Genomic DNA, 71,038 nt, shown 5'->3' on the forward strand with positions numbered 1-71,038 from the left:
AAACGACTGTCATCCTTCTCACTAAAGCTAAAAGGAAATGTTCACCCAGGAGGCAAACAACTGTCTGGTCTTTCACACACACAAACACACTCACACATCTTCCCACCTGCACTCCTACATCCTCTATACTGACACTTGGAGATCTTCTTTCCATTTAGAGTCTTAGTTCATGTAAAGTATCCATGCAAGTCATCCTGCCTCTGTCCCTGCTCCACTGCTGCTGCTTAACTCTTGGCTGTATATGTTTTTTTCCATGGTGCTGTACTGTGGGAGCGCCTGGGGTCACGGGCAGTGCCAGTGTTAAGTGAGTGGGCAGGTGAGCGGCGCTTGGCTCCCTGTGGCGGGGCCAGTAAACTGACCGGTTCTGTTGTGTGGACTGAATAGAGGAGTGAGACTGAGGGGTGGAACCTCAACGGGCCATCTCAGGGACAGACCACAGCAAAGGGAGAGAGAGACGGAGGGAGAGCAGGGGGCGGGAGAGGGCTAATAAGAGAATGCAAGAAGGAGAAAGATGGAGAAAGAAAGAATAAGAAACAGGTGAAAATTGTATATATGCAAATGTATGTCTTTGTGGGAGGTCAAAGCACAGTCTTATATACTCAATAACTTGAACATGTAAGTACACACAAAGTTCTTTCTCACTACACCTGGAATCAACCCCCCTCTCTCGATTCCTCTCCCTCCACCTCATCTCCCCTCTCTATTTCCCTCTTTCATTTCCCCTCTTCCTGCAAATGTTTTTGGCTGGTCATAGATCCCTCAGGTGGAGGTCTTTAACTACTGAACCATGACCTCTGGTGGTAGTAGTTTCATTTGTATCAGCCATAAGCTGTCTTGTTACCCCTGTGAGATTGAGTTTCATATCATTTATGGAAAGGAGGACCATTCTTCTAACAAGAGAAGTGTGAAATTGAACCCTAACCCATATCCTGAGGAGATGTAAACCTTTTCTCTTACTATACCATAATGTATGTACATGGTCTTTGGCAATTATACCGTGTCTTTCCATGGCTGTGTGGATAGTTGGTCCCACTGACTGTGCAGTGTGGCTGTGTGTTGACCTGTAGAGAGGGTTAGAGAGATAAGCAGTTTCCTTTGACGACAGCTCAGGTTTAGTAACTGTTGAGTGAGACAGTGAGATTATCAGTGCTCTTTAGACTAAATCTTTTCTTGGACAATCATCAAGTAGATAGTAATGATACAGGTCCTTGTCCTGCGGTAGATATAGAGAGAGGATTTGGGCTCAGTAGGCGGGTGAGTGGGGCACCTGTAGCTAATGATTTACAACTGTAATCACTATCACGTCTATACTCCTTGCCACATGCTCACAAGGACTTGACCAATATGGCCAGGAGAAATGTACCTCCTTGTATTGTGCTGCATTCCCTCCACCTGTAGTAAGACTGACGTGTATGAACCCCACTATGGGGCCACTGGAAACCTCCCAGCTTGGCTTTTGTCTCCCAGTAAGAGTGGGGCAGCAGGGTGGCTGCTGGAGGAATTTCTCTTATATCAGGTGACCCGTCGCCCCTCTCCCCTCGCCCGGCCCACACCGGGGTAGTGCTTCTCACAGGCACTGTATCCAGTGTCACAAAAGCACATTTTACACAACGGGTACAGAGAGTGGGCCACGGTGCGGTGCAGTGGTTCTGCTTGGTCCAGCTCCAGGCTCAGCTAGATTAGCATGTCATTGGGTTTCAAACCTCCCCCTGGGCTCACAGCTCTACTCCTCATTGGTGGGGATGTCCATCATCAAAGCCTTAAAGAGATATCAAGAGGTCCGGTGTTGCTGCTGCTGCAGTCTCCATGGTACTGTTAGACAGGGGATCAATGATTAGACGGGCCCGTCATAATTAGGTAAGTGTCCATTTGGATTTATTGCTTTATACTGAGCTCTGTTCCATAAGCGGTTTCTGTTTTTGTTTGACAAACCATTGGGAGGTGATAGGTTGAGTGCCTGTAAGTTCTCAATCAACATCTTTGTGATGAAGGTATGTCTGGCTGTGCTGTGACCGTGAAATATTGAGTCGTTCATATATAGTGGCATGAAAAAGTAGGTGAACCCTTCGGGATTTACCTGGATTTCTGCATAAATTAGTCACCAAATTTGATCTGATCCTCATCTAATTCACAACAATAGACAAACATAGTGCGCTTAAACTAATAACACACAATTATTGTATTTTTTATTGTTTATATTGAATACATACTTTTCCCAACCGACACTGTGAATGTTTAAATTATGTGAACACCTAGGCTAATGACATCTCCTAAAGCTAATTGGAGTCAGGAGTCAGCTAACCTGGAGTCCAACCAATGAGACGAGATTGGAGATGTTTTTTTAGAGCTGCCTTGCCCTATAAAAAACACAAGAAGAATTGCTTGATGTGAACCATGCCTCAAACAAAAAAGAGATCTCAGAAGACCTAAGATTAAGAATTGTTGACTTGCATAAAGCTGGAAAGTGTTACAAAAGTGTCTCTAGAAGCCTTGATGTTCATCAGTCCACGGTAAGACAATTAATTTGCCTATAAATGGAGAAAGTTCAGCACTGTTGCTACAGTACTCTCCCTACGAGTGGCCGTCCTGCAAAGATGACTGCAAGAGCACAGCGCAGAATACTCAATGAGGTTAAGAAGAATCCTAGGGTGTGAGCTAAAGACTTACAGAAAACTCTGTAACATGCTAACATCTCTGTTGACGAGTCTACGATACCTAAAACACTAAACAAGAATGGTGTTCATGGGAGGACAGCACGGAAGAAGCCACTGCTGTCCAAAGAAAACATTGCTGCATGTCTGAAGTTTGCAAAAGTGCACCTGGATGTTCCACAGCGCTTCTGGCTAAATATTCTGTGAACAGATTAAACTAAAGTTGAGTTGTTTGGAAGGAACACACAACATTATCTGTGGAGAGAAAAGGCACACCAACATCAAAACCTCATCCCAACTGTAAAGTATAGTGGAAGGAGCGTCATGGTTTGGGGCTGGTTTACTGCCTCAGGGCCTGGACAGCTTGCTATCATAGACTTGGGAATTCATTTTTCTGTCGACCAAGACATTTTTCAGGAGAATGTTAGGCTATCTGTCCGCCAATTGAAGCTCAACAGAAGTTGGGTGACGCAACAGGACAACCCAAAACACAGAAGTAAATCAAGAGAATGGCTTCAACAGAAAAAAATATGCCTTCTGGAGTGGCCCAGTCCTGACCTCAACCCGATTTGAGATGCTGTGACATGACCTCGAGAGCGCTTCACACCAGACTTCCAAAGAATATTGCAACAGAGAGATGGATTGAAAAGAGAGCAAAAAAGAAAGGGGTCAAACTTAATTTATCTGAAGAGTTGATAAGATGTTTTATAGATGTTTTTTTGGAGGATTGTTGTTGTTAGGTCTCAAATGTTCCACTGCCCTGAGTTGAAATAACGTTACTTTTGAGCTACTGTAAATATTAACGTGGGATGTACACCTAATATAATCCGTTTTGAAATCTATTTTTTTTACAGGTCAGAACAGGTGAGCATCTCATGAAAAAGGCTTTAGTTGAGTAATCTGCTACTGAGATCCTCACTAAAGTCATTGGAGCAAAGTTTCCCCTCAATCCTAGTCTCGAATGTAATTTCCCCATATGCAGAGCAGTGTAGCGATTTAGGAAGAACAACCACAGCTGGGTTTGAACCAAAAACCATGCAGTGGCAGGGTAAACTCAGTATATCCTGTGCCATAAAGCTCCAGACCTCTTGGCAGAGGCTGTAGTAAGTCGTATTTTTACATACAGTGACGCTACATCAGTGTAGAAGAAGTGACAATTTCTCAATTTCTCCCTCGTTAGATCCTTCTTTAACATAAGGATGCTCCCCTATCACTCCGCACTCTTGGCAGTGCTGTCACTCACAGTGACCAGCGTATCGACGAAGACCACCCAGCGGCCAAAGTACCAATACACCAAGAAGCCCATGCCTTACCGTGAGCAGCCCCAGATTACCATGCAGCCCCTAACCCCCATCCTCCCTAAGACACTGAAATCAGTGGAGAAATCAGATCCCATGAACCCCTACCCTCTGGCTACCACAGAGACCACAACCTACCCCAGCGATGCCTACCAGGATTACTATACTGAAACCACAGGGCCCCCTGGTGTTGGGCATGATAATTACACCATGGATTATAACGAGTGCTACTTCAATTTTTGTGAGTGCTGTCCACCAGAGAGGGGCCCTCGAGGGCCAAAAGGGGACAGAGGACTACCAGGTATTGAAATCACTATGACAACATAGGAACATTTCACAATACCAGTATGCTGTAGTGGTGATCCATGGATTTTGATGTCTTGATGAAACAATTTTCTCACAGGTTCACCTGGAGAAGAGGGGGAGCGAGGACCCAGAGGCTTTTCTGGACTGGCTGGTTCAAATGGAACTATGGGGCCAAAAGGAGACAGAGGTGAACACAACACCATTTTTTAAAATTAGAAATATGTACACTTTACTGGCCGTGTGAGCAAACAGTAGATTTATTGATTATTCAAAGTTGTTTGTTTTCTATCTCCCTTTTCCAGGAGTTAAAGGTGACCTAGGATACCGTGGAATGGCAGGAACTCCAGGTAACCCAGGGAAACCAGGAGAGAGAGGTAACAAGCCATTCCTTTTAACACATATAGGCATGTGATTGGTACAACATAGAACATCATGAAACAAGGCTACCTGTACCTGTTCAAGCCTCCATATACTGGTTATTAAATCAACATAGAATCAATTCATGTCGTCCTCATAGATTCTGTCTGGGCCTAGATGCTGAAATGGTCCACTTACACTGTGCTCTGCGCCCTGCAGGTGGATTTGGCTTCAAAGGTGAAAAAGGTGACAGCGGGCCCCCTGGTGTCAAAGGTAACCAGGGGGAGAAGGGTGAAAGCCAAAATGGGACTAAGGGTGAGAGAGGGGAACCTGGAATGGAAGGCCCAACAGGACCCCCAGGGCTGGCTGGAGTGCAAGACCAGAAGGGGGACAAGGGGGACAAAGGAGAGTGTGGGACATTTGGAGAGAGAGGACTGAAGGGCGATAGAGGGGATCCTGGGCCTCCAGGTATTCAGGGACAGGTGGGTCTTCCTGGGGTGGATGGCATGCAGGGCTCCCCTGGTGTGGCGGGCGACCAGGGGGATCTAGGACCCCCAGGGGCTCAAGGTGAGCCAGGGGTGCGAGGGCTGCCTGGACCCCAGGGAGGGAGGGGGATGTTTGGGCCAAAGGGTGACAGAGGCCCCCCTGGGATGAGAGGGGACAGGGGCCCTCGGGGGATCAGAGGGGCAAAGGGTAACGGGGTGATTCAGAAACGCTCAGCTTTCAGTGTAGGCCTCTCTCCCAGCAAGTCCTTCCCTCCATCGGGCTTTCCTGTCCGCTTCGACAAGGTCTTCTATAACGGAGAGAACCACTACAACTCCTCCTCCAACAGCTTCACCTGTGCCCACGGGGGGGTCTACGTGTTCTCCTACCACATAACCGTGCGGAACAAGCCCCTGCGCGCCGCCCTGGTAGTCAATGGGGTGAGGAAGGTGCGGACGCGGGACTCTCTCTATGGCCAGGACATCGACCAAGCGTCCAGCCTGGTGCTGTTGCAGCTGGCGGTGGGGGACCAGGTATGGCTGGAGACACTGAGGGACTGGAACGGTGTCTATGCCAGTAGTGAGGACGACAGCACGTTCTCTGGCTTTCTGCTCTACGCTGACAAGCCCTGACAAACGATCTGATATCTAATACAATCTACACTGTAACTCTACTGTACCTCCACAGTACCTAAACAATCTCTACTGGCAGTCCTCCATACCATCCATACAGTACCCCACAGACCAGCCCCTCTGTACTCCTGCTCTACACAGACAAGTTATGACAATGGAGCCCACTATACCACCACAGTACCAGGGACTGTAAAACATCTTTATATGAGGCAGCAGCACTCACCCCATCTCTCTTCATACTCCCTCTATAGACCCATCAACATATAGGCATCTTTACAAGACTGTCAATCTGGTAGAATGAAAAATAATGCAAGACTGATAGCACTGGAATAGTTCATGTTTATTACTCGAGGAATACTAATCACACAATGTTTCCCAGGTTAGGTTAAGGAATCAGTACATCGTATCGCTGTATTATGAGCTTTTTGAAAATGAGCTTTTGTACACTTTTGAAATAAAATCAATATGTAGATGTTTGACTTTGACTGAAATTATTTGCATTGAACTTACAATTGACAGTTAAAATACAATTCATTGTTTCATTCACAACCTAAAAGACAAATAACATATTAATTAACAATTCTTAAGGAATTTAGAAGTCCTTCCACACCACTGTTCCATCATCTGAACCAACACCAGGGGCCAGTGTGTTTGGAGAATCACCGGATACCTCGGGGAAGGTAAGGGGCTCAGAAGGCTGGATAGAGGTGGTGGTCTGAGGAGGTCCTTTCATAGGATCTGGATGAGATGGAGCTCTGGGTTGGAGTGAGACAGCTGGTCCCTGATGTATCCCTGTTAACACAGAGTCAGCATCAGGGGTGTCAGTTGGGTATGTCAGAGTATGGCACATAACATTTTATTATGTCACATGAGCCGAATACAACAGACCTTACAGTGAAATGCTTTCTTACAAGCCTTTAACTAACAATGCTTTAAGAAGTGAAGAAAAAAAAGTGTTACGTAAATAAAAGTGACAAATAATTAAACAGCAGCAGTAAAATAACAATAGCAAGGCTATATACAGGGGGTACTGGTACAGAGTCAATGCGCATTGATATATATAGCCTTGCTATTGTTATTTTACTTATTTTACTATTTAACTTTTCTTCACTTCTTAAAGCATTGTTAGTCGAGGTAATTGTAACGCTTGTTGAAATGGGTAGACCAAGGCGCAGCGTGGTTTGGGTTCATCATAATTTATTTAAACGTGATCCAGCAACAAAACAATAAAGAGAAACAAACAAACGAGCGTACAGCCTTGTAGGGCTCAAAAAGCAACAATACAAAAACAAGATCCCACAAACAACAGGTGGGAAAAGGCTGCCTAAATATGATCCCCAATCAGAGACAACGATAGACTGCTGCCTCTGATTGGGAACCATACCAGGCCAACATAGAAATACAAAAACTAGACTACACAGAAATAATCAACTAGAACACTCCCCCAGTCACGCCCTGACCTACTCCACCATAGAAAATAAAGGCTTTCTATGGTCAGGACGTGACAGTAATATGTACAGTACCGTTCAAAAGTTTGGGGTCACTTAGAAATGTCCTTGTTTTCCATAAAAACATACATGAAATTAGTTGCAAAATGAATAGGAAATATAGTCAAGACGATGAGAAGGTTATAAACAATGATTTTTATTTGAAATAATAGTGTCCTTCAAACTTTGCTTTCGTCAAAGAATCCTCCATTTGCAGCAATTACGGCCTTGCAGACCTTTGGCATTCTAGTTGTCAATTTGTTGAGGTAATCTGAAGAGATTTCACCCCATGCTTCCTGAAGTTGGATTGGCTTGATGGGCACTTCTTACGTACCATACGGTCAAGTTGCTCCCACAACAGCTCAATAGGGTTGAGATCCGGTGACTGTGCTGGCCAATCCTTTATAGACAGAATACCAGCTGACTGCTTCTTCCCTAAATAGTTATTGCATACTTTAGTTTGGATATGTGCTTTGGGTCATTGTCCTGTTGTAGGAGGAAATTGGCTCCAATCAATAAGAGCTGTCCACAGGGTATGGCATGGCATTGCAAAATGGAGTGATAGCCTTCCTTCTTCAAGATCCCTTTTACCCTGTACAAATATCCCACTTTACCACCACCAAAGCACCCCCAGACCATCACATTGCCTCCAACATGCTTGACAGATGGCGTCAAGCACTCCTCCAGCATCTTTAAAAAAAAATCTGAGCCTCACGAATGCTCTTCTTTGTGATCCGAACACTTCAAACTTAGATTTGTCCATCCATAACACTTTTTTTCAATCATCCTCTGTCCAGTGTTTGTGTTCTTTTGCCCATCTTGATATTTTCTTTTTATTGGCCAGTTTCTTTCTTTGCAACTCTGCCAAGAAGGCCAGCATCCTTGAGTTGCCTCTTCACTGTTGATGTTTTGCGGGTACTATTTAATGAAGCTGCCAGTTGAGGACTTGTTGAGGACTTGTGAGATTTAATCAAACCCACAAATGCTGATGCTCCAAATACTCAGCTAGTCTAAAGAAGGCCAGTTTTATTGCTTCTTTAATTATAACAACAGTTTTCAGCTATGCTAACATAATTGTGCTAACACAGTGTGCCATTGGAACACAGGAGTGATGGTTAGTGATAATGGGCCTCTGTACGCCTATGTAGATATTCCATGAAAAATCTTCAGTTTCCAGCTACAATAGCCATTTACAACATTAACAATGTCTACACTGTATTTCCTATCAAGTTGATGTTATTTTAATGGACAAAAAATGTGCTTTTCTTTCAAAAACAAGGACATTTCTAAGTGACCTCAAACTTTTGAACAGTAGTGTACATGTAGGTAGAGTTAAAGTGACTATGCATAGATAATAAACAGAGAGTAGCAGCAGCGTAAAAGAGGGGTCTGGGTAGCCCTTTGATAAGCTGTTCAGGAGTATTATGGCTTGGGGGAAGAAGCAGTGAAGAAGCCTTTTGGACCTGGACTAGGCGCTCCGGTACCACTTGCCATGCGGTAGCAGAGAGAACAGTCTATGACTAGGGGGGCTGGAGTCTTTGACAATTTTTAGGGCCTTACTCTGACACCGCCTGGTATAGAGGTCCTGGATGGCAGGAAGCTTGGCCCCAGTGATGTATTGGACTGTATGCACTACCCTCTGTAGTGCCTTGTCGGTTGGAGGCAGAGCAGTTGTCATACCAGGCAGTGATGCAACCAGTCAGGACCTGTATAACTTTTTGAGGATCTGAGAACACATGCCAAATCTTTTCAATCTCCTGAGGTTGGTAGTTTGTTGGTGATGTGGACACCAAGGAACTTGAAGCTCTCAACCTGCTCCACTGCATCCACGTCGATAAGAATGGGGGCGTGCTCGGTCCTCCTTTTCCTGTAGTCCAGAATCATCTCATTTGTCTTGATCACATTGAGGGAGAGGTTCTTGTCCTGGCACCACACGGCCAGGTCTCTGACCTCCTCCCTATAGGCTGTCTCATCGTTGTTGGTGATCAGGCCTACCGCTGTTGTGTCATCGGCAAACTTAATGATCATGTTGGAGTCGTGCCTGGCCATGCAGTCATGAGTGAACAGGGAGTACAGGAGGGGTCTGAGCACGCCCCCCTGAGGGGCCCCCATGTTAAGGATCAGCATGGCGGATGTGTTGTTACCTACCCTTACCACCTGGGGGCGGCCCGTCAGGAAGTCCTGAATCCAGTTGTAGCGGGTGGTGTTTAGTCCCAGGGTCCTTAGCTTAGGGATGAGCTTTGAGGGCACTATGGTGTTGAACGCTGAGCTGTAGTCTATGAATAGCATTCTCACATAGGTGTTCCTTTTGTCCAGGTTGGAAATGGCAGTGTTGAGTGCAATAGAGATTGCATCATCTGTGGATCTGTTGGGGCGGTATGCAAATTGGAGTGGGTCTAGGGTTTCTGGGATAATGGTGTTGATGTGAGCCATGACCAGACTTTCAAAGTACTTTTGGCTACAGACATGAGTGCTACGGGTCGGTAGTCATTTAGGCAGGTTACCTTAGTGTTCTTGGGCACAGGGACTATGGTGGTTACAGACTCAGTCAGGGACAGGTTGAAAATGTCAGTGAAGACACTTGCCAGTTGGTCAGCGCATGCTCGGAGTACACATCCTGGTAATCCATCTGGCCCTGCGGCCTTGTGAATGTTGACCTGTTTAAAGGTCTTACTCACATCGGCTACGGAGAGTGTGATCACACAGTCGTCTGGAACAGTTGATGCCCTCATGCATGCTTCAGTATTGCTTGCATCGAAGCGAGCGTAGAAGTAATTTAGCTCGTCTGGTTGGCTCGTGTCACTGAGCAGCTTGCGGCTGTGCTTCCCTTTGTAGTCTGTAATAGTTTGCAAGCCTTGCTACATGCGACGAGCATCAGAACCAGTGTAGTACGATTCAATCTTAGTCCTGTATAGACACTTTACCTGTTTGATGCTTTGTCAGAGGGTATAGCGGGATTTCTTATAAGCTTCCGGGTTAGAGTCCCGCACCTTGAAAGCGGCAGCTCTACCCTTTAGCTCAGTGCGGATGTTGCCTGTAATCCATGGCTTCTGGTTGGTGTATGTATGTACAGTCACTGTGGGGATCACGTCCTCGATGCACCTATTGATAAAGCCAGTATCTGATGTTGTGTACTCCTCAATGCCAATCGGAAGAATCACAAAACATATTTCAGTCTGTGTTAGCAAAACATTCCTGTAGCTTAGCATCTGCTTCATCTGACCACTTTCTTATTGACCGAGTCACTGATGCTTCCTTCATTAGTTTTTGCTTATAAGCAGGAATCAGAAGGATAGAATTATGCTCAAATGGAGGGCAAGGGAGAGCTTTGTACGCGTCTCTGTGTACGGAATAAAGGTGGTCTAGAGTTTTTTTCCCTCTGGTTGCACATTCAACATGCTGGTAGAAATTAGGTAAAACGGATTTGAGTTTCCGTGCATTAAAGTCTCCGGCCACTAGGAGCGTTGCCTCTGGATGAGTGTTTTCCTGCTTGCTTTTGGCCATATTCAGCTCATTGAATGCGGTCTTAGTTCCAGCATTGGTTTGTGGTGGTATGTAGACAACTATGAAAAATACAGATGAAAACTCTTTTGGTAAATAGTGTGGTCTTCAGCTTATCATGAGATACTCTAACTCAGGCGAGCAAAACCTTGAGACTTCCTTAGATTTCATACACCAGCTGTTGTTTACAAATATACATAGACCCCCACCCCTTGTCTTACCAGATGCCGCTGTTCTATCCTGCTGAAAAAGCTTAAAACCCACCAGCTGTGTGTTATTCATGTCGTCATTCAGCCACGACTCGGTGAAACATAAGATATTACAGCTTTTAATGTTCCGTTGGTAGGATATACGTGATCGTAATTAGTCTATTTTATTTTAGATTGATTGTACGTTGGCTAATAGGATCGATGGTAATGGTAGATTACTCTCTCGGCAACGGATCCTTACAAGGCACCCGGACCTTCGTCCTCGATACCTCCGTCTCTTTCTCCTGCGAATGACGGGCATGAGGTCCTGGTCAGGCGCATGAAGTAAAACCTTCCTGTCTGACTCGTTGTAGAAAAAGTGTTCCTCCAGTACGGGATGAGTAATCGCTGTCCTGATATCTAGAAGATAATTTCGGTCATAAGACACGGTGGCAGAAACATTGTACAAAATAAGTTACAAATAATGTTTAAAAAACATACACAATAGCATAATCGTAGAATGGCAGCCATCTCCTTTGGCACCATACCCTAGCTCAAGACCAAAAATGTTAAACTAGGCTACAAAAAATTTACTAAAATCATTCCAAACCCAATTAAAATGCAACAGCTATTTAGCGTGTTGGTTGGCTGGCTTCAGGACCATGAGGAGCGTTGCTCAGAGAGAAGCTGTCCCCCCCTCCCTGCCATACCCTAAGTTTAGCTGAACTAACACCACTGGTCAGCATTATGAATCCTCCTAAAGAGAGACTGCATCACTACAATTTTTTTCTGGTTTCTCGTGTGTTCTGAGTGTTCACCTGTCACTCGCCCATAAGGTACGGGCTCGCTGAGCCTCTTCAGCCCCAGAGTAGGAATGCTGGCTTTGCACCAGTACCGGCCTGAGTCCCTCAGTACTGTGACTCTGTCCTGGGAAGAGGCAAGCCCCAGACTCAACCCGTCCTGGTAGAAGTAGTAGTGGATGTGTGAAACGGGCTCACGGGCGTTCAGTTGAACATGACACACCAGGAGCATACGGTCTTTATGGATCAGAGGGTCATTGGGCACAATCTCCAACATGGGTTCTGTCAGAACCTCTACAGGGGAGAATACAGAGCATTAATACTGAAAAGTATTTCTCACATACCTACTGCTATTCAATTACCATTAAATATGATGTGATAGTGATGATAATGGAATGATGAGGGCAAATCTAATTCGAAATCTGATTCCTCATCCTACACAAACTCAAAATGACAAACCACACCTGGCTATCAACCTCACCTATGATGGACACCGAAGCAGCCACTGAGATCACAGAGTTGGTTTGCCTCCGTCCATCCCAGGATGCTCTGCACCAATAGGATCCGTGGTGTTGCAGGGTAAGGTTAGTGACACACAGCTCTGGTCCAGACTGTCTCTGAAGCTCCACCCCGTCCTTGTAGAGTATGACCTCAGTCAGTCTAGGGTTGCCACGAACACGACACATCAGGGTCATTGTCTCTCCAACCAGCATGGGCAGGGGCGGGGCCTGCAGGATGGCCCACCCACCTGGGCAAAGAGTTGTAAGTCATTTTAATTAACGGGATGGTGTAGTCCCTGTCTGGCCTGTTGACAGGTACCCTCTATGGTCTGGTGTGCTAGAGGTATAACTTAGTCTGTTTCTGCTTCTTTTGCTATTGTCACACATGTTTGGTGTGACAACAAGAAAGGAGTCGTCTAATACAGACTGCTAACAGAAGGTCAACCAAACTACACTGAACAAAAATATAAACGCAACATATAAAGCGTTGGTCCATGTTTCACGAGCTTAAATAAAACATTCCAGAAATGTTCCATATGCACAAAAAGCTTATTTATATCAAATGTGCATTTCTCCTTTGACAATCCATCCACCTGACAGGTGTGGCATATCAAGAAGCTGATTAAACAGCATAATCACTACACATGTGCACCTTGTGCTGGGGACCAGAAAAGGCCAACCTAAAATGTGCAGTTTTGACATGTGCCTGAGCTGTTGCCAGAGAATTTAATGTTTTAGAGAATTTGGCAGTATGTCCAACAGGCCTTACAACCGCAGACCACATGTGACCTCGCCAACCCAGGACCTCCACATCTGTTTTCCTCACCTGTGGGATCGTCTGAGACCAGCCAACCAGACAGATGATGAAACTGAGGAGTATTTCTGTCTGTAATAAAGACCTTTTGTGTGGAAAAACTCATTCTGATTGGCTGGGCCTGTGCCTGGCTCCCCACTGGGTGGGCCTGGCTCCCAAGTGCCCAGGCCCACCCATGGCTGCGCCCCCTTTCAGTTGTGTGAAATCCGTAGACTAGGGCCTAATGAATTTATTTAAATTTACTGATTTTCTTATATGTAACTCAGTAAAAATGTTGAAATTGTTGCATGTTGCATTTATATTTTTGTTCAGTATAGATGTCATCACGGCTCAATATTCATATGGGTTCTCTTACCGTCCACCTCTATTTCTATAGGCAGGCTGTGGAGGGTGTGTTGTGTGCTTATCCATGTGGTTCTCAGGCCCTGGCAGTAATACTTCCCACTCTGCTGTGGCCTGGCCTTCCATAGGACAAAGTACTCAGACTCCTGGAGCTGCTCTCCCCCCCTGAACCACTGGTACCTCCACTCGGCCGACACTTTCCCAGGAACACTGCACTTCAGACGTACTCTCTCCCCTGAGAAGATCCGGGGTCCCCCATTAACTAGCTCAGCCACGGCTGTCAGCGGAGCCCTCATGGGGAGAACTTGAAGAAATGTTGACAGGTAAGTCTTTCTGACATTTTGAGTAGATTACTATGGCTGCGTTTACACAGGCAGCCCAAGTCTGACATTTCTTTCCACTAATTGGTCTTTAATTTCTCCCCAATTTTGTGGTATCCAATTTTTTTAGTAGCTACTATCTTGTCTCATCGCTACAACTCCTGTAACAGCGCGCATCCAACCCGGAAGCCAGCCGCACCAATGTGTCGGAGGAAACACCGTGCACCTGGCAACCTTGGTTAAGGCCCGCCACAGGAGTCGCTGGTGGCGGTGAGAGAAGGACATCCCTACCGGCCAAACCCTCCCTAACCCGGACGACGCTAGGCTAATTGTGCATCGCCCCACGGACCTCCCGGTCGCGGCCGGTTACGACAGAGCCTCGGCGCGAACCCAAAGTCTTATGGTACTACTACGCTACCCGGGAGGCCCCCCACTAATTGGTCTTTTGACCAATCACATAAGATCTTTTCACATCAGATCTTTTTCAGAGCTGATCCGATTGCTCAAAAGACCAATTAGTGAAAAGAAATATCAGAATTGGGCTGCCTGTGTAAACGCAGCCTACTAGAGAGACTTAAGCATAATTTCTGAGCATAAATGGTAACTTAAGTCTTATTTACATGGTCACCTACCATTACAAAATACAGCTAATGTTCAGTAGTGTATAACTATTACGTAACTCAACTCATGAACATAGACAATTTACATGTATTTTTATTTAACCTTTATTTAATTAGGCTAGTCAATTAATAAGAAATCCTTATTTACAATGACGGCCTACCCCAGCCAAACCAATTGTGTGCCGCCTTACGGTACTCCCAATCACGGCCGGATGCGATACAGCCTGGAATCAAACCAGGGTCTGTAGTGATGCCTCTAGCACTGAGATGCAGTGCCTTAGACCGCTGCGCCACTCGGGAAATACATACTGTATTTCATATGTTGCCATTATACAAGACAAAACTGGTTTGAAGAGAAGGATTTGAATCTCAGAGGCTGCGTTTACACAGGCAGCCCAATTTGGGTCCTTTGCCACTATTTAGCATTTTTCACCAATCAGATCAGATATTTTGCCAATAATTGGTCAAAAAGTGTAAATGTAGCCAGAGAGTAGTGTACTTAACACATACCTTGTGGTACAGCCCATTTAGGTAGTGTCGAAACAACTGAAACAATAAATGACCATTAATCATTAAAATAACCAAAAATAAATCCAGTGATCATTCTGTCAATCAATCAATGATCAATGATCATCTATACACATAAATAATTGTCTGTAATCTCTTAAAGTAGACTGAAAGGAACTCACCAAGGAGGCTCAGTAACAGCTTCATGTTGAATGTTATGCTTGTGCTTCTGATGGGGATGATTACACTACAATCTCTATATATTGTCAGGGGAAATGAGACTAGTTTTCAGTTTCGATCGCAAAAAATACCATCTCATTTTTTATGAAATAATTGCATAATGCTCTTCCTGACATCACAAATAACTTTGGGGAAGTTCCTTTTTAGGAAGGAGGGAATTACGAAAGCCCGGGGATGCAACCTCATGTGTGATGTAAAAAAAAAACAGCAAAAAGTTTGCCAGCCCAGCAAGTATATCATTTTGAAGCTGTGTCACAGTACTCAAATCAATATAGCCTGTGTACAAAACATTAGGAACACTTTCCTAATATTGTGTTGCACCTCCTTCTGCCCTCAAAACAGACAATTCATCAGGGCACAGACTCTACAATGTGTTGAAAGCGTTCCACAGGGATTTTGGCCCGTGTTGACTCCAATGCTTCCCACAGTTGTCAAGTTGGCTGGATGTCCTTTGAGTGGTGGACCATTGATACACATGGGAAACTGCTGAGCATGAAAAACCCAGTTCAAAGGCACTTAAATCTTTTGTTTTGCCCATTCACCCTCTGACACACACACACACACACAATCCATGTCTTAAGGCTTAAAAATCTTTATTTAACCCGTCTAGTCCCCTTCATCTACACTGATTGAAGTGGATTTAACAGGTGACATAAACAAGGGATCATCTTTCCCCTGGTCATTTAGTCATGGAAAGAGCAGGTGTTCTTAATGTTTTGTACACCGTGTGCATTGCAAACACACCTTTGCTTTCTCTACTTACCATAGACAGTCATGTTACAGTGGTGACAAAGCCTTCTAGACACAGAACAGCGTTTGAGTTATTTTATTCATCAACACAAACCCATGGACACTATAAAACAACACTGTCTCAATAAGTTACATTAAAATACAAGACAATGTTGAGTTACTCCTTCAACATACAAAAACAAACCTACAAGGTTGTACAGATGTGTGTGTGTGTGTGTGATATATATATATTTTTTTTTAACATTCCTTTCAAAAATACCTGATCATTGATTGCTGTGTGCTATCCAATGCCTAGTTATTTCAGTTAGTGTTTAAATTGGATTGAATGGATTTTGGCAACCAGGATTTGGCCAGCATTTGTACACTGTTCTGATAGTTACAATTGTAATAAAATGAAACATGATAAAAGAACAGAAAATATATTAGGTATTATGTAAATTGACCTTTCTGTACTCATTCAACTCTCAATATCTACTCTTCCTTCATATATCCATCTGATCCAGAATGAATGGTTACTACATGGAGCTGAGATCAACATTGTTATGGCTATTCTGTTTGGCAACATTTACCCCCAATACATTTGTACAAATAATATACACCACTGTAAAATAATATAAAGAACTTACTAAAAGTACTCTTCTTAGATATAACCATTCTAAATATGCACCCTTTCTCTGTTCTTCTGAAGAAGCAGCTGTTCAGCAGTCAAACAAGGCCAAACAAGAGAGAAGGGACTGTTAGTATCTCCTATACTCTGAATTGCAAATCACGTATTTCTTAGAGACAAAATGTAAACTTTGAGCTACAGTATCAATCTAGCCATTTTAATAGGTTAAAGATCATTATCCCCTCTCAGAAGACTATAGCCTGAACAATAGAGAAATAAAATAACTTCCTCAAACTAAGCGCATGACTGAACAGGTTTGGCAGGGAAATGAAACTACACACACACACACATACTTATTTATAGACATCTTCAGGGGAAATTTGGTCGTGGTCACATACACTCACGTGACCCCAACAGATCCCTCTCGCTTGGGCTTCTGTACTCTGACTTGGATTCAGTCAGGAGGAGTAATATAGGGGACAAAGGAGGGCAAGATCAATGATCTGTGTCCCAATACTCTTAAAGCTTCCTTTCCTCATCTCCTTTCCTTCATGACCATGAATGAAGGTAATATGCCTGCAACTCATCTTGTCCTCTTACCAATCAGTGGGGAAGACAGACCGAGAAAGTTGGCTATTTAGGAGTACTGGGGTTCAGGCGACTGCAAGCATCTATTTTAGGTGTGCATACAATGGGGAGGGTTGGAGTTATATTTGTTGGATCCATTAGAAGGAACCTATATGTGCATAAGGACAGGAGACACTTTCCAGGGTGGAGAGAGAGAGTAACAAGTCCAAAGAAGGACGGGGGGGGGGGGGGGGGTCACCCGGCAAACAACTGGGGTTGGAGAGGAGAAGGTAGGTGGTCGTTTTCCACGTTGTCAGCATCTATGGCAGAAGAGGCGGTGGGGGGAGCGGTGGGGTGCATTTCCAGGGGGAACCTCTCCATCACATCCTGCACTTTGTGCTCTACCCCATCCCTCCAGTCGATGAGGTCACTCTCCAGGCGGCGAGCCCCCTCCATGACGCGTTCCTGCCTCACGCCCAGCCCCGTCAATAGGTCCAGACTCTCATTCATCTGGCTGAAAGCAGCACTACAGGCGGGGGAGGTGGCAGCCTGGGGACGCTGGGGAGACGCCTGGCCTGACATGTAGAGCTCAAACTCCTCAACGCTCAGGTTCAGAGACTGGCCATCCAGCTTCTCTATGAAGGCCACCGCACAGCACTGCAGAGAGAGAGAGGAGAGAGACAGAGGGGAATTAGGGGAATCAGAAAATACATTCTTAATATGTGTAAATTGAGTTTGTTTGGTACAGCTCGTCTGTCTGTTTGCTTTGTCGACACAGCCCGCTCACCAGGTTGGTAAAGTAGTATCCGTCTTCTCCGCTCATGAGGCGGCTAGGGTTACAGAAGCGGGTGATGTACTGGATGTTGGACTGCAGTCGCGGAGGGTTGGCCTTCAGGACGATGTAGATGAGGGTGGGCAGGAAGTCATCAGCAGATGCCGCCTCCTTCTTGGTGGTATTGATGGCATTGAAGATGTGCTTACTGCAGCGTGTGATGCAGGTCAGCTTGTCCCTGGGCACACGCTTCGAGTCCATCTCGATCACGTCTACAGGAGGTCAGGGTGGAACAGAGTGGTAGTTAATGTGCTATGATGACATTCTACATCACATGCATGTTCATTCAATGTTTGTGTCTCTTTGTAAAAAACTAAAAACAAATTAATACATTGTAAGTCTGACCTGTGATGGCTTTGACCACGTTATCAGACACCTCTGGAATCTCCTCATCCACAGGGACACACAGCATCTCGATGGTGACCCAATGCAAGGCCCTGCAACCCAGCCACCCCCACCCACTTTAGTGAACAGATGTACAAGGAGGCATACAGCAGCTTTAATACTTAAACTCAGTACCATATCTGTTTCAATGTCTTTACCTGATTCTCTTTTGAATGGCCAGGTCTTTCTTCTCATCGTCTGTGGTCTCAGGACAGAAGACCTCCTCGTAGAGACGTGTCATCATGTACCTCTCTACCTCGTCCATCACACTCTCTACGCGCTCTGACGACCCTGGAGTCAACACGGACAGATGGGAAAACAGCAAATGTGAGTCATTCAAGGCCTACCTATAGGAGAGCTCTCTGAAAGAAAAGTGTGTTCCTTCTTCTTCATTGTCACCAGCAACTTTATCATCAAGCCCCTACTTCAAGATATCCTTAATGTTCCAGTATTAGAGTAGTAGAGGTGAGGAAAGGAAAGGTGTACCTTTGAAGTGTGTGTGCAGGCGGTCTGAAAGGTTCTGGTAGAAGTCTTGAACGCACTCAGACAGCTCATCAGCACCCAGGTCCTGGGGAACAAGCTCACTATTAGCATGAAGGGATTGTCGTACATTTTCATTCATTTCAAGGGCGAGTTCATTTGGTTATTCACTCAATGCTCTAGAGTAACCTCAGCGTTTGTCTTTGTCATCCTTCTTCTACGACGAGGAAGTGAAATGGTCCAAACAAAAGCCGGAGGGGTGAATGAATAGAGGTAACCCCCATCAGGCTCTCCACATTCAGAAGCCCCTTATGGTATTGTGGTGTACTACTCACCCTCTTGTAGGCCATGCTCTCTGTGAAGGCTCGGCACTGTTTGAAGATCTCCCTGCCAGGTTTCAGTGTCTTGAGGAAGTCGATGAACTCTCGTGTGGTGCGGTCCGTCTCTAAGGGCTTGCGGCTCACTGAGGGGCTGGGGGTCGACAGGGCCTCGCCAGGGACGGATTCTGGGAGGGGGGAGGATACATAAACTCAGCGAAAAAAAGAGACATCCTCTCACTGTCAACTGCGTTTATTTTCAGCAAACCGAACATTTGTAAATATTAGTATGAACATAACAAGATTCAACAACAGACATAAACTGAACAAGTTCCACAGACATGTGACTAACATAAGTGGAATAATGTGTCCCTGAACAAAGGGGGGGTGCGGGGGACAAAATAAAAGTAACAGTCAGTATCTGGTGTGGCCACCAGCTGCATTAAGTACTGCAGTGCATCTCCTCCTCGTGGACTGCACCAGATTTGCCGGTTCTTGCTGAGAGATGTTACCCCACTCCTCCACCAAGGCACCTGCAAGTTCCTGGACATTTCTGGGGGGAATGGCCCAAGCCCTCACCCTCCGATCCAACAGGTCCCAGACGTGCTCAATGGGATTGAGATCCGAGCTCTTCGCTGGCCATGGCAGAACACTGACATGCCTGTCTTGCAGGAAATCACACACAGAACGTGCATGCTCATTAATTATTGTTTATGGTTCATTGAACAAGCATGGGAAACAGTGTTTAAACCCTTTACAATGAAGATTTGTGAAGTTATTTGGATTTTTACGAATTATCTTTGAAAGAAAGGGTCCTGAAAAAGGGACGTTTCTTTTTTTGCTGAGTTTATAATGGAGGGAATGATATACCTGTGTATGTACAATATTCCTTAGGTGCTTGATTTAAGTACAGAAAAACAAGGGTGGGCTTTCTATTCATCTCATCCTTGACCAGCACAGCTTGCAGAGTTGTGATTTCCCACAACATCCTTCTGCAATTTGTGTTTCGCTAGTTACTTTTTGCTACGCATCAAATAAATGGTTCAACATGAATTACATCAACCATGGCTTGTCCTGTATTATCTGAACAGTTCTGTCTTTAAAACCCTCTAGAGTCTAAGCCGGGGGAAGGGTTCTAAACTAACACGTAGACATGTTTTACGATGGTCATACCAACAACTATTTAGTGTATTGATTTTACCCTTAAAAAGGTATCTTTTTTATTTTTTTATTTTAATATTCAACATTACTGCTATTAGCCAATGGAAACACATTGAGTAACAGATTCACTACATGGAACAACAGTCCCCCCCCAAAAGATCAAAAGGAAGTTTATTCTGAAGTGTCTGCCATATATCTGAGAGATTAGATTTGTTTTATTTTTTACGCTACAGACGTTTGTGAGAAGACCAATTTTCAAGATGTCTCATGTCTGACAAATACTGCTCTAGCTCTGCTACCTTTTCACCAATATATATCTCTAGCTTAAAACAGACGGATTTTGATGGGGATTTTTTTTGTATGTTAATTAGATTTCCGCAGAGGCGTGGAAATTGTAGGCTAAGGGTTAAGGCGTGGTGATTTGATCTCCTCTATATGGCCTCACCGATGAATGTAATTAGGTTTGCCTTGGGATTTGGTCTTAAAATCTATTTTTATTTGTCACATAGACAACAGGTGTAGACTAACAGTGAAATGCTTACTTACGGGTCCTTTTCCAAAAACGCAGTTAAAAAATAAGATTTTTTAAAATAAAAAATGTAAATAGTGACGAGGAATAAATACACAGTGAATAACGAATAAAAGAGTATAAAGTATTCAGACGGTTGTCCTTCTTGAAGGTTCTCCCATCTCCACATAGGAACTATAGAGCTCTGTCAGAGTGACCATTAGGGCTTCTTGGTCACCTCCCTGACCAAGGCCCTTCTCACCGATTTCCCAGTTTGGCTGGGCGGCCAGCTCTAGGAAGAGTCTTGGTGGTTCCACACTTCTTCCATGTAAGAATGATGGAGGCCACTGTGTTCTGGGACACCTTCAACGTTGCAGAAATGTTTTGGTACCCTTCCCCAGATCTGTGCCTCGACACAATCCTGTCTCGGAGCTGTACGGACAATTCCTTTGACCTCATTGCTTGTTTTTTTCTGACTTGCTGTGGGACCTGTGGCTGGAGTCTGACAATGTTTTGGGCCTTCCTCTGACACCGCCTGGTATAAAGGTCCTAGATGGCAGGGAGCTCGGCCTCAGTGACGTACTGGGCTGTACGCACTACTCTCTGTAGCGCCTTGCGTTCAGATGCCAAGCAGTCATCAGGCCTACCACCATTGTGTCGTCTGCCAACTTAATGCTGGTTTAATGATGGTATTGTGAGTCGTTCGCATCTACAGGGCAATATACATTTAGACAGGTTACCTTGGCGTTCTTGGGCACAGGGACAATGGTGGTTTGCTTGAAACATGTACAGTGCCTTCAGAAAGTATTCACACCCCTTGACTTTTTACACATTTTGTTACGTTACAGCCTGAATGTACAATCTTTTGTCACTGGCCTACACACAATAACCCATCATTTCAAAGTGGAATTATGTTTTTGAAACTTTTACAAATGAATTACAAATGAAAAGCTGAAATGTCTTGAGTCATTAAGTATTCAACCCCTTTGTTATGCCAAGCTTAAATAAGTAGAAATTTGCTTAACATGTCACATAATAAGTTGCATGAACTCACTTTGTGTGCAATAATAGTGTTTAAGATTATTTTACCCCAAACATACAATTATTTGTAGATCACTCAGTCGAGCAATGCATTTCAAACACAGAATCAAACACAACGACCAGGGAGGTTTTCCAATGCCTCGCAAAGAAAGGCACCTACTGGTAGATAGGTAAAAAAAACTAAAAAACATTGAATATCCCTTTGAGCATTGTGAAGTTAATTACACTTTGGATGGTGTATCAATACACCCAGTCACCACAAAGATACAGGTGTCCTTCCTACCTCAGTTGCCGGAGTCAAAGGAAACCGCTCAGGGATTTCACCATTTAAATGCTGTGACAGGAGAAAACTGAAGATGGCTCAACAACATTGTAGTTACTCCACAATACTAACCTAAATGACAGAGTGAAAAGAAGGAAGCCTGTACAGAATACAAATATCCCAAAACATGCATCATGGCACTGAAGTAAAACTGTTAGGGGCAAATCCAATGCAACACATTACCACTCTCCATATTTTTAAGCATAGTGGTGGCTGCATCATGTTATAGGTATGCTTGTAATCGTTAAAGACTGAGTTGTTTTTCAGAAGAAAAAAAGAAAATGAATGGAGCTAAGCACAGATAAAATCCTATAGGAAAACCTGGTTCAGTCTGCTTTCCACCAGACACTGGGAGATTAATTCACCTTGCAGCAGGACAATAACCTAAAACACAAGGCCAAATCTACAATGGAGATGCACACCAAGAAGACAGTGAATGTTCCTGAGTGGTCGAGTTATAGTTTACTTAAATCTGCTTGAAAATCTATGGCAAGATTTGAAAATGGTTCTCTAGCGATGATCAACAACCAATTTGACAGAGCTTGAAGAACTTTGAAAAAAATTATAATGGGCAAATATTGTACAATCTAGGTGTGCAAAGCTCTTAGAGACTTACCCAGAAAGTCTCTGTAATCGCTGCCAAAGGTGATTCTAAAATGTATTGACTCAGGGGTGTGAATACTTGTGTAAAGATACTTCTCTATTTCATTATCAATACATTGAAAATATGTTTTTCACTTTATCATTATGGGGTATTGTGTGTAGATGGGTAAGAAAAAACATATTTAATAAATGTTGAATTCAGGCTGTAACACAGCAAAATGTTGAATGAGTCAAAGGGTATGAATCATTTCTGAAGGCACTGTAGGTATTAGACTGAGTCAGGGAGAGGTTGAAAATCTAAGGAATTCTAGCTGGATGCCCCATGTGACCTCCTCCACAGTGACTGGGGGGAGAGAGTGGTAGTGGAGCAGAATTCTGAAAGAGCGGGGAAAGAGGAACTGTACACCAATATTATGCAGAGGGAAGGTAGTTTTGGTTTGGATCTGCTCATACCTCAAGTAATGGTAGAGAAAACACTATAAACCCTATCTCAAAGACTTGGACCCTACCTTTCTTGGGCGGTGTCTTTGTTGAGGGAGTGAAAAACTTAGTCATTGTGTTGACTTTACGTGACTTCTCCTTGGTTTTCCTCTCTTCAAACTTGCTGAAGGGTGCGATGGCAGGCTGGGGCTGGGCTGCCCCCTGGTGGTTGTTAGCGTATGCTGCCTCCTCCTCCTTCTGTAACCTGGGACACAGAACAGGCATTGATTGCTGTTACTACCACATGATCAATACTGACAGACAGAGACAGACAGAAAAAAAAGTCCGAGATCAAAAAGTCAAGAATCATGACACTGTTCCATTTGCTTCTGTGAAAATGGCTGTTAAAATGTTGTTGTTTTTTTTGACCAATGATCAAAAGTTACAGCTGCATTTTGTTATTGTTTTGTTTTCGACTGCACCCCTCAATTTTATGCAGGGCATTCAGTGTTTGCCACCGGGCTCCTAGATTTAAAATCGAGTGCTACCTCCGCCCAGCAGCTGGGGGTTGATGCAAAACAAGTTTGCTCAGATTGACAACCACACCTCTCTGCCAGTGCATGGTCCTCCTGGATCTGTTTGTGTCTGGTTTGTTGGTACTCCTCCCGCCAGCACTTGGAGCAGAGGCCCTGCCAGGCCGTGTTGCCATAGAAACCACATCCCTTCGTACACAGCAGCTCTGACTGGTCCACATGGATCCCACGACGTTCCGACCGGTGGCTCATCCCTCACGGCTAGCGTGGATACGGCTGGGAATAACAGGAAAATGACAAGACTGAATGGTAGAAAGATCCACAGTCAGAAGTAGGCCTACATCAAACTTGATGGCTATTTTTTATTTATCAGGACTTTGACAAAGTTGAATGCCTACACACTATGGGCCACATTCAGGTTGAGGTATTTGATAAAAATGTATGTTTAATAGAGGTAGCTAGCGTAAAGACACATTTCAATACACACACTGAAAATCTTAGTGAATTCCTGTGCGTATCAAAATATGATTTCATATGGCAGTGTTCACACCTTTACCACCGTAACATTAAGGTCAACACTGGAAATCTGACAAGAGTTTGAACCCCTAAGAATCTGCCTATCCCTGATGATTTTGACTCCCGACTCACATTGGGAATGCATGATACGAAAATCAACACAGGAGGAATTTAATGGATGACCACAAACACTGGTGAAAATGTTTATGGCCTTCTAGCTGTGTCAAATCCCAATAGTGTAGCTGCCCTACACTTGACTTTGTTTGAAGCCACATTACAACGTTACATTACAACGTTATTAGTAGCTAACCATCCTGATTTATAAACACGCTAGTTGGCTACTTTACAACCAAATATTCGTATAACTATCCCTACTACGATGTAATGCAATGTAATGGGCTTAGCTAAACTCTAACTAGCTTGCTAACATTAGCTAGCTCTAAATTCACGAAAAACGCGACACAATGACATGACAAAGCTAGCTAGGCTTCTTCTGGTAGCTAAATATTAACAGTAAACTTAGCTACAAAAATACCATAATTAAGTATTCTACAATGGACACACCTGACCACTGGGTCCTTAGCAGAGTAGAGATACATTGAACTAGGGTTTGGCTCACTACTAGAAGCTAACATTAGCTAGCTATCTAGTTTGCGGTTGACGTTAGCTAGCTAGGGTGACAGTAATTCCAGACCCAACAAAATTGACAAACAATTTCGTTAGCTAACAACATTCTGCGACTCATTACCTTTTCAGAAAGATTATTGAGTGTAGATATATGTAATTTTTTATGCAGCCAATTGGCACCATCTGCTACCCACCCGTCTGACAGACCAGTTTGTTTACGTAGTCACCCTTCTTCCTCGTTAGTCGATATCCAATAGCGCGCTCTTGAGACCATTTCAGGTATACAGACAGTCCTGTGCAACACTATATTCCTTCAAATGGGAAATTATTAAAACGTTATTCATTTTATAAGGGGTTCTTATTCAGAGCGATTTACAGTTAGTTTATGAATCTTACGGCAGCTAGATATGGACAACCACATATCACATTCATAGTAAGTAGCTATATAATAAAGTATTGATGTCAGACGTTTTCAGGAAGATGGGCAGGGACTCAGCTGTCCTGACCACTGGGTCCTGACAAATGATGTGTATAAACCCTGGATGACTTGCGCTGTATTGAAGCCATCCTGGCACTCCTCCTTAATTGTAAAAACATATTTTGGAAGCTACAGTATAGAAATGCACATTTCCTTTATTGTAAATCTGAAATATACAACATATTTTTAAATGCATATCACAGTCCAACAAACCTGTTATGTATATATGCACCAAGCCAGCCAATCAGGTTACTGTATAAAATATACGGGAAGTTGCTAAGACTTTTTATGACTCCAGTAGTCTAGGTTGAAAAGCATTTGGGATGATCGAGTATCATCAAGAGAACGCATAGGCATATCTTTATTCAATGCGAAATAGGCATATCTTTATTCTATGCGAAATAGGCATATCTTTATTCTATGCGAAATAGGCATATCTTTATTCAATGCGAAATAGCTAGCAGAAAGAACAGAATAGCTTCATTCACCTCATCTAAGGAATGGCAGGTAAATAATAAAAACGTATATGTACAAACATTATCGGCTGTTTTGCTTTGGTACAATTTGTTTTTAACAAACAAGGTATTTATGGTATTACTCTGACAAATATAAATATTAAGAATATTGCAATATTTCTGTTGGAATTCTGGGCAATTTTTTTCCACTTCGACAGCATGCATACTTTCACTTTCGCTATAGGCGTCCAACTCAAGACTGACTGGTGCAGGCAAAATGCACGGTCGATCGACCGTTTTTTATATCTGGAGCAGTTGATTTGATAACAATGTATGTGTGTGTGTGTGTGTGTGAGAGTTCGTAAATTTGCTATGGCCATCAACTCCGACTACAGAGCGCTCTCGTTTTAGTCTGCCAGAGCGCAGAATAACTGACGAATTTACGAACGCTCAACATGCTTTGAATATGCCGGGAGTCAGTAAACATCGGCAAGCTAGCTAACTTTAGCCAGTTAGCTAGGGTGCTTGACTGCCATTGTGAGGTCAGAACGCTCGGATCAACCCTACTCCTCCGCCAGATCGAAACGCTCTGAGTTTACAAACGGACAATCTGACAACGCTCTGATATTAACGAACGTCCAGAGCGCAGTCTGAACGCACTCTGGCACTCCAGAATGAATTTACGAACACACCCCAAGTAAGACACAAACCAAAATATTATTAAAAAAACATGCATCATTAAAGAGACAAACTGAAGTTGCTACATCAATTGTTACACTTTTAAATGAATGATATACACATTGATTCTGGATTTAAATTTTTAAAAAACTATAGATGACTCATGAGCTTAGTTCAACCATTATACTCATCAAAATATAAGCTTGGTTTATTCATTTGTTTGTAAACAATGTAATTGTAAACAAACACTGTATAGCCTCAAATCATGGTTAAACTATCATGTTGATATCATGGATGGTCAGTCTTCGCATCCATAGCTCTGTCCATAAGTTTGAGAGTGGTTACGTTTCTCCAGCCCCATCCCTCAGTTGTTTACCAAATCAGTGGCGGGGTGTCCTCTTTGTTATTGTTCTAGCTGCAGATTGTCCCTTTAAAGGATGAATTGAAATTTAGAATACACTGTATGCTCAATTATAAAGTAGATGCATAAGACTTAGACATCGCTCCAACAATGACTAAATTGTAGCTCTGATTAAATCCTATTTACTTTCACCAGACAAGTTGCTCTCCAAGGCTCGGAAGACATTCATAGACAGTGTGACGAAGCCAGTGATCAAGCAGCTCCTGGATGACCTTTTGGAGGACAAGGTGCTGAACGATGAAGAGACAGAATCGGTGACGGAGGAGAACAGCACTAGGGCAGAGCAGGCACGATGCCTTATCGATATGGTGCGGAAGAAAGGGAGCAAAGCCAGTGACAAGATGATTGCCAGAGTTCAGGAGAGAGATCCTGGACTTTATGACAAAATGGGTCTGGCCCCCAGTGAGTGAAACTGATACACCATTCAGTTACGTCTGTCACAGTGCCAAACTTCTCTTAGACTTGATAAGAGTTAGTAAGAACTTAACATATACTGTAAATGTAATGTAACATGCTGTATTTTTCCTGCAGCACCATCATCGCCCCAGTTATCACAGCAGGAGGAGCAGCCAGTGTCCTCTGTCCTCACCCCCAGCACAAATGACTTTAAGAAGGACATTCTTCAGAGGAAGGGTAGCGAGGTTTGAGCTCTACTTCGTTGTCAAAGGATAGATCAGTGTACATGTATCGGTTTTCTGAGTGCCCCAATAGAATTAGCTTCTGAGTTTATAGTTATCCTATTAGACCAGTAAGCTTTCTTATGAACCCCTTGGGTTACCGGTGTCATAGTTTAGGAAACACAGTTACTCTAAAGTCTTTAAATATATATATACATATATATATATATATTTTATAATCTAGGCGTGAAAGTATAGTCAAAGTTTCAACTTGTAATTTCACAAACTGCAATAACTGTGTAACAATGTGTACCTACACTGTTATTACACAGTGGTTTTAGCATGACTTGTAAATTGGGACCAATTTCCACACATATTTTGACTGAGTAGAATTGTTGCTAGGCTATATTACTGTTAAATAACCTTTGCACCTGTAATTGCTTTGCTCGATCAGATTTACCTTCCAATGGATAAGTCTGGTCGGAAGCGTCTGGCCCTGCTCATAAACAACGTGGAGTTTGATGATAAGAACATGCTGAGACGAGGGGCAGAGAAGGACGAGGAGGACGTGGAGAGGCTTCTCAGGGATCTGGGATATGATGTGGTGAAACACAGAAACCTGTCTGGACAGGTAAACAGAGGGAGGAAACATCTCTCCTGCTTCTAGAAGAGTGTTTACATGTTTCCTTAGTCTATGGTTTTTCTCCTCTGTGACTGACAGTATGCTCTTGCAGGAGATGGACGAGGCTGTGAAAGCGTTCTCTAAACGTGAGGAGCACTTATTGTCGGACAGCGTCTTCGTGGTGATGATGTCTCACGGGGAGCTGGGAGCCATCATGGGTGTCCATTACAGGAAAGGGGACCCTAATCTTGACATCTTCCCCATCAACAACATCTTCACACACCTGAACACAGAGAACTGCAAAGCACTGATTAACAAACCCAAAGTCATCCTCATTCAGGCCTGCAGGGGAGGTGATTCTTTCATAAAAATACAAATTTCCTAAATGTATGTAAACCTTTTGTACAGGCAACACCTCCATATTAAAGAGGATTTGCATGTTGTTTCAGGCAAGGATGGGTCTGTTTGGGTCAGTGACACAGTGCCTGGGTCCAGCCTTGACCTGGGGTTAGAGAGTGACTCATTTAGGAGGGAGCACAAAGAGAAGGACTTCATCTCCCTCCTGTCCTGCACACCAGGTTAGTGTGTCATATTAACACATTCTCAGGCATTATATTGTTTGTAAATCAATGTGAGTAAACCCTCATTACATTCCCTTCGCTTTCAGATACTGTGTCTTACAGAGATCCAGAGATGGGCACCCTTTTTGTCCAACGCATCATGGAGACATTCAACACCTATGCCTGTGATGATCATATAGAAGAATTGTTCAGGAAGGCAAGTATCTGGAAACAGAACAGATAACATTGTTCTTTCCTCATTGCACTGTATAGAATGATTGATCAGCTTTGATTTACTTTGAGCCACAATAACATGTTGGTATTTTCTTCCATACAGGTCATGGGACGCTTTGAAGATTTCCCCAGACAGATGCCGACCAAAGACAGAGCCACTCTAACAAAGCACTTCTACCTCTTCCCAGGCCTCTGAGAAGTTATGATGATTGATTCATTGTACTGTAATCACAATGGAGGAATAAGGGAGCAGCATATTTTCTGTTATTTTGTATGAAAGTGTTTGGTAGACACTCCTTTTAAGATCATCACCAGTATGTTTTAAATTTATACTTATAATGAACCTTTTAACATTATTTTATCTACAAATGATTTATAATCTGCAAATGATAATATCCTCCTGTAGAGCTACTGGGTAGCCTATGTTGTCTTGTGCCAGCCCTGCTCTAACACACCTGATTCGGCTAATCAACGCCAAGATGTGTTAAAGGTGTGTTAGATCAGAGCTGGAACAAAAACGTATTGGGTACTAGGTTACCCAGTAACTCTCCAGGAGGAAGATTGGCCACTCCTGTTTTAACATTTGGAAGATAAGTAAAATAAGTCTCTGTGACAAAAGCAATATTTGCTGAAATAAAAATATCTCACTGCACTCAAAAGCATGTAATACATTTAACAGATGTGATGTGCCTTTGGCTACAAATGAAAATGAACTTAATTTTGCCTATCCACTATTGTTATCAGGAATCAAGATGCAGACTGTCAAAGTAACAATGATTATTGTGGCAACGGGCAGGCAAAGACAGGTCAAGGCAGGCAGAGGTCGAAAATCCAGGGTAAGGCAAAGGTACAGGACGGCAGGCGGACTCAGGGTCAGGGACAGGCAGGGTTCAGTAGTCCAGAGGTGGAGCAAAGGTACAGGACGGCAGGCAGACTCAGGGTCAGGGACAGGCAGAGTTCAGCAATCCAGAGGTGGAGCAAAGGTACAGGATGGCAGGCAGACTCAGGGTCAGGCAGAGAGGTCAGGCGGGAGGGTACAGGGTCAGGACAGGCAAAGGTCAAAAACCAGGAGGACGAGGAAAGAGGCTGGGAAACGATAGGAGCTGACAGGAAAAACGTTAGTTAGCTTGAACAAACAAGACGAACTTGCAACAAACAGATAGAGAACACAGGTATAAATACACAGGGGATAATAGGGAAGATGGGTGACACCTGGAGGGGGGTGGAGACAAACAAAAACAGATCAGGGTGTGACAATAGTGAGGCAGTGAGCAAGTTTGCCTATTTGTATTTGCATTTATTAAGGATCCACATTAGCAGCTACTCTTCCTGGGGTCCAGAACATTAAGGCAGTTATATACCGGTTAAAATATTACATTTTGTAACACTTTACCCAATACATTTAGTGTGTTCCCTCAGGCCACTACTACACAATCACATATTTACAATACAACATCCTTGTGTATGTGTGTGTAGAGTGCGTGCCTTATCATGTGTATGTTATTTCGGTAAGGAGAAGTAGAGTTTTTAAAACCACAGATGAGGTCTAAACTACAGTGCCTTGCGAAAGTATTCGGCCCCCTTGAACTTTGCGACCTTTTGCCACATTTCAGGCTTCAAACATAAAGATATAAAACTGTATTTTTTGTGAAGAATCAACAACAAGTGGGACACAATCATGAAGTGGAACGACATTTATTGGATATTTCAAACTTTTTTAACAAATCAAAAACTGAGAAATTGGGCGTGCAAAATGATTCATCCACCTGTGTGTAATCAAGGTCCGTTAAAAGTGCAGAGAGCATCATGAAGAACAAGGAACACACCAGGCAGGTCCGAGATACTGTTGTGAAGATGTTTAAAGCTGGATTTGGATACAAAAAGATTTCCCAAGCTTTAAACATCCCAAGGAGCACTGTGCAAGTGATAATATTGAAATGGAAGGAGTATCAGACCACTGCAAATCTACCAAGACCTGGCCGTCCCTCTAAACTTTCAGCTCATACAAGGAGAAGACTGATCAGAGATGCAGCCAAGAGGCCCATGATCACTCTGGATGAACTGCAGAGATCTACAGCTGAGGTGGGAGACTCTGTCCATAGGACAACAATCAGTCGCATATTGCACAAATCTGGCCTTTATGGAAGAGTGGCAAGAAGAAAGCCATTTCTTAAAGATATCCATAAAAAATGTCGGTTAAAGTTTGCCACAAGCCACCTGGGAGACACACCAAACATGTGGAAGAAGGTGCTCTGGTCAGATGAAACCAAAATTGAACTTTTTGGCAACAATGCAAAACGTTATGTTTGGCGTAAAAGCAACACAGCTCATCACCCTGAACACACCATCCCCACTGTCAAACATGGTGGTGGCAGCATCATGGTTTGGGCTTGCTTTTCTTCAGCAGGGACAGGGATGATGGTTAAAATTGATGGGAAGATGGATGGAGCCAAATACAGGACCATTCTGGAAGAAAACCTGATGGAGTCTGCAAAAGACCTGAGACTGGGACGGAGATTTGTCTTCCAACAAGACAATGATCCAAAACATAAAGCAAAATTTACAATGGAATGGTTAAAAAATAAACATATCCAGGTGTTAGAATGGCCAAGTCAAAGTCCAGACCTGAATCCAATCGAGAATCTGTGGAAAGAACTGAAAACTGCTGTTCACAAATGCTCTCCATCCAACCTCACTGAGCTCGAGCTGTTTTGCAAGGAGGAATGGGAAAAAATTTCAGTCTCTCGATGTGCAAAACTGATAGAGACATACCCCAAGCGACTTACAGCTGTAATCGCAGCAAAAGGTGGCGCTACAAAGTATTAACTTAAGGGGGCTGAATAATTTTGCACGCCCAATTTTTCAGTTTTTGTTTTGTCAAAAAAGTTTGAAATATCCAATAAATGTCGTTCCACTTCATGATTGTGTCCCACTTGTTGTTGATTCTTCACAAAAAAATACAGTTTTATATCTTTATGTTTGAAGCCTGAAATGTGGCAAAAGGTCGCAAAGTTCAAGGGGGCCGAATACTTTCGCAAGGCACTGTAATGACTTATCTCCATCATAAAAAGTTTTTTAAAATCACTAGCAGGCCTGTTCAAGCGGTGTTGTCTACACCTGTGTGCTACTTGGTATAATCTAGAGTAGATTGGTATGGTAGGGTTACCAGTGGCCAATTTGGCATACAGTGAGGGAAAAAAGTATTTGATCCCCTGCTGATTTTGTATGTTTGCCCACTGACAAAGAAATGATCAGTCTATAATTTTAATGGTAAGTTTATTTGAACAGTGAGAGACAGAATAACAACAAAAAAATCCAGAAAAACACATGTCAAAAATGGTATAAATTGATTTGCATTTTAATGAGGGAAATAAGTATTTGACCCCCTCTCAATCAGAAAGATTTCTGGCTCCTAGGTGTCTTTTATACAGGAAACGAGCTGAGATTAGGAGCACACTCTTAAAGGGAGTGCAAACATGGAGGTGGAAACATTATGCTTTGGGGGTGTTTTTCTGCTAAGGGGACAGGACAACTTCACTGCATCAAAGGGAACGATGGACGGGGCCATGTACCGTCAAATCTTGGGTGAGAACCTCCTTCCCTCAGCCAGGGCATTGAAAATGGGTCGTGGATGGGTATTCCAGCATGACAATGACCCAAAACACACGGCCAAGGCAACAAGGGAGTGGCTCCAGAAGAAGCACATTAAGGTCCTGGAGTGGCCTAGCTAGTCTCCAGACCATAATCCCATAGAAAATCTGTAGAGGGAGCTGAAGGTTCGAGTTGCCAAACGTCAGCCTCAACTTTAATGACTTGGATAAGATCTGCAAAGAGGAGTGGGACAAAATTCCTCCTGAGATGTGTGCCAACCTGGCGGCCAACTACAAGAAACATCTGACCTCTGTAATTGCCAACAAGGGTTTTGCCACCAAATAAAATAAAATGTTACTTGTCACATACACATGGTTAGCAGATGTTAATGTGAGTGTAGCGAAATGCTTGTGCTTCTAGTTCCGACAATGCAGTAATAACCAACGAGTAATCTAACCTAACATTTCCACAACTACTACCTTATACACACAAGTGTTAAGGGATAAAGAATATGTACATAAAGATATATGAATGAGTGATGGTACAGAACGGCATAGGCAAGATGCAGTAGATGGTATCGAGTACAGTATACACATATGAGATGAGTAATGTAGGGTATGTACCAAGTACTAAGTCATGTTTTGCAGAGGGGTCAAATACTTATTTCCCAAATTAAAATGCAAATCAATTTATAACATTTTTGACATGCGTTTTTCTGGATTGTTTTGTTGTTATTCTGTCTCTCACTGTTCAAATAAACCTACCATTGAAATTATAGACTGATAATTTATTTGTCAGTGGGCAAACGTACAAAATCAGCAAGGGATCAAATACTTTTTACCCTCACTGTAACTGATCGGCACCCAGGCTCTGTAATTTTTCAAATTCATTTTTAAAATTTGTATTTTATTAGAAATTCAGTTTAGGTTCAGTTAGTTTTCAAACCTGATTTGCTAGTTTTTATTTAGTTTGAGTTGTAAAAAAACTATTTATATTTGATTTTTAGATTATTTAGTTTCAGTTTTAGTGTTAGAGACAGAAAGCATGCGTTGTATTGTTTTTTTTTTTATAGTTTTTTTTTTTAGGTCACTTCTTGCGACTGGGGGGCAGTGATACATAAAGTGATGGGTCAGGTCGCAGGTTAGGTCAGGGTTTCCCAAGGGGTGCACGTTTTGGTTTTTGCCCTAGCACTACATAGCTGAATCAAATAATCAACTAATCATCAAGCTTTGCCCTAACACTAGTGTAGTGTCTAGTGTCTACATGTGTCACACCCTGATCTGTTTAACATGTCTTTGTGATTGTCTCCACCCCGCCTCCAGATGTTGCCCATCTTCCCCATTATCCCCTGTGTATTTATACCTGTGTTCTCTGTTTGTCTGTCAGTTAGTTTTGTTTCATCAAGCCTACCAGCGTTTTCCCCTCTATTCCTGTCTCTCGATTGTTCCCAGTTTTGACCTTTTCTGCCTGCCCTGAGCCTGCCTACCATCCTGTACCTTTGCCCCACCTATCTGGATTACTGACCCATGCCTGCCCTTGACCTGTCTCTTGCCTGCCCCTGTTGGATTAATATACTGTTAATTCAACGTTGTCTGCATCTGGGTCTTACATTGAAACGTGATAACATGTAAGAATAAAGTAAAAAAAAAAAAACATATCCCACTGGGCAAGAACTGGTTGAATCAACATTGTTTCCAAGTCTTTAAAAAAAAATCTGTGATGATGTGGAAAACTGATTAGATTATCAAAAGCGGGGACCGAAAGACTGAAAAGCAGCTTGTATCTCACGGCCATTAGACTGTTAAATAGCCATCACTAGCACAGAGAGGCTGCTGCCTACACACATACTTGTAATCATTGGCCACTTTAATAATGTCACTTTAATAATGTTTACATATCTTGCATTACTCATCTCATATGTACAGTAGGGCAAAAAAGTATTTAGTCAGCCACCAATTGTGCAAGTTCTCCCACTTAAAAAGATGAGAGAGGCCTGTAATTTTCATCATAGGTACACTTCAACTATGACAGATAAAATGAGAAAAAAAATCCAGAAAATCACATTGTAGGATTTTAAATGAATTTCTTACAAAATATGGTGGAAAATAAGTATTTGGTCAATAACAAAAGTTTATCTCAATATTTTGTTAAATACCTTTTGTTGGCAATGACAGAGGTCAAACGTTTTCACAAGTCTTCACAAGGTACATACACTTAGGTTGGAGTCATTAAAACTTGTTTTTCAACCACTGCAAAAAATGTCTTGTTAACAAACTATAGTTTTGGCAAGTCGGTTAGGGCATCTACTTTGTGCATGAGACAAGTCATTTTTCCAACAATTGTTTACAGACAGATTATTCACTTACAATTCACTGTATCACAATTCCAGTTGATCAGAAGTTTTCATACACTAAGTTGACTGTGCCTTTAAACACCCTTGGAAAATTCCAGGAAATTATGACATGACTTTAGAAGCTTCTGATAGGCTAATTGACATGTGAGTCAATTGGAGGTGTACCTGTGGATGTATTTGAAGGCCTACCTTCACCATGGGAAAATCTAAAGAAATAAGCCAAAAAATTGTAGACCTCCACAAGTCTGGTTCATCCTTGGGAACAATTTCCAAACGCCTGAATGCTAACACGTTCATCTGTACAAACAATAGTATGCAAGTATAAACACTATGGGACCACACAGGCATCATACCGCTCAGGAAGGAGATGCATTCTTTGGTGCGAAAAGTGTAAATCAATCCCAGAACAGCAGCAAAGGACCTTGTGAAGATGCTGGAGGAAACGGATACAAAAGTATCTCTATCCACAGTAAATCGAGCCCTATATTGACATAACCCGAAAGGCCGCTCAGCAAGAAAGAAGCCACTGCTACAAAACCGGCATAATAAAGCCAGACTACAGTTTGCAACTGCACATGAGGACAAAGATCATACTTTTTGGCGAAATGTCCTCTGGTCTGATGAACCAAAAATAGAACTGTTTGGCCATAATGACCATAATGACCATCGTTATGTTTGGGGGAAAAAGGGGGAGGCCTGCAAGCCAAAGAACACCATCCCAACTGTGAAGAACGGGGGTGGCAGCATCATATTGTGGGGGTGCTTTGCTGCAGGAGGGACTGGTGCACTTCACAAAATAGATGGGAGCAAAATTATGTGGATATATTGAAGCAATGTCTCAAGTCATCAGTTAAAGCTTGGTCGCAAACGGGTCTTCCAAATGGACAATGACCCCAAGCATACTTCCAAAATTGTGACAAAATGGCTTAAGGACAACAAAGTCAAAGTATTGGAGTGGGCATCACAATAAAATTTGATTTGAAAAAGTTATCAGCATTTTGTCTTTTTTTCACCTAACTTTTAACCTAAATCCAATGACATGGTGACATTTGTTGTTTTCATGTTGAATTGACAACTCAACCAAATGTAAATCAAAACTATAAGTTGAACTGATGTCTGTGCCCAGTGGTTAGCCGTCTTCTGGCCCGCCAGATTCCGTAGGTTGAAAAACAAACATGATGGTTTGTATTTTATTTTTGTTCGTTTTGGGGTCAACGATTATAGTTTCAGTATAGTTGTAATTTTTCAAGTTTTTTTTTTTTTCAGTTGATAAAATATTTTGTACATTATTTTTTAGTTTTAGTGAACTATATATACAATAATAATAGCAGTCTTTAGAACAGCTTAAGGAGGCTAAACATCACAGCCACATGCCCGCTCATGGCTTTGATCAAGAAGTTGACGCCCCATGTACACTACCACAAGATGTTGTGTGGTGAAACATCGCTTCCCATTCATTTTCAATGGAAGGAAAGCAGAGAGGGTGGGGTACCTTTTGGGCGGTGCGAACGTGGCATGGGAGGTGGTGAAAAATATAAACTTTTCCCAACTTTATGCAAATCACCAGCGGCTGGGCGATGACCAATCATATCGAGTGGTTCCCATGATGAATTTGACGCTATGCGACCCAAGGCTGGACACTTTCTTCAACAAAGATGGATGACAAAAATACTAGGATGGAAGCAAATGTAAGTGATTATAAGGTCAAATTGAATCATGTACAGTTGAGAGGAATATGTTAGTTAATGTATAGACAAACGATTATGCATATTTTTTTATCATAAAGTTAAGTTACAAAAATTAACTTTAGCAAGCTAGCTGACAAGCTAACATTAGCCAGCTAACATAAACTCACCCCATTCCGTACAAAACTAATGGGACTGTAGCGACTGTGTTGACTTCAAAATCGGGGGTGTGAACTATGTTTCTATTCAAGCGTTGATCGGCATGGTAATGGCTCTATAGTATTGGAGAAAAGTTGAAAAAAACTGACCCTCTGTTACATCGTGACGTGTCATGTCGTAACGTACAGCACGCATAAAGCAACTATTTCTGTCTTACAATCTCTCTCCACCAGGTGTAGAACTTCTCTCATCCTTGAAAAACAAGAAATGGACAGTGACAGGGGTAAGGGGGGATACCTAGTCATTTTGTGCATCATCATTGCATGCGAACATCATTCTCAAAGCCGCTGTTTACTTCTAAGATCACTTTAGCACCGCCCTAAAAACCCGATTCAAATTCGACACAAACCTTCAAATAGGTATGTAATTATTATATAAACCTTTTATAGTGTTTAATTTACATTTAAGGCAATAAGTTGGACAGATCGAGTGAAAAAAAGCAATTTTCCCACACAACATCTCTCCTTCTCACTATCACGCATTAGTTTCGCTTCCCCACCCGCCATTTTTAAAAAGACCCGACGGAGCTCATTGCCTTCTTGAATCATGCAGAAACGGGCAGCGTGGGGGTCATGAAATTGATTATTACATCCGTCGTTAAATGAAGACCAAGTTGCAGCGTGGTAGGCGTACATTTTCTTGAATATGAAATGTTTCACCAAAAACAATAAACAAATCAACAAACGTAAAGCTAGGAGTGCAACACATGCAACACAAAAAGACAAGATCCCACAACCAAAGGTGGGAAAAAGGGCTGCCTAAGTATGATCCCCAATCAGAGACAACGATAGACAGCTGCCTCTGATTGGGAACCATACTCGGCCAACAAAGAAATATAAACATAGATTTCCCACCCTAGTCACACCCTGACCTAACAAATAGAGAATTTAAAGGATCTCTAAGGTCAGGGCGTGACATTGATTCTGTTGGAAAGAGGAGAAATTGTGCTTTACAATGGTATTGACATTACAGTTGATCTGGAAGTATTACATTTTTTGGGGCGCTAAAATAAAGTCAATTGTACGGACCAAGGCGATGTACAAAAGTGAGTGAGTTTACGTTAGCTGACTAGCTTTATGGGTGTTGTGACATGAGTATGAAATTGTAATTCTGGTTGTTTGTTTTAGGGACTCCTGAAACAACCAGCAAACCAGGCTGTTGTCTTGTGAAACAGTGGATGTAAAGAATCTTGCTAGCTAAAGCACTTACTGCAAATTTAATGTACAATTGTGTAGGCTTGCCTTGCTGATATTTGCCATGCAATGCAGATGAAATAACGTAGCTAGCACATTTTTTTCTTGCTTATTGTGCAGTGGAGGATAAAAATACCCGTATGCCTGTGGATGTGTAGCTAGCTATGTAGCCGATCTGTATGGACCCTAAAACGTTTGGTATACATATTAGTTCAGAACCTAGCTATGAACCTCAGCTATCATAGCCAGTTGTATCAACTTCAAAACAGTCTGAAGGACATTAAGCCTATAGATTGAGTAGAATATAATATAACTTTGTGCCAAGGATGCAAATTGTTTATACATGTAGTAATTACCATACATGAGATCCCCACATTGTAGCCTGTACATTTAATATATTCACTGATCATGTACTCTACCTTGGCAAATAAAGGTGTAGTTCAGGTATGAATGTCTTTTCAGCTTATTTTTCAGTCATATCCAATACAAGGAGTATCAAATTACAGTATCTGATGCTGTGTCTGCATGTATGTATTACAATTATACACTTCAATGGTGTTTACCAATCTTGGTCCTGGGACATCAATGGTTACACTAACTATGCAATAGACTAGAAACATGATTTAACTAGTTAAAGGCTGATTTGTAATTCATATATACAGAAATAGAAATAGAATGGAAAAACAGTACACTACACTTCATATGCATCATGTAAATACTCTAAAACCGTGCTAACCTAATATTCACTCAGTTCATCACAATTATATTAGTGTCTCTGCGGTGTCTCCTACCAGCCTTGGGCTCCCAGTCGGCCCAAAGGTTATCTTAAGAGCGGGTGAGGTGGCGATGACGGTACTGGGGGTTGGCATCCTCTCTCACATCAAAACATACCTGCAGACGAGAGAGATGGAGAGAGAGAGAGAGAGTTAGCATGTTTAACCCTTGTGTTTTAACATTTTTTAAAAAAAGTAAAATTCACTGTCAGTCAGCATAATCATCAGGAGGTGAAATGCAAAACTGACGAATCATTAATTCTGTGACTATTGCATCTCTATCTGTATTTCAATGTAAAGCATCACTTTAGTAATACTTCCTGTTGACCTGACCAAGTGACTTCTCTGCTCTGGTCATGCTGTGCCCTCTATGTAGTCAGTTCAGATACGGGAAGGGTTCACTGACACAGCTGATATAACCTATACAGTATGTAAAGTTGGTTAGAAAGCTTGCTAGCCAACTAGCTAGTTCATTTAGCAGCTCATATGAGTTAGCCTGTACTGTAGCTAGCTAGCTAATAATACATAGTTTTTTTTACATTTTCAAAATATATTTACTTACTTGAATAGGTTCTCCCAGCCATGTGGATGATTGGAAACATGGAAGCAATGTTTGTTTGTCACCAGAGAGTTTTAGAGCATATTACTATTGAACTATTTACCCATTTAATAACCAGACCTTCATACAAACTTGCTATGCTGAATTCTTGAAGCACAATCGAACATGCTGCTCTTTGCTGCCAGCACGCCCACAAACAAGTCACAATGGGTGGCCTAAGCGGCACACGGAAATGTACCGCTATCTAGTGAACATGCATCGCCAGGAGTTAAATGGACTTGACATGGGAGAGTCATTATGGGAGGTTTTGAAAACTAAGGTAGGACATTTTTTTCCCTTTACCTTCACAGCACAGAACAGTTTGTAATCTGAATATGTGCTTCATATTATCACACAGGCAGGAGGCCTATATATTATCATATGTGTGTTTTGCTGTAGCCTACAGTGATTTATTTTATTTGATATTTCCGATATTCCCATATTGTGATTTTGTTCTACTGTTACATTGATGTCTTGAAAATGATATGAAATTGGGGTCTTGTAAGCCCCACAGCTGAGTATGTGTGTACTGCAGTGTCGTCTAAAAGTGTTGCTGTACACTAATGTCTAGAAGTCTATAAGAAATTCTGACTTGTGTAAGCCTCATAGCTATACTCAAGTATGTAAGCATACTGCAGTGACGTCATGAAATGCTTTGAATTAATTAGCACCTTAGAGAGTGCTGTCCGTTTCACCACCATAGATATTATGCTACCTGGCTGCTACATTGTGTTTGACACTTTTTTTCTCAATGTGCTCCGGCAATAACTAATATTATTCACTACTATACCAATATGCTGTACAAAGATATACCAATGGTATATCTTATGATAATATTATAGCAATCTTTCAGTGATACTACAGCAATAACCATAGAATACTTTTTTTTTTTTTTGTTCAGTGTACATTAAGAAGTTGACAGATACGAGGACATCATATTTGAAAAATTATAAATTTTAATACTTTTTCACTGAGTTAACAAATAAAAAAGTTAGGCCTTAGCTTCCAAGTTACTCCCTTTAAGTTAAAAAAATGAGTTTTAAACCTAAATCGTGGACTTAAGCAATTTCGACTCATTGTTAAGCTTCAATCAAATTATTTTTAAAACATCCTTCTCCATCTGTTTTTTCCTAATTAAAAAGGCTGTAAAGAAAAAGAAAATAGGGTTTTAACACATTTGCTTTGAGTACAGAATAGCCTGCATAACCCCAAATTAATCAATAGTCTTGGCACAAACTAATAGACCTGAGATATGGTTACAGACACACATTCAGACTCTTGTAATAAAAATATAATAAAATAAACTACAAAACCCCTTTTGGACATTTACTGTACTAGTAGTTCTGCTTTATTTTGAAGTAAAAGTCTTATCTTTCATAATTCTACATGTTATTGTTCATGATTTACAGTAAAAAATGACAAAGCAACTTACTGCAAAGGGCAGACACTTTGGTTGGGCACAGCTGTTTCTTTGCCTCCTGGTCCCGGAATGCATTCAAATTTCTTCCTGTCAACGAAGAGACGGTCATCACCTCTCTGGGAAACAGAGCTGTCATGAGCTCAGAAATGCACTTTGATGGTTCTTTGCTCAGTCGAGTGATAATGTTCGCCTGGAGTTTAACACCCTCTGCTAGTATCACCTGTACAACATGGGCCTTTAGAAGCTGTGGTCAAAATGTCCACTTTGTACAGCACTGTAGTAGTTATCAACAATGTATTCAAACTTTCCTTTGTGATGGACAGAAACTAGTTTTTTTTTGCATGAAATTAGAATATTTGAAAAAATGATATCCGAACTCAATACAGTATTTTAATATTAGGATTTGCTCTGATTTACAGTGTGCGCGTGCACCTGTTCTAAAAAACGTTACCTTGTTAGCGCAATAATCCCTGGTTGGCTTTAATAGGGGTGTGCCGAGTATTTGGACAAAACCATTATTGTTACCGATATTAGGACTTTGCAGAACACAAATATGAATAGATTATTGACATCGTTATCCGTGATTGTAAAAAGTTTCTGAAAACAGAATTTCTCGAGTTGACAAAAACAAAAAAAAACATTGTTTTTGACATTGTCATGTATTCGTTATTGATGATGGATGTAGTCCTATCCCCAAGCACTAGTGGTAACTATACAACTCTTATGTCCTTCTTTCTCTCTCTGTCTCCCTTGTTTTCACTCTCCCCCCTTTCTAAGTACAGTATATTAGATTTGAGTCAAGCATATGTTCTCTGCCTACCTCTCAGATTCATGTTTAGATAAATGCTTTGTTCATAAAGTATTATCTTGAAATGTAAACTGTTGTATTGCCTTGTTTAATGTTTTCATCAACTATGTTAAAGGGGTGGTTCATCAAAAAATAAGTTTAATCATTTTCCTAGGCATTAGCCTTCACCAGAGAGTGTTTAGGTTGGTTGGATCAGTATTTAGTTTAGTTCATCAGGAAATTCTACTTCTCCCTCTCCCATAGAAACCCAATTTAATGTCAATGTTTATCATAAAACCTCCGAAAGACACCCCAATAGCCCTTGTAGTTAAAATCTGGATAAGATTACTTTGCTAAAATATTTAGCCTAATTTTTCCCAATTATATCAGTAATTTTTTCATTAAAATCCAGGAAGTAATTTTCTATTAATCCGTGCCAAGCCGCGACTTGGGTCAGAGTCAGAATTTACTTGCAAATCTTTGAACCAAGAGGAAGGGTATCAGCCAGATGACACAAACAGGAGAAAACATTAGCTCCAGTAGGTCGATTTTTAAAGCAAAACAGATTGTTTTTGGGCAATTCAATGATGAGACAACATTTCTTGCATAAAGTGAGGATAAATACATATACTGTAGTTTTTCATACATTCTAGATAAAATCGTAAATGCCGCATTTTAAATAAAATTGCAGAAGTCTAAATACTGAACCAACTAACCTAAAAACTGTCTCTGGTGAAGGTTAATGCTTAGGCAAATGTTCTAATGAGGTTAAAAGTATTTTTTCGATGAACCACCCCTTTAAATGTCACGACTACTACCGAAGGTGGCACCCCTTCCCGTTCGGGTGGCGCTCGGCATCACCGGCCTACTAGCTGCCACTGATCTTTTTGTATTCAAATTGTGACTAGTTTGCATCCCCACTTTACAGCTCAAGGTTTGAAGTCACCCTACCATCCTGTCTGGCAGGGTGGTGACGGCTATGCCTTGGAGTGCTGCTTTTGAGGGTTGGAGGAATGGTGTGGATCCACCAGCCATGATGTATACGTGTATGACAGACAGTTAAAGAGATTTAATACAGATTCATTCAACCACCTCCTTACAACTTCTAATCATCCCTCCTACTCTCAAGCTCTACTCCTCATATTCTGATCATCAACCTAACAACAATCTATGACACACACACCGTTAGAAACTGTTTTTCCTCTCTCACCGTTGTGAGATTTGGGGATGGGTCTCAAACCACCAGCCATGTCTGGGAACACACAGAATGACAGACAGTTAGAGAAGGTGAATATAGATTCATTCAACCACCTCCTTCCAACTTCTAATCATCTTTCCTACTCTCAATCTCTACACCTCATATTCTGGTCATCATGCTTAAACCAAACACACAGACACCCTTTGAAGTTGTGTGTCTCATTCTCTCCCTCTTTAGGTTTTTCACCTCCTGGAGCATAAATATATAGAACATAATATGCTATCATTAAACTTGCATGCAATATGCATTCAACTAATAGATTGGTAGACACTACAACTGCACCTACTAACAGATACACCTACAACTGAACCTAGTCACAGTATCTATAGGTATATACAAAACTAAACCTTAGTTGTGGGAGCATCCACAAACAGGAAAGCTAACCTTCAATCATGGAGAGAGATTGTCTGAGTGCTGCATTTTCTCTTTTAAGCTCCCTTATTTAAAAATTTGCAGTGGTTAGTTGCATTTGCATTTTCTGTTTTGACACTAAGGTGAGGTCAAAAAGGACAAAGATTCTTTGTACAACTTACAAATTTAGACATGAATAGGGGACATATTTTTTAAAGACAAAATCCACCAATTGACACTATTTGTGGTGTTTTTTTTTGTCTCAATGACTGGAGGTGTTTCAGACATAATTATTAACCACAGTGTCACGCCCAGGTCTTAGTATTTTGTGTTTTCTTTATTAATTTGGTCAGGCCAGGGTGTGACATGGGTTCTTTATGTGGTGTGTTTTGTCTTGGGGTTTTGTGATTGTGGCTTAGTGGGGTTTTCTAGCATAGTCTATGGCTGTCTGGAGTGGTTCTCAATCAGAGGCAGGTGTTTATCGTTGTCTCTGATTGGGAACCATATTTAGGCAGCCATATTCTTTGAGTGTTTCGTGGGTGATTGTTCCGGTCTCTGTGTTTGTTTTGCACCAGATAGGCTGTATAGGTTTTTGGGTTACGTTTATTGTTTTGTATTTGTTCATGTTTATATTTCATTAAACATGTATCAAGATAACCACGCTGCGTTTTGGTCCGATCCTTGCTACACCTCTTCTTCAGAGGAAGAGGAGGAAGAAAACCCTAACAGAATCACCCACCACAACAGGACCAAGCGGCATGGTGACAGGCAGCGGCAACAGGAGCAGCGAAATCCGGATTTCTGGACATGGGAGGAGATATTGGACAGTAAAGGACCCTGGGCACAGCCTGGAGAATATCGCCGTCCCAAAGAAGAACTGGAGGCGGCGAAAGCGGAGAGGCGCTGGTATGAGGAGGCAGCACGGAGACGCGGATGGAAGCCCGAGAGTCAGCCCCAAAAATTTCTTGGGGGGGGATCACAGGGAGTATGGCTACGCCAGGTAGGAGACCTGCGCAAACTTCCTGTGCTTACCGGGGGGCTAGAGAGACAGGAAAGGCACCGCGTTATGCTGTGGTGCGCACGGTGTCTCCAGTGCGGGTGCATAGCCCCGTGCGGTACATACCAGCTCCGCGTATCGGCCGGGCTAGAGTAAGCATCGAGCCAAGTGTCATGAAGCCGGCTCTACGCATCTGGTCTCCAGTGCGTCTCCTTGGGCCGGCTTACATGGCACCAGCCTTGCGCTCGGTGTCTCCGTTTCGCCTGCATAGCCCAGTGCGGGCTATTCCACCTTGCCGCACTGGCAGGGCGACCGGGAGTATTCAACCAGGTAAGGTTGGGCAGGCTCGGTGCTCAAGAGCTCCAGTGCACCTGCACGGCCCGGTCTATCCAGTACCACTTCCACGCATCAGCCCTCCGGTGGCAGCTCCCCGCACCAGGCTTTCTGTGCGTGTTCTCGGCCCAGTACCACCAGTGCCAGCACCACGCATCAGGCCTACAGTGCGCCTCGCCTGTCCAGCGCTGCCAGAGCCTTCCTCCTCTCCAGCGCTGCCGGAGTCTCCCGCCTATCTAGCGCTGCCAGAGCCTTCCTCCTCTACAGCGCTGCCGAAGTCTCCCGCCTGTTCAGCGCAGTCAGAGCCTTCCTCCTCTCCAGCGCTGCTGGAGTCTCCCGCCTGTTTAGCGCTGCCAGAGCCTTCCGCCTTTACAGCGCTGCCGGAGTCTCCCGCCTGTTCAGCGCTGCCAGTCTGCAAGGAGCAGCCAGAGCTGCTAGTCTGCAAGGATCTGCCAGTCTGCAAGGAGCTGCAAGTCTGCAAGGAGCTGCCAGTCTGCAAGGAGCCGCCAGAGCTGCCAGTCTGCAAGGAGCCGCCAGAGCCGCCAGTCTGCATGGAGCCGCCAGAGCCGCCAGTCTGCATGGAGCAGCCAGATCCGGCAGTCTGCATGGAGCAGCCAGATCCGGCAGTCAGCATGTAGCAGCCAGAGCCGCCAGTCAGCATGGAGCAGCCAGAGCCGCCAGTCAGCATGGAGCAGCCAGAGCTGCCAGTCAGCATGGAGCAGCCAGAGCCGCCAGTCAGCATGGAGCAGCCAGAGCCGCCAGTCAGCATGGAGCAGCCAGAGCCGCCAGTCAGCATGGAGCAGCCAGAGCCGCCAGTCAGCATGGAGCAGCCAGAGCCGCCAGTCAGCATGGAGCAGCCAGAGCCGCCAGTCAGCATGGAGCAGCCAGAGCCGCCAGTCAGCATGGAGCAGCCAGAGCCGCCAGTCAGCATGGAGCAGCCAGAGCCGCCAGTCTGCCAGGATCCGCCAGTCAGCATGGAGCAGCCAGAGCTGCCAGTCAGCATGGAGCTGCCAGGATCCGCCAGTCAGCCAGGATCTTCCAGAGCCGCCAGTCAGCCAGGATCCGCCAGGGCCGCCAGTCAGCCAGGATCCGCCAGTCAGCCAGAATCTTCCAGATCCGCCATTCAGCCAGGATCCGCCAGTCAGCCAGGATCTGCCGGAACCGCCAGTCAGCCAGGATCTGCCGGAACCGCCAAACCCAACTACCTGCCTGAGCTACCCCTCAGTCCCGAGCTGCCCCTCAGTCCCGAGCTGCCCCTCAGTCCCAAGCTGCCCCTCAGTCCCGAGCTGCCCCTCAGTCCCGAGCTGCCCCTCAGTCCAGTGGGGTCCTTGGTGAGGGTTACTAGGCCAAGGTTGGCGGCGAGGGTCGCCTATCTAGGGACGCGATGCAAAAGGACTAAGACTTTGTTGGAGTGGGGTCCACGTCCCGCGCCGGAGCCGCCACCGTGGACAGACGCCCACCCGGACCCTCCTCTATGGGTTAAGTTGTGCGGCCGGGAGTCCGCACCTTGGGGGGGGGGGGGGTTCTGTCACGCCCTGGTCTTAGTATTTTGTGTTTTCTTTATTAATTTGGTCAGGCCAGGGTGTGACATGGGTTTTTTATGTGGTGTGTTTTGTCTTGGGTTTTTTCATAGGTATTGGGATTGTGGCTTAGTGGGGTTTTCTAGCATAGTCTATGGCTGTCTGGAGTGGTTCTCAATCAGAGGCAGGTGTTTATCGTTGTCTCTGATTGGGAACCATATTTAGGCAGCCATATTCTTTGAGTGTTTTGTGGGTGATTGTTCCGGTCTCTGTGTTTGTTTTGCACCAGATAGGCTGTATAGGTTTTTGTGTTACGTTTATTGTTTTGTATTTGTTTATGTTTACATTTCATTAAACATGTATCAAGATAACCACGCTGCGTTTTGTTCCGATCCTTGCTACACCTCTTCTTCAGAGGAGGAAGAAAACCCTAACACACAGAACTATTTTTTAAAATGTATTTGGCTGTGTTCAGGAGAAATCAGATTTTTATGACAAAGTGTTATACTAATATTAGTGATTAGTACATTAAGTAGGTGAGACAGGGTTAAATTCACCTTTAATCCATCAATTTAGATTGCACTACTAATGCTACAAAGTGTTAGAAACTAACTTGACTTGATACACTGGTAATTAATTCCGCCTGATGTTTTTTTCAGACTCAGCCCTCTTCTTTTTCTGTTATACAGTCTGGTAGAGTAACATAGCTACAGTAAGGAAATGACAGGTTTTGCGCAAAGACATAGCTAGTCAATTTCACATCAGACCTTCTGAGTAGTATTTTAAGGTTCTTCCACATAATGTGTTTTTTTTCTTTTCCACCCTCATTCCTCTCCCTTTCTTCTCTTGCACATTCTGACCTGGTCCTTAAATGATTTATTTTTTTACACTAGTCTCTTGCAATATTCTACAAAGTAAAAATTAACATTATTAGCTAGGCGATAGCTAGGAGCAGCTCACATTGCTCACCATGTTGCATACCCCCCTCAACCCATAATATCATAAGCTGTGTTTTCAACTTAACTTACTAGCTAGCTATATCTTTTATTTTACCAGGCAAGTCAGTTAAGAACAAATTCTTATTTACAACAACGGCCTGGCAATCAACCCAGTCAGTATGCGTTAGCTAGCTTTCGTGATAACCAGCAGCTAGTTAGCATGCTACCTACACATACTAGTGAACTTACTGTAAATGATATAACTAGCTCCTTAGGTAGCTAATGCTTGCTACATTAGTTGTTATTGTTATAGTCAATGTCTTGGCTGTATTAATAATTTATAACTAAGTTTTCCGATTGATAACATTAACCATATCTTGTTAGCTAGTTACGCTATACTGTGTCATTAGCTGGGTAACGTTAGCTAGCTAGTTAGCTTACCATCCAGAGCCATGACATAGGTGGGATCTCTTCCCCGTTCGCTGCCAATTAACAATACATTCTTTCAAAATGTCGCACGTCCCATCAAGCTCTTCCATTTTTTCCACAGGAAATATTTCAGATTTCCTTTTAAAAAAAAACCCACAAGTGCATACAGTTGAAGTCAGAAATTTGGCAAGTTGGTTAGGACATCTACTTTGTGAATGACAAGTAAGTTTTCCAACAATTGTTTACAGACAGATTATTTCACTTATAGTTCACTGTATCACAATTCCAATGTGGGTCAGACGTTAACATACACTAAATTGACTGTGCCTTTAAACAGTTTGGAAATTTCCAGAAAATTATGTCATGGCTTTAGAAGTGTCTGATAGGCTAATTGACATCATTTGAGTCAATTGGAGGTTTACCTGTGGATGAATGTCAAATCAAATCAAATCAAATTTTATTTGTCACATACACATGGTTAGCAGATGTTAATGCGAGTGTAGCGAAATGCTTGTGCTTCTAGTTCCAACAATGCAGTAATAACCAACAAGTAATCTAACTAACAATTCCAAAACTACTGTCTTATACACAGTGTAAGGGGATAAAGAATATGTACATAAGGATACATGAATGAGTGATGGTACAGAGCAGCATAGGCAAGATACAGTAGATGGTATCGAGTACAGTATATACATATGAGATGAGTATGTAAACAAAGTGGCATAGTTAAAGTGGCTAGTGATACATGTATTACATAAGGATACAGTCGATGATATAGAGTACAGTATATACGTATGCATATGAGATGAATAATGTAGGGTAAGTAACATTATATAAGGTAGCATTGTTTAAAGTGGCTAGTGATATATTTACATCATTTCCCATCAATTCCCATTATTAAAGTGGCTGGAGTTGAGTCAGTGTCAGTGTGTTAGCAGCAGCCACTCAATGTTAGTGGTGGCTGTTTAACAGTCTGATGGCCTTGAGATAGAAGCTGTTTTTCAGTCTCTCGGTCCCAGCTTTGATGCACCTGTACTGACCTCGCCTTCTGGATGAGCGGCTCATAATACACCACCTGTCAATGGTGTATTGGAGGTCAGGTGCAGGAGAGCAGAGTATAATTAACAGGCACACTTTTATTATAGTTCCAAAAATGAGAGCACTACATAAATCAAACGTAAAAGTAAAGCACCACATAACATGAAACAATTACACACAAAACATGATGGGAAACAGAGGGTTAAATACAAGTATATTGATTGGGAAAATGAAAACCAGGTGTGTTTGGAAACAAGACAAGACAAATGGATATATGAAAAATGGAGCGGTGATGGCTAGAACGCTGGTGACGTCAATCGCCGAACGCCGCCCGAACAAGGAGAGGAGCCGACTTCTATAACGGCTTTCTTCGGTTGAAGTAGAGTCGGACCAAAATGCGGCGTGTAGATTACGATTAATGTTTAATGACAAACACACTAAACACAAACACTACAAAAACAATAAACGTAACGAAAACCGAAACAGCCTATACTTGTGTAAACTAACACAGAACAAGGACATCAAGACACTAAGGACAATCACCCACGAAACACTCAAAGAATATGGCTGCCTAAATATGGTTCCCAATCAGAGACAACGATAGACACCTGCCTCTGATTGAGAACCACTATAGACAGCCATAGACTAAGCTAGATAACCCTACTAAGCCACAAACCCAATACCTAACAAAACCCCAGGACAAAACACACCACATACAAAAACCCATGTCACACCCTGGCCTGACCAAATAAATGAAGATAAACACAAAATACCTCGACCAGGGCGTGACAACTTCGGCGGAAGTCGTGACAATGTATTTCAAGGCTTACCTTCAAACTCAGTGCCTCTTTGCTTGACATCATTGGAAAATAAAAATAAATCAGCCAAGACCTCAGAAAAAAATTGTAGAACTCCACAAGTCTGGTTCATCCTTGGGAGCAATTTCCAAACGCCTGAAGGTACCATATTCATCTGTACAAACAATAGTACGCAAGTATAAACACCATGGGACCAAGCAGACGTCATACCACTCAGGAAGGAGACATGTTTTGTCTCCTAGAGATTAACTTACTTTGGTGCGAAAAGTGCTAATCAATCCCAGAACAATAGCAAAGGACCTTGTGAAGATGCTGAAGAAAACAGGTACAAAAGTATCTATATCCACAGTAAAACGAGTCCTATCAACATAACTTGAAAGGCCGCTCAGCAAGGAAGAAGCCACTGCTCCAAATCCACCATAAAAAAGCTTTGCTGCAGGAGGGACTGGTGCACTTCACAAAATAGATAGCATCATGAGAGAGGAAAATTATGTGGATATATGGAAGCAACATCTCAAGGCATCAGTTAAATCTTGGTCGCAAATGGGTCTTCCAAATGGACAATGACACCAAGCATACTTCCAAAGTTGTGGCAAAATGGCGTAAGGACAACAAAGTCAAGGTATTGGAGTGGCCATCACAAAGCCCTGACCTCAGTCCCATAGAAAATTTGTGGGCAGAATTGAAAACGTGTGTGCGAGCAGGGAGGCCTACTAACCTGACTCAGTTACACCAGCTCTATCAGGAGGAATTGGCCAAAATTCACCCAACTTATTGTGGGAAGCATGTGCAAAGCTTCCTGAAACGTTTGACCCAAGTTTAAAAAATTAAGTCAATTCTACCAAATAATAAATGAGTGTATGTAAACTTCTGACCCACTGGGAATGTGATGAAAGAAATAAAAGCTTAAATAAATCATTCTCTCTACTATTATTCTGACATTTCACTATCCTAAAATGAAGTGGTGATCCTAACTGACCTAAAACAGGGGATATAAATGTCAGAAATGTCAGGAATTGTGAAAAACTGAGTTTAAATGTATTTGGCTAAGATGTATGCAACTGTGTATATGTATACAGTGGGGCAAAAAAGTATTTAGTCAGCCACTAATTGTGCAAGTTCTCCCACTTAAAAAGATGAGAGAGGCCTGTAATTTTCATCATAGGTACACTTCAACCATGACAGACAAAATTAGAAAAAAAATCCAGAAAATCACAGTGTAGGACTTTTAATGACTTTATTTACAAATTATGGTGGAAAATAAGTATTTGGTCAATAACAAAAGTTTATCTCAATACTTTGTTATATACCCTTTGTTGGCAATGACAGAGGTCAAACATTTTCTGTAAGTCTTCACAAGGTTTTCACACACTGTTGCTGGTATTTTGGCCCATTCCTCCATGCAGATCTCCTCTAGAGCAGTGATGTTTTGGGGCTGTTGCTGGGCAACCCGGACTTTCAACTCCCTCCAAAGATTTTCTATGAGGTTGAGATCTGGAGACTGGCTAGGCCACTCCAGGACCTTGAAATGTTTCTTACGAAGCCACTCCTTCGTTGCCCGGGCAGTGTGTTTGGGATCATTGTCATGCTGAAAGACACAGCCACGTTTCATCTTCAATGCCCTTGCTGATGGAAGGAGGTTTTCACTCAAAATCTCACGATACATGGCCCATTCTTTCCTTTACACGGATCAGTCGTCCTGGTCCCTTTGCAGAAAAACAGCCCCAAAGTATGATGTTTCCACCATCATGCTTCACAGTAGGTATGGTGTTCTTTGGATGCAACTCAGCATTCTTTGTCCTCCAAACACGACGAGTTGAGTTTTTACCAAAAAGTCCCTGGCGGCGTAGTTTGTTACTGATGGTAGGCTTTGTTACTTTGGCCATCGGGGAGTTTGGAGTGTGACTGTTTCAGGTTGAGGACAGGTGTCGTTTATACTAATGACGAGTTCAAACAGGTGCCATTAATACAGGTAATGAGTGGAGGACAGAGGAGCCTCTTTAAGAAGAAGTTACAGGTCTGTGAGAGCCAGACATCTTGCTTGTTTGTAGGTGACCAAATACTTATTTTCCACCATAATTTGTAAATAAATTCATTAAAAAATCCTACAATGTGATTTTCTGGATTATTTTTCTCATTTTGTCTGTCATAGTTGAAGTGTAACTATGATGAAAATTACAGGCCTCGCTCATCTTTTTAAGTGGGAGAACTTGCTCAATTGGTGGCTGACTAAATACTTTTTTGCCCCACTGTATATGGGCAATGTAAGTTACATACAAGCTTGGTGATTGTGTGACATTTTGAGAGAGAAATCTAGGGACATACTATACCATGAAAACCAACTATGTGCATTTATTGTTTTCTGAGGGCCAACTGTTCAATGTAACATAATACCTCTGTGCCAGTTATCTGACAGATGGCCTCTAGCTTTGGTTTTCCTCTGAAAACCTGAGTTCTAATTTGGACAACTTATAATTCTGTCCTGAAAATAACAAATAGACTGTATATATTTCATTTTTATTGAGAAATAAGAAGAGCAGATACCTTTCAAGAGATAAGGAATCTTGTATTTCCAGGGTCACTGTGAAATATGTTTGACCCACAGTAAGGGTAATGAAGATATATTGATCATGTACTCCATCCACCCTGTAACGAGCTGTAAAAACTTTTGGAGTTCTGTCAATTAAAATTATGTGCGAAACACCAGTAATTTGTTTTACTCCATCCATACTTTACCATGGGGACAGCAGAAGCCAATAACAAGAGCATAATAAACATGTTTATTTAGTCATTAGGTACCAGGTCATTAGTCCACTATCACCTCGTTCCCTAGGAACCAATTAATGCAGCTATTAACCTGTAGAGACCTGAGGGGCTCCTGGAGAATCAAATCAAATCACATTTATTTATATAGCCCTTCTTACATCAGCTGATATCTCAAAGTGCTGTATAGAAACCCAGCCTAAAACCCCAAACAACAAGCAATGCAGGTGTAGAAGCACTGCCGATCTTGGCTGCATCCCAAATGGCTGCATTCCCTTTATATATTCCCTATTTCCTATAATTGTCCAGAGCCCTCTCGTCAAAAGACATGCACTATAAAGGCAATAGGGCACAATTTGGGAGTCACACCTTCTGGCGTCTCCTCTGGGTAGACAAGCCCTGAAAGTGTACTGAAGACCTAAGAAAGCCTAGAGTGACAATAAGGGTCCTCACTTTTACCTGAGCAGGAAAAGCTCTGGGCCTAGGTTTTAGACTATTGGTTGAACTCAGGGTCCTGAGTTACTCTCTGTTTTCCCTAGTTAGATCATCCGTGACCGACTGGCTCAATTCTGTCAAATGTAGCAAAATTTGAAATTGTTTTTTTCTTTTTCATTGGATAAAAGTAGAGACTCAGTGCTAGAAAATTGTATGTAATACACTACAGTTGAGGAACAATGGGAAAGTAATTCTGTAATCTCACTTTTGAGAGAATAGCCCTCGAATGTTTTGGTAAACCCACTGGAGAGCTCTTCTTTGTCTACACCCATTCAGCATCATTCACACCCTCTTAAGCCTTAGCCCCAATAATCTCTTTAAGGATTGTTAGAGTTGCGTAAATTCAAATCTGGTATCAGGATAAATATAACAATGAGTCACCGATTTTATACTATGTATTTTTTATTAGCTAAGTAATAAATGGCAAATGCAACTTTCATATATACGGGCTCATTGTAATACCACGCAGGGCAGAACAGAGAACTGACAAGATGTATGTAAACAGTATTCTTTATACTGTGATAGACAGTTCCAACCCGTCTGTTGGCCTATCACAGTAGAGACTGGGCGTGGTATAAACTTGCTCAGCCTATTGCAGGCGCTCAGGCGGGTCCCCGCCTCTTGGCGCTTCTGTTGATAGATGTAACTGTTGCTTGTGAAGAACATCCATGCTCTCATGCTCCATACCGTTATCTCGCACCTGGCTCCTGTTATCTAACAAAAGACCGCTTGTTCTCGCAACACCCCGCTCTGAATGTGCCCCCCTCCCAACTAATTTGAACAGTTCCTGTCTTCATGCTTCTCTGTATTTTTCCATCATGAGAAAGTCCCATGGCCCTGACACATTTAACAATGTTTCAAGTCAGCTATGATGCATAACACATACATACATCCACACAAGCCAACAGCAGATAATATTCAATCATATATTGGTACAATCCAAGATATTGGTACAATCCAAGATGGCGTAGCAGTCAGACGTCTTGTCGTGTCGTGTCCCTTGTATATATCTTTTTTTTTTTTTTTACATATTTTTCTTCGCATATCTTCTAAAACATTTTGCTAAACCTCAACTTCTAAATACTCTCCTGCAACCCGCCTCACCCAATGTAGCGCGGATCTGCTGTTTTTCTAAAGTATTTATATTTACTTCGGATCCGGAACCCCTCAACTGAAGCTAGCCAGCTAACTACCAGCTATCAGTCAGCAAACCATTGCTAGCAGTCACCAGCTAACCGGTCATCAGCTAACCTTTAGCTCGGAAAGCTCTCACCAGTTCGAACAACGCGACTCTAACCAGAGCATAACGAACCAATTATTTTTATCCCTGGATTCCCACCGGATACGGAACATTTTCAGCTGGATCTTCACAACTAGCCAACTAGCTAACCACAACCCCGGATGATTACTCCTGGCTAGCGTTTCCATCCACTTAGCTTGAAGCTAGCCCGGCCAGAGCTCCTGTGCTACCACCGAAGCATACTCCTGGGCTACAATATCCGGACCCACGACCGGTCTATCAATGTCACCGCATGAAGAGGCATAAACAGACTCACCACATTGCGACGCCCCCCAAAGGCTAACTTTCTAGCCCTTGCTATCTGCTTGCTTGCTAATTCGGCCTGCTAACTGCTAGCTTGTTTAGCCCCGGTCCGCTAACTGCTACCTTGTTTAGCCCCGGTCTACTAACTGTTAGCTTGTTAGCACAGGCCTGCTAACTGTCTGAATCACCGCATCCCAACCACTCACTGGACCCATATTTACTTTCAATCTCTTTTCGATTTTTAATTCGATTATACCTTCCGGTAACCTGCCTCACCCAATGTGATACGGAATCGCTATTATTTTTTATTTTTAGAACACATTCAATAACCTCCAGAAGCTAACCAGCTAACTAGCTACAAGCTATTTAGTCATTGTTAGCCACTGCTAGCGGCTTTTACCTTCTGCACAGCCAGACAGTTTTTTTGAACCTGGATAATACTCGCCAGTCTAGCTTCCCTGCCCCATCCACCGCTGCCCCCTGGACACTGATCACTTGGCTACATAGCTGATGCATGCTGGACTGTCCATTAATCACGGTACTCCATTCTGCTTGTTTATGTTTTATCTGTCGGCCCCAGCCGCACTCAGGCTCTGTGTGTAGTTAATCCGACCCTCCCTGCCTAGTCAACGCCATTTTACCTGCTGTTGTTGTGCTAGCTGATTAGCTGTTGTTGTCTCACCTACTGATTTAGCTAGCTCTCCCAATTCAACACCTGTGATTACTGTATGCCTTGCTGTATGTCTCTCTCAAATGTCAATATGCCTTGTATACTGTTGTTCAGGTTAGTTATCATTGTTTTAGTTTACAATGGAGCCCCTAGTTCCACTCTTCATACCCCTGATACCTCCTTTGTCCCACCTCCCACACATGCGGTGACCTCACCCATTACAACCAGCATGTCCAGAGATACAACCTCTCTCATCATCACCCAGTGCCTGGGCTTACCTCCGCTGTACCCGCACCCCACCATACCCCTGTCTGCGCATTATGCCCTGAATATATTCTACCATGCCCAGAAATCTGCTCCTTTTATTCTCTGTCCCCAACGCTCTAGGCGACCAGTTTGATAGCCTTTAGCCGCACCCTCATACTACTCCTCCTCTGTTCCGCGGGTGATGTGGAGGTAAACCCAGGCCCTGCATGTCCCCAGGCACCCTCATTTGTTGACTTCTGTGATCAAAAAAGCCTTGGTTTCATGCATGTCAACATCAGAAGCCTCCTCCCTAAGTTTGTTTTACTCACTGCTTTAGCACACTCTGCTAACCCAAAAATTTGGAGATTTCCATACCCAACTATAACATTTTCCATTAAGATAGAACTGCCAAAGGGGGAGGAGTTGCAGTCTACTGCAGAGATAGCCTGCAAAGTAATGTCATACTTTCCAGGTCCATACCCAAACAGTTCGAACTACTAATTTTAAAAATTACTCTCTCCAGAAATAAGTCTCTCACTGTTGCCGCCTGCTACCGACCCCCCTCAGCTCCCAGCTGTGCCCTGGATATCAGTTGTGAATTGATCGCCCCCCATCTAGCTTCAGAGTTTGTTCTGTTAGGTGACCTAAACTGGGATATGCTTAACACCCCAGCAGTCCTACAATCTAAGCTAGATGCCCTCAATCTCACACAAATCATCAAGGAACCCACCAGGTACAACCCTAAATCTGCACCCTCATAGACGTCATCCTGACCAACTGGCCCTCCAAATACACCTCCGCTGTCTTCAACCAGGATCTCAGCGATCACTGCCTCATTGCTTGTATCCGCTACGGAGCCGCAGTCAAACGACCACCCCTCATCACTGTCAAACGCTCCCTAAAACACTTCTGTGAGCAGGCCTTTCTAATCGACCTGGCCCGGGTATCCTGGAAGGACATTGACCTCATCCCGTCAGTTGAGGATGCCTGGTCATTCTTTAAAAGTAACTTCCTCACCATTTTAGATAAGCATGCTCCGTTCAAAAAATGCAGAACTAAGAACAGATATAGCCCTTGGTTCACTCCAGACCTGACTGCCCTCGACCAGCACAAAAACATCCTGTGGGGGACTGCAATAGCATCGAATAGTCCCTGCGATATGCAACTGTTCGGGAAGTCCAATACAACCAATACACGCAGTCAGTCAGGAAAGCTAAGGCCAGCTTCTTCAGGCAGAAATTTGCATCCTGTAGCTCCAACTCCAAAAAGTTCTGGGACACTGTGAAGTCCATGGAGAACAAGAGCACCTCCTCCCAGCTGCCCACTGCACTGAGGCTAGGTAACACGGTCACCACCGATAAATCCATGATTATCGAAAACTTCAACAAGCATTTCTCAACGGCTGGCCATGCCTTCCGCCTGGCTACTCCAACCTCGGCCAACAGCTCCGCCCCCCCCCCTGCAGCTACTCGCCCAAGCCTCTCCAGGTTCTCCTTTACCCAAATCCAGATAGCAGATATTCTGAAAGAGCTGCAAAACCTGGACCCGTACAAATCAGCTGGGCTTGACAATCTGGACCCTCTATTTCTGAAACTATCCGCCGCCATTGTCGCAACCCCTATTACCAGCTTGTTCAACCTCTCTTTCATATCGTCTGAGATCCCCAAGGATTGGAAAGCTGCCGCAGTCATCCCCCTCTTCAAAGGGGGAGACACCCTGGACCTATATCCATCCTGCCCTGCCTATCTAAGGTCTTCGAAAGCCAAGTCAACAAACAGGTCACTGACCATCTCGAATCCCACCGTACCTTCTCCGCTGTGCAATCTGGTTTCCGAGCCGGTCACGTGTGCACCTCAGCCACGCTCAAGGTACTAAACGATATCATAACCGCCATCGATAAAAGACAGTACTGTGCAGCCGTCTTCATCGACCTAGCCATGGCTTTCGACTCTGTCAATCAGGGGGTGCCACAGGGTTCAATTCTCGGGCCGACTCTTTTCTCTGTATATATCAATGATGTTGCTCTTGCTGCGGGCGATTCCCTGATCCACCTCTACGCAGATGACACCATTCTATATACTTCCGGCCCGTCCTTGGACACTGTGCTATCTAACCTCCAAACGAGCTTCAATGCCATACAACACTCCTTCCGTGGCCTCCAACTGCTCTTAAACGCTAGTAAAACCAAATGCATGCTTTTCAACCGTTCGCTGCCTGCACCCGCACGCCTGACTAGCATCACCACCCTGGATGGTTCCGACCTTGAATATGTGCACATCTATAAGTACCTAGGTGTCTGGCTAGACTGTAAACTCTCCTTCCAGACTCATATCAAACATCTCCAATCGAAAATCAAATCTATAGTCGGCTTTCTATTCCGCAACAAAGCCATCTTTCACTCACGCCGCCAAACTTACCCTAGTAAAACTGACTATCCTACCGATCCTCGACTTCTGCGATGTCATCTACAAAATTGCTTCCAACACTCTACTCAGCAAACTGGATGCAGTTTATCACAGTGCCATCCGTTTTGTCACTAAAGCACCTTATACCACCCACCACTGCGACCTGTATGCTCTAGTCGGCTGGCCCTCGATACATATTCGTCGCCAGACCCACTGGCTCCAGGTCATCTACAAGTCCATGCTAGGTAAAGCTCCGCCTTATCTCAGTTCACTGGTCACGATGGCAACACCCACCCGTAGCATGCGCTCCAGCAGGTGTATCTCACTGATCATCCCTGAAGCCAACACCCATTTGGCCGCCTTTCGTTCCAGTTCTCTGCTGCCTGTGACTGGAACGAATTGCAAAAATCGCTGAAGCTGGAGACTTTTATCTCCCTCACCAACTTCAAACATCTGCTATTTGAGCAGCTAACCGATCGCTGCAGCTGTACATAGTCTATCGGTAAATAACCCACCCATTTTTACCTACCTCATACTGTTTTTATTTATTTACTTTTCTGCTCTTTTGCACACCAATATATCTACCTGTACATGACCATCTGATCATTTATCACTCCAGTGTTAATCTGTAAAATTGTAATTATTCGCCTACCTCCTCATGCCTTTTGCACACAATGTATATAGACTCTCTTTTTTTTCTACTGTGTTATTGACTTGTTTATTGTTTACTCCATGTGTAACTCTGTGTTGTTGTCTGTTCACACTGCTATGCTTTATCTTGGCCAGGTCACAGTTGCAAATGAGAACTTGTTCTCAACTAGCCTACCTGGTTAAATAAAGGTGAAATAAAAAAAAATAAAAAAATAAATATTTTTGTCACATATTAGCGTTATTTAAACGATAAGAATGAGCGTTTTGAGTGGATTTTTCATTTAAAAAAGGCATTTGAACACCCTGGAGGCCATGTGATACAAAATGGTATCCGTTTTTCCTCTATATGGTTTCCTTGACTCTGAAAATATCTAATTATCCCCAGGTATTGGTAATCCTTTGCATATTACACCATGGCAGGCTTCTTTTTTTTTTTATCTCACAAGTATAATAAGCAAGTGAGGAGCTGAGTTTAAGGAGGTCATCATGGATTAGAAATGAGCCGTCTTTATTTTGTATTTAGAATACATGTAATCAATGTATTATTTTGGAATTTAATTGTAAAGTTACATGAGTGCAGGATAAAAATAATAATATTGCTTGAATTTTGTTATCAGGAGAATGAAAAGCTGTCTATATTGGTGAGTATACTTTATATGTGGGGAAATCTATTACTGAATCAACAAGTTAAGGAAGTATCAATTTAGGTTGTCTCTTCTTTGTGATTTTATCAATTTAATTATATGAAAGCTATAGTAGGAGGATTTGCTCCTCTTCTTCAAACATTGACAGCACATATTTAACAACTCCCAGGACCATGGAAAACTCTACTCACTTTAAGGTCTTTAGGCTTGCTGCATACGGTGATATCGGACAAATGAAGTATTTCTACTTTGCTGTAGTAACTGTTTTATATTTTGTCATCATTCTTGCCAATGCTTTACTTATTGGAGTTATCTGCATTGAAAGAAGCCTTCATGAACCCATGTATCTGTTTCTATGTGCTTTGTTTGTTAATCAGTTGTATGGGAGCACTGGTTTGTTTCCTGCTCTCATGTTTTACTTGCTGTCTGACACACATGATATTTCCCTTCTTTATTGTTATCTCCAGATTTATGTGTTGTACACATGTGCTCTAACAGAATTTAGTAATTTAGCAGTTATGTCCTATGACAGGTACATCTCCATTTGTTATCCTCTGCAGTATAATAATATTATGACACCTAAAACCATTTGTGGCTTAATTCTGCTGTCCTGCTTGTCTTCTTTTTTCCTAATCGCCATCATTATCTCCCTGAGTTTGCGACTGCAATTTTGTGGTAACGTTCTAGACAGACTGTATTGTGACAACTACTCAGTAGTCAAGCTTGCCTGTTCAAATACTATGCTGAATAACATATTGGGTCTTGTTGTCACTGTGCTTTATATTTCTTGTACTATATTTCCTACCATATACTCATATGTAAGAATTCTACAGGTATGTTTAAAGTCTTCTAAAGAGACGAAACAGAAAGCATTTAACACCTGTACACCACATATAGCCTCTTTGCTTAATTTCTTCTTTGGCTGGTTATTTGTGATTCTACAAGGCAGATATGAAACTGCAGATCTTTCACCTATACTTCGCACTATTTTATTTGTTTATTTTCTGATATGTCCACCACTTTTCAATCCTTTAATGTATGGTGTTAGGATGGTTAAAATCAGGCATGCTTTTAACAAGGTACTAGGCCTTAACCCTGAAACATAACCTGATAGTTCCTTTGTGTAATTTAGAATGATGTGTTTTCTTACTTCTAGTTGCTATAATTGACTGTAAAAATCGCATCAAGTTTATCATGTATTGTAACTGAGAATGCTTTGTGTCATATTAGCTAGTTAGTTGCATAATTACAGAGCATCAAGGAGAGCTGCCCTCCCTACCTTCAGACTATGCTCAAACAGATGCTGAGTGGGATCTTTGGGAAGACCCTACACCCCAAACCATTCTGCCAGATCTGGACGCTTGGCCCTCCCACTCAGGGCAGCTATGTAACTGCCCATCTTCCTAAAACATTTGTCTTTTTTTTTTTTTTTTGTTGCAGTTTTCAAGTTAATTTCCTGCAGTTCTACACATTTCACCATGAGGCAGAAATAAAGGGAATCTCTCACAAAGGTTGTATATTGCAGGTTTTTTCTGCAATGTATATGTAATAAGTGCTTACTTATTCTGGCAGTGATGATGGCTTATGACCGGCATGTCTCCATTTGTAAGCCATTTTTATTTTATTCCCATAACCATTTTCTCTCACTTAGCAATTGTTAAACTCTCCTGTGTTGAAAGTGCACTGAGCAACCTGTATGGTATATGTATCATAGCAAGTCTAGTGGTTTCACCTTTTGTGTTAGTTGTGCTTTCATATGTCAAAATATTACTTATTTGCTTGAAAGCCTCAAAGGAGTCACGAACGTAGGCTTTTAATACATGTGCTACCCACTTGATCACTTTCATCAACTTCTCTACAGCCATCCTTTTTTCTGTTGTTTACAGTAACCAGAAATATCTGTACAGTTTATTCTGTTCCATAGCCATGGGGGAAAGATATTCTATGCCCACACTACAGAAGGCTATATTGGTCCGCTAATGCAGGACTAGTAAAGTTCTAGTGTGCTACTTCTGTGAGAAAAAAAGTTATCCAAAAACATTCATATTTGTTATTAATTCAGATTTTTCAGGGGGTGCTGCATCACCCTCAGCACCCCTACTTCCTGTGGCTATGTTCTGTTCCCACCACTGTTGCACCCTATCATATAGGGATTAGGTCCAAGGAGATCAGAAATCTGAACCTGAAGCAGCAGGGCCAGGGTTACTGGTTTGAATCCCAGGACTGACAAGAATATTTGTCAAGATGTGAGCTGCCAGAACTGTATGCTTATACTGTAATTTATTTTTATTTTTTATCATCAACATAATTGTTTGTATTGCATTTTATTTCTGTAAATGTATTTTACTGTCATAGTACTGTAAAGCATAGTAGTAAAGTCAAGTCAGGGATGCTGCTGTGGCTCTGACCCTACGTTCTTCTAGAATGTCAGTGGATATGTACTGTACGTGTGTTTCAGGGGGGTTGGGGAAAGGCCAAAATGATGTAAGGTTCCAATAAGTTCTGTTTCCACAAATGGGCAGTAAAGTATTCCCCTAGTAGTGAAAGATCTATAGACTTAGATCAACATCACAACAGTGTGTCTGTCCCATTATGGCATCTGTGAGAGTACTGGAAGCAGCATTGAGGCAATCTCCATTTTAAAGTAGTCAATTTTCTTCTACTACTTCTAGGAGTTTTCAAACAAACTGGAAGGGTGCATACTGCCACCTGGACAGTGTTTTTTTTAAAACAGGTATAAAGCCAAGGTTGGCTAAAGTTTGCTCATAAGTATAATTCATTGGCTTATTCCCCAGTTACTACTTCAAAATGGTCAAAGTCCTCAATGCCGCAGCCCATGCTAAAACTGGCTATTGGACCGGTCACTGAGCTAAAGATGGATCAGCCCATCCAGCATTTGCCCTAACTACCTGGCCCGTCTGTTTCTGCTTAATTCTTAAATATATGTTCACACTGTCATTTAATCACTGTCATTTAATCTGTACACAATTCCTGGAAGCTGAAAATGTCCCAGTTCTTCCATGGCCTGCATACTCACCAGACATGTTGAGCATGTTTGGGATGCTCTGGATTGATGTGTACGACAGCGTGTTCCAGTTCCCGACAATATCCAGCAACTTCGCACAGCCATTGAAGAGGAGTGGGACAACATTCCACAGCCCACAATGAATTAAAGTAATTCCAAAAACTAGGCTACTATGCACAGAAGATTGGAGAAGATTGCTGCTGAACTGATCAGGACGAATAAAGACAATGGCCATGGTGTTTAGAGATTTTAGCATGTGTGAATATACATCTTTCCAAAACTCATTACATGGACTGGTGTAGTTCACAGAATTTCCAACCTTATGAGATCTGTTTTTATCATGACTTGTCAATACTCGGCTTTAATTTGTAATGATTAAAGATAATTGGATAGCTATTTCGCAACAGGTCTTGCTATCAAAATCCTCCTCTCTCCCTCTCGCTCTCGCTCAAACGCTAAAGAATAAATTGTATTAGTAAATGTCCTACTGCTACTGTAGACCTAGGTCCAATCACTGCAAAAATACATATAATTTACTAATCATACATATCAATAACCGTTCTTTTATATAGCTTAATAACAAGATAGATATTGGTCTCCACTACGACATACAGGTGTCAAGTGTATTAGAAATGCAGCTGTATGCTACACCTAAACTATAGCCTACTGTAGCCTATAAAAGCTAATTTAACACATAGGTTTATAATATTAGATGTAGATGAAATTGAGAAAAGTGCAGCCTGGTCTCATAAACTAGACGTAACATGGTAAATGTAAATTCATTCAACAAATTGGTACAATTTATGTTATGTTTGGTATGGTTACATAAGACAAAAGGTTACTTAGGTCAAACATTTAAGGAGGGTGGGTAGTTGGTTGGTTGCTATGAAACGTTACAAGTTGTAATTAGTAACATATCATACTAAATGCAGGGAGACCGATTTACATTAACTATGTTACGTCTACCCCTGATTCCAGATTGAATAGTGAGGTAGCCTACGGAATGAAGTGCAATGGAACATGAAAGAGAATGATTTTAAAACAAACAAATAACACGCACATTTTTGGGGATCTATATATAATCAAAAAATAGCACTTATTAATGTTTCTAGCAGACCTAAGGTTTCCAATTACTGTTCAAAATGAGTTCAAATGAGTGAAGTCTTAACTGAATGAATAACAGAGACTAAATGCAATATCAAAGTTTATTAAAATAGTTTGGGGAATGGCCTTCTCTCTGAGGGAAGATTTGACGGCAAGTCACATATGTCACATTAATGGAAGGTGTGAAAAACATTAATTTGTGTTTCCCTGGCTGAGTTGACTAGCTGATATGAGCTGATGGCCCATCAGTTGAACTACAAATGTAGGATCTTAATTTGAGCCAGTTTGCCGCAACAGGAAATGTGAATAATTATGTGGATTTTAATTAATGGACATTTTGTAAGGGTTGATACAATTTCCGTCAGAGGAAATCAAGTCTGAAATTTCTAAGTGGAAATTACAAACTTCGGAAGTCTTTTTAAACTTCAAATACATTACAAATTCGACATTTCCTGCAACACAGGAAAGTTATCCTGCAACAGGGTGATCAAATGAAGATCCAACATCTGTAGGAAGTTTGCTAGTGACACATTTTTGTCTTTGTGTCATTGAAGGCTGTCGGTGTGGGCATGAGGTATGGGTGAGATGGCGGACAGGAAAAAAATGAGAAAAGTGGAACTTGTTTTGAGTAAATATGAAATGGTATATCACACAACTTTTGGAGGAGCTACAGAAGGAAATTTAACATGATGACAGTGAGGACGAATTAACTGAGGTGGCATGTGTGATAATCCTGATTATGACAAAGACGATTCTGACCCAGTGATATTTTTTGGAGAGAATTGATCCTTGCCTTTTGGCAGATCCATATGTGGTGTCAGGTTGGGTGGAGAAGAGGTTGGAGAATGTTGGGTCGGTGAAAGTAACTCGAAGTGGAATCACGTATATTTTTTGTATTTCTGCCGTCCAGAGGGAGTATGCACTCCACATCACGTGACTGGCGACAAGAACTATGACTTGCTTTCCTCTCCAGAGCAGGGCACCGTTGAAAGGAGTGATAACTGGAGTGGTGAAAAGTGTTGAGGGTCAACTGAAGTTGAAGATTCCCGGTGAGGAAAAGTAGAGTGTAGAGGGAAGCAGTGTGTTGAGGAATGTTGGCGTCAAGCGCAAAAAGAGGCATACATGCTCCAGTAGTTCAGAGATGAGGATGAAGTACCTGCGGTGAGGAACGCCGAGTTCGGGCCTCGTCCCGAGGATGATAGGGATGATTCTGGCCCAGGGGGAGTGAGATTTGTGGAGATAATGGATCCTTGCATTTTGGCTGAATCATATGTGGTGTCAGGTTGGGTGGAGAAGAGGTTGGGGACTGTTGAGTTGGTGAAGTTAACTTGGAATGGACTCATGATGATTTGTGTTTCCTCCACCCAGAAGGAGTGGGCTCTCCAGACAAGAGTTATGACTTGCGACAGGGCGCCATTGAAAGGAGTAATAACAGGGGTGATATTAAGTGTTGAGCGGAGTAGTTAAAGTTGAAAGATTCCCCGTGTCTGTGACGCATGCTTTTAAGTGAGACGTGGATCCAGTGGAGAGCGTGGGGAAATGGAAAAGACATCGTCTGTCATTTAAAAGAAAGGGGGACCAAGGCACTCTTTATATAATGAATTAAAATGCCTTTATTTGTATGGCATGTTCAATGGAAACAAAGTTTAAAAACTCAGACTCCTTTCAGCTGCATGGCCTTCGTCAGTGAGTACAAAGAAAAGATAATACAATGTCCTCTTATGAACAGCTTTTTCCAATCGCCCCTGATAGAATGGTGGCGGGTGTACAACGCGAGGCTCGGCGTCTACCCAGACTTTGGGAATTAGTTGTAATTTACTTAATGCACAAAGCGAGTTTTTAACAACTTACAACTTCCACTGGAGATCGCGAAGATGCCCCAGGAGACTGAAACATCGCTGAGAGGAAGTGCCCGGGGGCGGCGTTGAGATCGTAAACAAAGGTGAGGGAAGCGGGTGGCCTCCGGGTTTGGCAAAAGCTAACCCCATATTGGCTTTCACCACCTAGCCTTTTCCTCGCTAGGTTCCGGTCACTGGCGAACAAAATGGGCGAAATACGACTAAGAATCATTTAAAAAAAATTGATTATGCATTGCAGCATCATGAATTTCACAGTAACGTGGCTAAACAACAGCATACCCGACAACGCTATTGGGCTAGAGGGGTGCGACGTCTTCAGGGCTGGTCGTACGGCAGAGGACTGGTAAGACCAGAAGAGGTGGTCTGTGCATTTATGTAAACAAACCACGGTGTACAGACAGTAACATAACCGGGAGTCACTGTTCAACCAATCTAGAGTACCTGATGATTAGGTGCAGACCTTTCTACTTGCCTCGGGAGCTTACATCCATTGTTGTTACTGCAGCCTATATACCGCTGGATGCTAATGCTAAACTTGCAATGAAAGAACTGCAGGTTGCTATTAGCAAACAGCAAACTGCACATCCCGATGGTGTTTTCTTGTTGCAGGAAGGCTACCCGAAACGTTTGACCCAAGTTAAACAATTTAAAGGCAATGTTACCAAATACTAATTGAGTGTATGTAAACTTCTGACCCACTGGGAATGTGATGAAAGAACTAAAAGCTGATGTAAATCATTCTCTCTACTATTATTCTGACATTTCACATTCTTCAAATGAAGTGGTGATCCTAACTGACCTAAGACAGTGAATTGTGAAAAACGGAGTTTAAATGTATTTGGCAAAAGTAAATGTAAACTTCCGACTTCAACCGTATGTACTGGAAAATTCACAATAAGTTCAGGCCTTATCCCGAGGATGATCGGGATGATTCTGGCCCATTGAGAGAGAGATGTATAGAGATAATGGATCATTGCATTTTGGCTGAATCATATGTGGTGTCAGGTTGGGTGGAGAAGAGGTTGGGGACTGGTGAGTTGGTGAAGGTAACTCGGAGCGGACTTGTGAAGATTTATTGTGTTTCCCCTGCCCCTTCTGATTAGTTGAAGTGTACCTATGATGAAAATGACAGGCCTCTCTCATCTTTTTAAGTTGGAGAACTTGCACAATTGGTGGCAGACTAAATACTTTTTTGCCCCACTGTATGTAAGAATGCTGTTCATTGACTCCAGCTCAGCTTTTAATACCATAGTACCCTCCAAACTCATCATCAAGCTCGAGACCCTGGGTCTCGACCCGCCCTGTGCAACTGGGTCCTGGACTTTGTCGGGCAGCCCCCAAGTGGTGAAGGTAGGCAACAACATCTCCACCCCGCTGATCCTCAACACTGGGCCCCTACAAGGGTGCGTTCTCAGCCCTCTCCTGTACTCCCTGTTCACTCATGACTGCGTGGCCATGCCCGCTTCCAACTCAATCATCACGTTTGCAGACAACACTTCAGTGGTAGGCTTGATTACCAACAATGATGAGACGGCCTACAGGGAGGAGGTGAGGGCCCTCGGAGTGTGGTGTCAGGAAATAACCTCACTCAACGTCAACAAAACAAAGGAGAGGATTGTGGACTTCAGGAAACAGCAGAGGGAGCACCCCCTGTGGTGGAATATTGACTCAGAAATATAACACTTTTACTAGAACCTGTGAATTCAATATAGACTTTAATACAAAGTAGGAAAGCCGAGCCCTTCCATGGAAGGACTCAATTTCAAACGTAACAGAGCTGATCCCCCTCCATGAAAAGACTAAATTATCATATTACAGAGTCCTGCCTTTATAGGATTCTGTCTTTCCATAACATATAGGGTCCCCTCCCTCTATATGAAAATAGCTTCCCTTGACCTTTCTCCATCTATGTTCTTGCTTGTTAACCCCCACATCTGACAGCTGTATAGGTTATAATGGTAGCAGGCCCTGGTCCTATATGTTCCATTCCTTTAATAGCCATTCTCTCTTAGCTCTTCAAACTGGACAGGCTGCTAATAATGGAAAAGTAATAATAGTCGTGAGTTTTGATCCAACACCCCCCATCCACATCGACTGGACAGTAGTGGGGAAGGTGGCAAGTTTTAAGTTCCTCGGCGTACACATCATGGACAAACTGAAAGGGTCCACCCACACAGATAACGTGGTGAAGAAGGCACAACAGCTTCTCTTCAACCTCAGGAGGCTGAAGAAATGTGCCTTGTCACCTACAACACACACAAACTTTTACATATGCCCAATCAGGAGCATCCGGTCGGGCTGTATCACCGCCTGGTACGGCAACTGCACCGCCCTCAACCGCAAGGTTCTCCAGAGGGTAGTGCGGTCTGCACAACGCATCACCGGGGGCAAACTACCTGCCCTAAGGACACCTTCAGAACACCTACAGCACCAGATGTCACCGGAAGGCCAAAAAGATAATCAAGGACAACAACCACCCGAGCCACTGCCTATTCACCCTGCTATCATCCAGAAGGTCAGGTCAGTACAGTTGCATCAAAGCTGGGACCGAGAGACTGAAAAACAGCTTATATCTCAAGGCCATTAGACTGTTAAACAGCCATCACTGACATAGAGAGGCTGCTGTCAACATACAGACTCAAATCTCTGGCCACTTTAATAAATGGACTTAATAAAGGTATCACTAGTCACCTTGAATAATGCCACTCTAATAATGTTTACATATCCTACATTACTCATCTCATATGTACAGTGGGGAGAACAAGTATTTGATACACTGCCGATTTTGCAGGTTTTCCTACTTACAAAGCATGTAGAAGTCTGTAATTTTTATCATAGGTACACTTCAACTGTGAAGTGTACCGAAATCCAGAAAATCACATTGTATGATTTTTAAGTAATTAATTTGCATTTTATTGCATGACATAAGTATTTGATCACCTACCAACCAGTAAGAATTCCGTCTCTCACAGACCTGTTCGTTTTTCTTTAAGAATCCATCCTGTTCTCCACTCATTACCTGTATTAACTGCACTCGTTACCTGTATAAAAGACACCTGTCCACAATCAAACAGACTCCAACCTCTCCACAATGGCCAAGACCAGAGAGCTGTGTAAGGACATCAGGGATAAATTGTAGACCTGCACAAGGCTGGGATGGGCTACAGGACAATAGGCAAGCAGCCAGGTGAGAAGGCAACAACTTGTTAAGGGAATTTTTATCTATAATGACTAATTATGTATACATTTCAATCAGGATGTACTAATCAGAATACTATTATGGTACTGTATATGTACTAATCAGAATACTATATGTTACTGTATATGTATGAATTTTCTTTCTTGATCCCGGTACTGAATATAATGTGTGTGAATGTGGTCAAGAGTAGAACAATGACTGTCTGTTCCTTGGTACAAATGAATCAGACTGGCTAGAATGCTTAGCTACACGAGAAAACCTTGACTCGTAAATTATATTAAATTGGTAGGGAGACAGATGTGGGAAGGTTCGAGATACAGCCTTTGTACTGGAACGGAGATGGCGCGGGGTGGTGTTGGAACTAATGATGTCATTTTCAGTTTATAACCTGTGGTAACCTGTATTGCGGGAGAACTCTCTTGAATAAAGGCTGCTATTTGACTTTAAGACCGGGCTCTGTCCATTCCTATAAAATAAGGGTCTTACTAATTCTTATGAATTGACAGAGTGTTTAATTTTAATTGGGAATTAAAACAGAGGAATTAAATTCCTTCAATACAACTGTTGGCGCAATTATTAGAAAATTGAAGAAGTTCAAGATGACGGTCAATCACCCTCGGTCTGGGGCTCCATGCAAGATCTCACCTTGTGGGGCATCAATGATCATGAGGAAGGTGAGGGATCAGCCCAGAACTACACGGCAGGACCTGGTCAATGACCTGAAGATAGCTGGGACCACAGTTTCAAAGAAAACCATTAGTAACACACTACGCCGTCATGGATTAAAATCCTGCAGCGCACGCAAGGTCCCCCTGCTCAAGCCAGCACATGTCCAGGCCCGTCTGAAGTTTGCCAATGACCATCTGGATGATCCAGAGGAGGAATGGGAGAAGGTCATGTGGTCTGATGAGACAAAAATATAGCTTTTTGGTCTAAACTCCACTCTCCGTGTTTGAAGGAAGACAAAGGATGAGTTCAACCCCAAGAACAACATCCCAACTGTGAAGCATGGAGGTGGAAACATCCTTCTTTGGGGAAGTTTTTCTGCAAAGGGGACAGGACGACTGCACCGTATTGAGGGGGGGATGGATGGGGCCATGTATCGCGAGATCTTGGCCAACAACCTCCTTCCCTCAGTAAGAGCACTGAAGATGGGCCGTGGCTGGGTCTTCCAGCATGACAACGAACCGAAACACACAGCCAGGGCAACTACGGAGTGGCTCCGTAAGAAGCATCTCAAGGTCCTGGAGTGGCCTAGCCAGTCTCCAGACCTGAACCCAATAGGAAATCTTTGGAGGGAGCTGAAAGTCCGTATTGCCCAGCAACAGCCCCGACCTTCTGGAGAAGGTCTGTATGGAGGAGTGGGCCAAAATCCCTGCTGCAGTGCGTGCAAACCTGATCAAGAACTACAGGAAACGTATGATCTCTGTAATTGCAAACAAAGGTTTCTGTACCAAATATTAAGTTCTGCTTTTCTGATGTATCAAATACTTATGTCATGCAATAAAATGCAAATTAATTATTTAAAAATCATACAATGTGATTTTCCGAAGTTTTGTTTTAGATTCCGTCTCTCACAGTTGAAGTGTACCTATGATACAAATTACAGACCTCTACATGCTTTGTAAGTAGGAAAACCTGCAAAATCGGCAGTGTATCAAATACTTTTTCTCCCCACTGTATATACTGTTCTATACTGTACCATCTACTGCATCTTGCCTATGCCTATCATTAGTCACTTTAAATAACACCACTTTAATACTGTTTTTATATCCTACATTACTCATCTCATATGTATATACTGCTTTACTATAACTTGCCTATGCCCGACGGCCATCGCTCATCCATATATTTATATGTACATATTCTTATTCATCCCTTACATTTGTGGGTATAAGATATTTGTGTGAATTTGTTAGATTACTAGTTAGATATTACTGCATTGTCGGAACTAGAAGCACAAGCATTTCGCTACAATCGCGTTAACATCTGCTAACCATGTTTCCGTGACCAATACAATTTGATTTGATATTGGTGGAGAAAGTTACGAGTGTTATTTGTGGGAGTTTGGAGGTGTCCAGTGAGAGAAAGGCAGATTGAGGTTGCCAGGGTTAGTGTAGTACAGAAAGTGTTGTATGCCGAAGCAGTGAAGAGAGTGGTAGAGGAAGATGGGTACAGGGTGAGGCATCCTAAGAGTCATTGTCCTGTTGGAAGGTGAACCAATCACCCCAGTCTGAGGTCCTGAGAGCTCTGGAGCAGGATTTCATCAAGGATCTCTCTGTACTTTGCTCCGTTCATCTTTCCCTTGATTCTGACTAGTCTCCCATCCCTGTCGCTGAAAAACATCCCCACAGCATGATGCTGTCACCACCATGCGTCAACGTAGGGATGGTGCAAGGTTTCCTCCAGACATGACGCTTGGCATTCATGCCAAAGAGTTCAACTTTGGTTTCATCAGACCAGAGAATATTGTTTCTCATGGTCTGAGAGTCCTTTAGGTGCCTTTTGGCAAACTCCAAGCAGGCTGTAATGTGCCTTTTACTGAGGATTGGCATCTGCTTGCCACTCTATCATAAAGGCCTGATTGGTGGAGGGCTGCAGAAATGGTTGTCCTTCTGGAAGGTTCTCCCATCTCCACAGATGAACTCTGCAGCTCTGTCAGAGTGACCATCGGGTTCATGGTCACCTCCCTGACCAAGGCCCTTCTCCTCCGAATTGCTCAGTTTGGCCCGGTGGAAAGCTCTAAGAAGAGTCTTGGTTGTTCCAAACTTCTTCTATTTAAGAATAATAGGTGCTCGACTATGCATATAATTGACAGCTTAGGAAAGAAAACACTCTGACGTTTCCAAAACTGCAAAGATATTGTCTGTGAGTGCAACAGAACTGATGTTACAGGCGAAACCCAGATAAAAATCCAATCAGGAAGTGCCACATTTTTTGAAACCGCCTCATGCCAATGACTCCTTATACAGTGCCTTGCGAAAGTATTCGGCCCCCCTTTGCGACCTTTTGCCACATTTCAGACTTCAAACATAAAGATATAAAACTGTATTTTTTTGTGAAGAATCAACAACAAGTGGGACACAATCATGAAGTGGAACGACATTTATTGGATATTTCAAACTTTTTTAACAAATCAAAAAATTAAAAATTGGGCGTGCAAAATTATTCAGCCCCTTTACTTTCAGTGCAGCAAACTCTCTCCAGAAGTTCAGTGAGGATCTCTGAATGATCCAATGTTGACCTAAATGACTAATGATGATAAATACAATCCACCTGTGTGTAATCAAGTCTCCGTATAAATGCACCTGCACTGTGATAGTCTCAGAGGTCCGTTAAAAGCGCAGAGAGCAT

The 71,038-nt window shown here is 42.7% G+C and overlaps 5 protein-coding genes across 7 annotated transcripts; 3 read left to right on the plus strand and 2 right to left on the minus strand.

Moving 5' to 3' along the window:
• Positions 1–3,847: 3,847 nt before the first annotated feature.
• Positions 3,848–5,727, plus strand: LOC139383032 (otolin 1b). The gene is made up of 4 exons (XM_071127325.1): positions 3,848–4,250; positions 4,353–4,442; positions 4,558–4,629; positions 4,832–5,727. Exons 1-4 carry the CDS (start codon positions 3,851–3,853, stop codon positions 5,725–5,727), a joined length of 1,458 nt encoding a protein of 485 aa, XP_070983426.1. The 5' UTR covers positions 3,848–3,850.
• Positions 5,728–6,043: 316 nt separating this feature from the next.
• Positions 6,044–15,250, minus strand: LOC139382946 (high affinity immunoglobulin gamma Fc receptor I-like). Its single transcript, XM_071127220.1, has 6 exons — positions 14,989–15,250; positions 14,810–14,845; positions 13,373–13,663; positions 12,185–12,451; positions 11,722–11,997; positions 6,044–6,519 (listed from the first exon to the last, which is right to left on the minus strand). Exons 1-6 carry the CDS (start codon positions 15,011–15,013, stop codon positions 6,320–6,322), a joined length of 1,095 nt encoding a protein of 364 aa, XP_070983321.1. The 5' UTR covers positions 15,014–15,250; the 3' UTR covers positions 6,044–6,319.
• A 372-nt stretch (positions 15,251–15,622) lies between these two features.
• On the minus strand, positions 15,623–24,960 carry LOC139382371 (rab5 GDP/GTP exchange factor-like). Of its 3 annotated transcripts, none has more exons than XM_071126369.1 (9): positions 24,909–24,960; positions 23,645–23,847; positions 23,128–23,303; positions 19,002–19,171; positions 18,673–18,754; positions 18,345–18,477; positions 18,148–18,239; positions 17,758–18,014; positions 15,623–17,627 (listed from the first exon to the last, which is right to left on the minus strand). In XM_071126369.1, exons 2-9 carry the CDS (start codon positions 23,821–23,823, stop codon positions 17,226–17,228), a joined length of 1,491 nt encoding a protein of 496 aa, XP_070982470.1. In that variant the 5' UTR covers positions 23,824–23,847; positions 24,909–24,960; the 3' UTR covers positions 15,623–17,225. The 3 variants fall into 3 exon arrangements, with proteins under 3 accessions (XP_070982470.1, XP_070982471.1, XP_070982472.1); XM_071126370.1 differs by having other exon boundaries at positions 24,836–24,941; XM_071126371.1 differs by lacking the exon at positions 24,909–24,960 and adding an exon at positions 24,652–24,671.
• Positions 24,961–25,438: 478 nt separating this feature from the next.
• LOC139382413 (caspase a-like) lies at positions 25,439–29,438 on the plus strand. Its single transcript, XM_071126443.1, has 8 exons — positions 25,439–25,699; positions 26,882–27,148; positions 27,278–27,387; positions 27,818–27,994; positions 28,098–28,338; positions 28,435–28,563; positions 28,653–28,762; positions 28,883–29,438. The coding sequence occupies exons 1-8, from the start codon at positions 25,693–25,695 to the stop codon at positions 28,973–28,975; spliced, it is 1,134 nt and encodes a 377-aa protein (XP_070982544.1). The 5' UTR covers positions 25,439–25,692; the 3' UTR covers positions 28,976–29,438.
• A 29,232-nt stretch (positions 29,439–58,670) lies between these two features.
• On the plus strand, positions 58,671–59,603 carry LOC139382901 (olfactory receptor 11A1-like). The gene has a single exon (XM_071127162.1). The coding sequence runs from the start codon at positions 58,671–58,673 to the stop codon at positions 59,601–59,603; it is 933 nt and encodes a 310-aa protein (XP_070983263.1).
• Positions 59,604–71,038: the final 11,435 nt, after the last annotated feature.

This window comes from Oncorhynchus clarkii, chromosome 24 (genome assembly GCF_045791955.1).
Source record: "Oncorhynchus clarkii lewisi isolate Uvic-CL-2024 chromosome 24, UVic_Ocla_1.0, whole genome shotgun sequence".
NCBI classification, from domain to species: Eukaryota; Metazoa; Chordata; class Actinopteri; order Salmoniformes; family Salmonidae; genus Oncorhynchus; species Oncorhynchus clarkii.

What these genes read in the sequence shown, in the direction of transcription:
- LOC139382413 (XM_071126443.1), top strand. An exon ending in TTCAGAGGAAGGGTAGCGAG is followed by an intron (nt 27,388 to 27,817) that starts GTTTGAGCTCTA and finishes TTGCTCGATCAG; the next exon opens with ATTTACCTTCCAATGGATAA. An exon ending in CCTCCTGTCCTGCACACCAG is followed by an intron (nt 28,564 to 28,652) that starts GTTAGTGTGTCA and finishes CTTCGCTTTCAG; the next exon opens with ATACTGTGTCTTACAGAGAT.
- LOC139382371 (XM_071126369.1), bottom strand. Translation starts at nt 23,823, where the DNA reads ATGAGCCACCGGTCGGAACGTCGTGGGATCCATGTGGACCAGTCAGAG. An exon ending in AGAGCATGGCCTACAAGAGG is followed by an intron (nt 18,755 to 19,001) that starts GTGAGTAGTACA and finishes CTTGTTCCCCAG; the next exon opens with GACCTGGGTGCTGATGAGCT. An exon ending in CGTGGTCAAAGCCATCACAG is followed by an intron (nt 18,015 to 18,147) that starts GTCAGACTTACA and finishes GACCTCCTGTAG; the next exon opens with ACGTGATCGAGATGGACTCG.
- LOC139383032 (XM_071127325.1), top strand. Translation starts at nt 3,851, where the DNA reads ATGCTCCCCTATCACTCCGCACTCTTGGCAGTGCTGTCACTCACAGTG. An exon ending in AGGGGACAGAGGACTACCAG is followed by an intron (nt 4,251 to 4,352) that starts GTATTGAAATCA and finishes ATTTTCTCACAG; the next exon opens with GTTCACCTGGAGAAGAGGGG. An exon ending in GGGGCCAAAAGGAGACAGAG is followed by an intron (nt 4,443 to 4,557) that starts GTGAACACAACA and finishes TCCCTTTTCCAG; the next exon opens with GAGTTAAAGGTGACCTAGGA.
- LOC139382901 (XM_071127162.1), top strand. Translation starts at nt 58,671, where the DNA reads ATGGAAAACTCTACTCACTTTAAGGTCTTTAGGCTTGCTGCATACGGT.
- LOC139382946 (XM_071127220.1), bottom strand. Translation starts at nt 15,013, where the DNA reads ATGAAGCTGTTACTGAGCCTCCTTG. An exon ending in TATAGAAATAGAGGTGGACG is followed by an intron (nt 12,452 to 13,372) that starts GTAAGAGAACCC and finishes CTCTTTGCCCAG; the next exon opens with GTGGGTGGGCCATCCTGCAG. An exon ending in ACCTTATGGGCGAGTGACAG is followed by an intron (nt 6,520 to 11,721) that starts GTGAACACTCAG and finishes CTGTGTTAACAG; the next exon opens with GGATACATCAGGGACCAGCT.